The 72,089-nt window shown below is 45.7% G+C and overlaps 1 protein-coding gene across 1 annotated transcript; it reads left to right on the top strand.

The window, feature by feature from the left end:
• The first annotated feature begins 25,180 nt into the window (after positions 1 to 25,180).
• Positions 25,181 to 47,798, top strand: KCNQ3 (potassium voltage-gated channel subfamily Q member 3). Its single transcript, XM_061171734.1, has 8 exons — positions 25,181 to 25,246; positions 26,874 to 27,000; positions 30,942 to 31,114; positions 35,940 to 36,095; positions 37,171 to 37,281; positions 39,006 to 39,101; positions 40,021 to 40,115; positions 47,765 to 47,798. The coding sequence occupies exons 2-8, from the start codon at positions 26,994 to 26,996 to the stop codon at positions 47,796 to 47,798; spliced, it is 672 nt and encodes a 223-aa protein (XP_061027717.1). The 5' UTR covers positions 25,181 to 25,246; positions 26,874 to 26,993.
• Positions 47,799 to 72,089: the final 24,291 nt, after the last annotated feature.

The raw sequence follows: 72,089 nt of genomic DNA, 5'->3' as shown, positions 1-72,089 counted from the left end.
TCCAACCCTGGCAGGGATTGGTTAAGGAGGGTCAGCAAGTCCCACTCCCATTCATTCAGTAACTATTTCCAGAGCACCTGCTATGCCCCAGGTACTGTCCCCAGGTGTCTGGGCTACAGCGATGACCAAGAATGACACGTTCCACCTCTCATGCATCTAAGCCCAGTCTCCTCTCCTGTAGCATCGGGTAAATCACCCAGCCTGGCAGATTTGTAGAGAAGAGCGATGAGGTAACGACAGGAAAGTGCTTTGTTAGCCCTCATGTGGCTGAGTCATTTTTGCTTTCCCAGGTAGAGCATTCATCAAAACAAGGACTCTTTTAAATAGGGGGATAGTTTAATTCAGTGCCCCACAAATGGTACCAATTGCATGTGTGCACGGAGAGGGAGGGAAGTGAGGGGAGGGGAGGGGAGGGGAGGGGGTGTTGCCAAGGGTGGACAAACATCCCTCCCCATAAAGCCACTATCACTTTTGCAGTTATATTTATTTGACTTCTGCATAAGATTTTTTTTACCTAAGTATAGTTGATTTATAATATTGTGTTAGTTTCAGTTGTACAGCAAAATGATTCTGTTTTATATATATATTTTTTTTCAGATTCTTTTCCATTATAGGTTATTACAAGATATTGAATATAGTTCCCTGTGCTATACAGTGAATCCTTGTTGTTTATCTATTTTATATATAGTAGTGTGTATCTGTTAATCCCAAATTCCAAATTTATCCCTCCTCTCTTTTCCCCTTTGGTAACCGTAAGCTTATTTTCTATGTCTGTGAGTCTATTTCTGTTTGTCAGTAAATTCATTTGTATTATTTTCTAGATTCCACATATAAGTGATATCATACAATATTTTTCTTCCTCTATCTGACTTACTTCACATAGTATGATAGTCTTTAGGTCCATCCATGTTGCTGCAAATGGCATTATTTCATTCTTTTTTATGGCTGAGTAGTATTCCATTGTATATAAACCATATCTTCTTTATCCATCATATATTGATGGACACTTAGGTTGCTTCCATGTCTTGACTGTTGTAAATAGTGCTGCTGTGAACATTGGGCTGCATATATCTTTTTGAATTGCAGTTTTCGTCTTTTCTGGATATATGCCCAGGAGTGGGATTGCTGGATCATATGGTAGCTCTGTTTAGTTTTTTGAGGAACTTCCATACTGTTCTCCATAGTGGCTGTACCAGTTTACATTCCCACCAACAGTGTAGGAGGGTTCCCTTTTCTCCACACCCTCCCCAGCATTTATTATTTGTAGACTTTTGGGTGATGGCCATTCTGACCGGTGTGAGAATGGCCGGTAGTTTTAAAGACTTGTTTAGTTTTAAAGACTTGTTTTTGAAGAAAGAACTCCACTCCTAAGTAAAGAAGAGGAAGAAAGAGAGAGGGAGGGAGTGAAGGAGGGAAGAGAAAAAGAGAAGGAGATATTGGCCTGGTTTATTTAAAGTCTACTTCAGTTGGGAGCACAAAAGTCTGCCCATATATTTTCAGGAGCACGTCTATTGCTTAAATGATGGTCTGTTTCTTAGTATTAGAATGGGAAATGATCTGCAGAAATTATCTAGTTACTAGAGGACATTGTCGCTCAGACAGGCAATGTGACTCACTCCCAGTCACCTGGGTGGTTGGGGGCAGATCCAGGACCAGAACCCAGGCCCTTGACTCCAGTCCTGGGTCTTTTCACCACCCCTTCCCTCCACGCCTTGCTTTATCTTTAAAGTGAGGACAGTTCCACATACTTACAATGCACTAGTTAGGTACCTTGGTTCTGAGTCATTCTGCATAGTTTTCCTTCTCTCTTTGTGTTTTTTTCTTGTCCTCATTTCAAGGAGGAAGCTTGGTGTTCTCATCTCTAAAGAGAGAGAGAGAAAAAAATCCCATTTGAAATGCCACGCTCATGACACATTTCCCATGCAGCCCCATAGCTCGGCGTCAAGGAGCATTGATTACTCAGTCCCCATTAGAGCCCCGTGAGCGCACAGGGACCTTGATAAATGGATCTGGGGTCTTCGTTACTGCGTCTAGGATGGTTTGCAAACCAGAGCTTGCAGTAGCCTACCAAGGCGGTGGCTGGCCTTCAGATCGGCCCACGAAGGATGCTCTCTCTCTCCACATCCTCTGGGTCTGTGGCCTGTGAGTAAGAGAGGGACACACCAAGGACAAGCTTTGTCAGCATCTCAGGGTTGGAGGGGATGATGTATGCCTGGCAGGAGCTGGGTATACCTGGTGTTGATTTGGGTCTTTGAGCCCTTGATGCTGGCATGTTATCAGCAGCTACTCTCAGATATGGAAAGATGAAAAAGCCAAACCAGCAAGCTCTCTCCAGGAGATGGGCTCCGGGGGACAGAGAGGAGTGAGAACCCTAAGCCAGAATCCCTGATCCCCCTGGGAGGGGGAAGTCATGGGAAGCTGTGGAAGGAGAGTGGCCCCTCCATCAATGAAGTCCGTGTGCCACTGGAAGGACTGTCAGACATTCAGATGGCAAAGCTGCAAAGGACAGTTAATGCTCCAGCAGCAGAACTCGCTGTCCAAGATGATCGTGGCAGCTGGAGATACGGGCTGGGTCTCAGCAGATGAAATGGAACAAAGATAAATGTAAGGGCCTGTACTTAGGTCCAAGAAGACGTCGATTACACAAGCACTGATCAACGATCTATGATTTTATAATAAATGTAGGGAAAAAAATCTGTGTTTCAGTTTTCCGTAAGTTCACTTTGAAAAGTCGACAGTGTCCTGTGCGTGCCCCAAACTCCGATGACTTCAGAGGCTGTCTGAGTCGGCGGTGGTGTGACCTGGAGGAGTCTGCCTTCTCTATCCGCAGCTGCAGGCTGCCTGCAGGGCTCTGTGTGGAGAAGAGCATCCCAGGGGTCCTCAGGCCTGGTGGGAGTTACCCCAAGTAGTTAATGCCTATGTAGGGAAGAGCCAACGTCATAGCCCTGGGGGATGGATGGTGACGTCAGTGGAGACAGAGCAGAGAGAGGAGACGAGGACTTGTCAGCAGGAGGAGCACAGGGTCTGCAGCCTGAGGACTGAAGCCTGACAAGGTACCCAAGGTGAGTCTTCACCTAAGAAGAGTCTTCTTCCAAAAGGGGCCATGCCTGGACATCCAGAAGGGGGCCTTGCACTTTACATGGTCAGACCAGCCTTGTGTGTAGATCTAAGGACCACTTACTGAGGGTTCATGGAGAGTGGAACGTGTCCAAAAGAGAATGATCAAGATGGCAAAGACACTCAAAAGTCTGTCATCAGAGGCCAGGTTTAAAGAGCATGATTCCAAACCAGAGAAGGGTTGGGGGGTGGGCGTGGAGAGCCGGCCTCCAGTACTCGAAGAGCCATTTGTGAATGAAAGGGAGTGCTGTGTATGTTTCCATAGTAGAGAAGCAAGACAACCGGGTAGAATTTACGGGGAGACAGGTGTCAACTCCTTTTGGGGAAGGACTTGGGAGGCTCTTGGGACCAAGGCCACTGGTGGGGCTTCTTAAGGGAATTTTGCAGGACCTGCAGGAGTCAGACGGACTAGGGGAGATAGGAAAGTGAGTGTGGGAGGCTGTGCTCTGTATGTGATGAATAGAAGGAGGTCAAGGTCAGCCGACCAGAGGGGCAAACAAGGCATCAGTGGGCACCCACCCTGCGTGTGGCACTGTAGTATACAGTCAAGAATGTGAGTTTTGATGCCAGATGAACATCAATGCTAGTTCTACCACTTAGAAGCCATGTGGCCTGGGAAATTTATGTAACCTTTGTTAAAAGATAATTTTTTTAAAAAAGTAAACTCATGACTCCTATACATACATAAAATGAATATATGTTAAAGATTTTCTTTAATTCATCAATTAATGAAGGAACCAGGCAAATGTTACAAAAGACTCAAAAGGGAGAAAACAAACACATTCATAGATCAGGAATATTGAAATAAATGGACAACTGACAACACTGGTGTTTTTCACAAGAGGAAAAAGGGGAAAGAAATCAACTGAACCTATACTAGACAGGACAGAATTTGAATGTTTAGAGACAAGAATTAGTTGGCTTTGCCATCTCTTATTTACAATTTACAGTTATAAAGTAGCTCAAAGACAATGAAAGACTAAAGCCCCTAAGGACAATGAAAAACTTAAGATAACCTGGAAGGGTATGATCTAAACAATGCAGAGTTTTCTTATACCTTTTAGAGTCTCTGTTTGCCCATCTTGAAAATGGCAGAGATTGTATATCAGTAGTTAGCTCTGAGGACTAAAGAAAATGATGCATGCCTAGGGCTTCCCTGATGGTGCAGTGGTTAAGAATCTGCCTGCCAATGCAGGGGACACACGTTCAAACTCTGGCCTGGGAAGATCCCACATGCCGTGGAGCAACTAAGCCCGTGCACCACAACTACTGAGCCTGCGCTCTAGAGTCCGTGAGCCACAACTACTGAGCCCACGTGCCACAGCTGCTGAAGCCTGCACGCCTAGAGCCCGTGCTCCCCAACAAGAGAAGCCACCATGATGAGAACCCCGTGCACCACAACGAAGAATAGCCCCCACTAGCTGCAACTAGAGAAAGCCCGTGCACAGCAATGAAGACCCAACGCAGCCAAAAAGAAAAAAGAAAATGATGCATGCCTTGCATTTTTTTTTTTTTTTAAACATCTTTACTGAAGTATAATTGCTTTACAATGGTGTGTTAGCTTCTGCTTTATAACAAAGTGAATCAGTTATACATATACATATGTTCCCATATCTCATCCCTCTTGCATCTCCCTCCCTCCCACCCTCCCTATCCCACCCCTCTAGGTGGTCACAAAGCACCGAGCTGATCTCCCTGTGCTATGCGGCTGCTTCCCACTAGCTATCTATTTCACATTTGGTAGTGTATATATGTCCATGACACTCTCTCACCCTGTCACATCTCACCCCTCCCCCTCCCCATATCCTCAAGTCCATTCTCTAGTAGGTCTGTGTCTTTATTCCCATCTTGCCACTAGGTTCTTCATGACCTTTTTTTTTAATTTTTTTTTTCCTTAGATTCCATATATATGTGTTAGCATACTGTATTTCTTTTTCTCTTTCTGACTTACTTCACTCTGTATGACAGACTCTAACTCCATCCACCTCATTACAAATACCTCCATTTCATTTCTTTTTATGGCTGAGTAATATTCCATTGTATATATGTGCCACATCTTCTTTATCCATTCATCCGATGATGGACACCTAGGTTGCTTCCATGTCCTGGCTATTGTAAACAGAGCTGCAATGAATATTTTGGTACATGACTCTTTTTGAATTATGGTTTTCTCAGGGTATATGCCCAGTAGTGGGATTGCTGGGTCGTATGGTAGTTCTATTTTTAGTTTTTTAAGGAACCTCCATACTGTTCTCCATAGTGGCTGTATCAATTTACATTCCCACCAACAGTGCAAGAGGGTTCCCTTTTCTCCACACCCTCTCCAGCATTTATTGTTTCTAGATTTTTTGATGATGCATGCCTTGCATTTTGACCAATGGCTGGCACATGACAAGATTTTAATGAGGTACCCGGCAGGCATGGTGGTTGGATAGAAGACACACTGTAATAGGAGCCATAAGGCAGGTCTGTGCAGAGTGCTGTGGGCCCAGAGGAAGGCACCGTGATCTCTGATGGGGAAGCCGTGCAGCAGTGGCTTCTGTGCAGGCTGTTGATGAAAATTAACACTGAGCGTTTATGTGCCATCTTAGTGGATTGTCTTATTTAATTTTCACAACTACCCATAAGGTAAATATAATTTCCCCATTTTACAGATGATAATAGTGGAATAGTGTGGTGCACAGACTTTAAGGTGGACCTCGCCATCCCCTCTACTGATATACATAATAACATAAAAGCTTAGCACCGTCTTGCTAGAGTCCCCCCTGCAACCTTATTCTCTCCCTCCCTTTCTCCCTCCCTCCCTCCTCTCTCCATTTCTGGCTTTAAAAAAGCAAGTTGCCATGAATCCCTTTGGCCACAGAGGGAGCTTGGACACAGGTTCATCCCCACTCGAGCCTCTGATGAGAACCCAACCCTGGCTGACATTTTTTACAGCCTTAAGCAGAAAACCTAGATAAGCTGTACCCTGACTTTTGTTTTTTGGTTTTTTTTGGCTGCATTGGGTCTTCTTTGCTGCTCGCAGGCTTTCTCTAGTTGCCTTGAGCTGGGGCTATTCTTTGTTGCGGTGCATGGGTTTCTCATTGCAGTGGCTTCTCTTGTTACAGAGCACGGGCTCTAGGCACGCGGGCTTCAGTAGTTGCAGTGCGTAAGCTCAGTAGTTGAGGCTTGTGGACTCCAGAGCACAGGCTCAGTAGTTGTGGCACACGGGCTTAGTTGCTCCGCAGCATGTGGGATCTTCCCAGGCCAGGGCTCGAACCCGTGTCCCCTGCATTGGCAGATGGATTCTTAACCACTGTGCCACCATGTATGCTGACTTTTGACCCACAGACACTGTGAGATGATAACTGTGTGTTGTTTTAAGCTGCTAAACTTGTGACAGTGTGTTACATGGCGCAGAAAACTCATTCATATAAGGAGATTATAGATATCAAGTAACTTGCCCAGTGTATCTCACTAAAAAGTGTTAGAGCCATGATTCAGACACCATTCTTTCTGATTGCACAGACATAGCCCTGACCAAGGCAGGCACCCACCGCAAGCTTATGTGCTTCTTTGACTACTGACCAGCCAGAGACAGGATTCAAATCCATACAGTTCTACTCCAGAGCCCACAGTGTTAAGTGGTGGCGTATTCCTTCCAGAGGGTGGCTTTCAACCCCGACTTCACATTATTATCATGTGGGGGAAGTTTAAAAACTAGATCAGCATTGGCCCACCCAGAGCAATTAAACTAGGAGATTCCTGGGTTGGGGGTAGCCCATGGTATTTTGTTTTTTAAGATCCACAGTGATTTTAATTCACAGCTAGCTTTATAAACCACTGTTCCAGGGCATAGGGGATGCCCAGGAAATCATATCATCATTACATCTGGGGAGAAGCCCTTTGCTAAAAGATAATTTAGGAAAAGGTGAGGTCATGACTGGCATCATAATTTTTCCATTGAAACACAAACATTGTTTTCAATACCCAGCTCTTCTTGCCTAAGAAGGGGAAAGCCTCATTCAGCTTGTACTTGGCCGGCACCAAATATCTTCCCCAAGTGCTCTGACAAATGCTGCTAGACAGGAAGAAGAAAAGACAGAGAGGGGTGATACAAAGTCAGAGAATGAGGAGGACACCTCCTGGAGAGGTCAGAGAGTTGTGACAAATGAGACAGACAAGGGCTAATGAACGTGAAACCCCATTGCCGATTATCTTCAATGAATATGGAGTGTGTCTAGAAGTCAAAGCACCCACAAGTGGCCCATCTCTCTTTCCACACAGGTAAATGGTTCCCATAGTTCCTGAGAAAGGGTCTGTCTGCTTCCTGCTCATCACCATTCCCCTGCAACTGAACCGCGAGGGCCTGTTCTAAGCCACACTCTGCCTCGTCTGCCTCCTCTCCAGTGGCCTGAAGCCCAGGACATTCCCTGTTGCACCTCCTGATACAAATAAGGATCACAAATCTGTTCTAGATCCAGAAGGTGTCTTAGGAGGATGAAACGTGGAATGAACATGAGCTGAAGGCCTGCAATGTGCCAGAACTGTGCGTACATGTTCTCACTGATTCTCCCAACCCACCTCTTACAATCGCTCTGAGAGGTCAGTTGGTTAGACCCATTTTGCAGATGAGGAAATTGAGGCTCAGAGTCAACTTGCCCAAGATGGCCCAGGTAGTTGGTGGCAAAGTCTTAAAATGAGATTTCCTATCCTAGTATTCCTTTTCCTCCCCATACCTCTTTTCCTACATGTCCAAATACATGCAACTTTTGCTCCACTTTCTCAGCCTTCTCCTCAGATAAATATTGTGACTCAATTTACAAAGTTTGATGCTGGTCCTAGGAATTGGGAACTGTAGAGCCAGTGAACCCAAGCTTGAGGTAACTCCCAACACCCATGGCTAGTGAATGGTCTTGCATTTTTCCCTCCAGTGACTGACCTTAGAAATGCGAGGAAGGGGGTCTCAAAGCTCCAAGATACTGTTGGGTTTTGAAATTGTAGCTAATAGCTGGTAACACCTGAGAACTTATTAGGGTGCTCTTGACTGCCCTCTGTCCCCACACAGTGGCACGTGCTATGTCCACTTTAATGTCCACTGGAATAATTGGTTTCCTGATGATGCTGTAAGTATCTCAAAGGCAGACCTGATTCTTGGATCACCTCTGTACCTTGACACGGGGCTCAGTACAGAGTAATTGCTCAGTAAACGTGTATTGAATGAAGGACTGAGTGAGCGAATATAAAATCCAGGAGCATTTAAAGATGAACAGGGTACCCAGGGAAGGGAGGAAATTGCTCAAACAATCAGCCATGATAGCTGTTGTTTCTACAAGTGCAGCTGGGCAAACAGATGTGTCTCCGTCATGCTAACGCCAGCATGGGACACACTTTTTTTTAAATCTCTCTCATTTTGGAAACTTGAAGCCACTAAATGTTTCCATTCTAATGAGATTTTCAAAAGCAGAGAAAAAAAAAATCTAGAATAATCAGGGCTTGTGTCATGCTGGGGGGAAAACAGCAGGGGGCCCAGATCTTACTTTGTGTCCCTGTGTTTAGCTCTCAAAAGAAACACTAGAGCCATTTGTAGGAAGGTGCTAATGGAATAAGAAAATATAAGATGTTTACACCTTTTGATTTGGGTTTGAGAGGACCAATTTTTATCTCTGAATGAGAAAAGTCTCCAGGGCATGGTAAGAAAAGTAATATGCCAATTACACATTGGCATTTTTCCCACTGTCTTCAGCCTGAAGGCAGTTGAAAGGCTGGCTTGGCCACTATGTAGGTGGGAAGGTGAATGCCTACTTGGGACAATTTCAGAACTGTTGAGAAGACTTGCTCCCTTTTCTCCTAAAACCTCTGTTGTTCAGCTGGAGGTCCCACAAGAAGTAACTTAATCCTTGGGCGCAAGGCTTTATTCCCTTTTAAAATGCAAATCCTAGGTGCCATTTTATACCTATTAAACTAGCAAGTCAATTAGCAAACTGTATTAAATAGTCAATGCTGGTGAAATTGGGTGACAGTGGGTGCTCCTGTGTTCCTGGGGACAGTGTAAAGTGTGTGACCCTTCAGAAAAGTATCAAGAATCCATTCAGAATATCTGAATGTATCAAGAATCCATTCAGATATTCAAAGCCCAGATATTGTAGAGATTTTATTATGAGGAATTGGTTCTGAAGAAGGAAAAACTTCATGCACAAAAATATTTACCATCGTGTTACTTATAACAATACAGAACTGGTAGCAACCTAAATCTGAATATCCAGCAATAAGAGAATGGTTACATATATTTCAGTGCACTGATATCGTAGAATGCAGCTCTTCCATTAAACATGATTGTTTTGAATATTTTATAGCTAAGTGGAAGAATATTTATGCTTTAATAAGATAAAAATGTGGACTATGCTGCTGAGACAAAGCAAATATTAAAAATTGTGTATGCCTGTGTCCTTGGGCTGCAAAGGGGAAGGAGAAAATGAAAATAGCTGATTTATTAGGCTTAGAATTAAATATGGGGATTCTTTTATTTTGGTTTCCATTGTTTGCTTTAGAATGTCTTCTGTGAATTGAGTCTTTTAAACCAAGAAGACTGGAGATGCACAGATGAAGGTATCTGATGGTAGGCATGCACAGTGACCAAGAACCAGTGAGGAGATGGGATGCTTTCGACCTGCAGTGAGAAATGCAGAAGAAAAGGCTATTGGGGCAGCAGTAGAGTAGGAAGACGACGGGAACAGAGGTGACTTGGAGGGGAAGGAAAGGGATGCCCTCGAAGCACATGCTTAGACTCTAGGCTCTGGATTTCAAGCCCCAGCCAATTCCCTGCAAAAGATCCTTATGCCTAGATGGAAGAGACATGAGGTGGGACTGGAGAGAAAATGCTAGCCTCTACTGTGAACCTTTTGAGACATGCCCCTCTCCTTCTGGAAAGTGGGAGGGGTGAAGGGGAACCATGCAGCCTGTTTGCCATTCCTCCCATCACCTTGTCACCTTCAACCCTCATGGATCCAATCTGGATCTCTTCCAGCCTGGCCCTTTTGGGTGTTTATGGAGGCTTCACTACATAGACGTAATTGATTGAATCATTGGCCACTGGCGATGGAACTCAAGCTCTAGCCCCTCTGCCCTCCCCAGAGGTCTGGGAATTGGGACTGGAGGTTCCAACCCTCTAATCACTTGGTTACCTCTCCTGGTAATAGCCCCCATCCTGAGGTGCTTCCCAAAAGTCACCTCACTAACATAACGAAAGACACCTTGATTGGGCTCCTCACTAAGGAAATTCCAAAGGTTTTATGAACTCAGTACCAGAAACTGGGACAAGGCCACATATATATTTCTCATTATAAATCCCAGTCTCACAGCATAGTAGGTGCTCTGCAACCGACTGTTAAATCAAACATCCCCTTAGCGTTCAGCATCATTCCAGTGGCAGAGTGGGTGTCTATGGAAGGATGGATTGAGACCTCAAAAGTACTACCTGGAGTCTGAAACAAAGAATATTTTGTTCACAAAGCTGACTGGACTTTTAGTTGAGGCTTATGAATTTTTAATTACGCCTTTGTTTTTTCATGCCCACTCCTGCAACAAAGCCAAGGGAGCACCTACTGTTTCTCTTCTGATTTTTCAAGGTTCACTTTCTTGATTTCTTGATGGCAAGCACCACCCAACCCCATCCAGCTCTCCAATACAGTGCATCCTATGACAAGGTCTTGAAGAAATTATGAAAAATTCCATAAAAATGGTCCTGGTGAGAGTGGGCCATGTGGGAATGTAGCTTTGTATTTTACCCAACCTTCCAGGATCAGCTGTCCTACATGGGCATGAAAGAATACTGTAACTTTTTTTCTGGGGGTGTATGTGCACATGGGAAGTTCTGTACGATGATACACTGGTATCAACATGGTTGAAAGTTGACAAAGGATGAAATAACGCCATTGGCAGCAACATGGATGGACCTAGAGATTATCATACTAAGTGAAGTAAGCCAGACAGAGAAAAACAAATATCATATAGTTTATAAGTAGAATCTTGAAAAATGGTACAAATGAACTTATTTATAAAATAGAAATGGACCCACAGACATAGAAAGCAAACTTATGGCGACCGAAAGGGAAGGAGGGGGAGAGATAAATTAAGAGTTTGGGATTAACAGATACACACTACTATATATAAAAAAGATAAACAACAAGGACCTACTGTATAGCATAGGAAACTATACTCAATATTTTGTAAAAACCTATAAGGGAAAAGAATCTGAAAAAGAATATATATATAGATAGATAGATAGATAGAGATAGATATATAATGAATCACTGTGCTGTACACCTGAAACTAACACAACATTGTAAATCAACTATACTTCAACTGAAAAAAAAAGAAAGAAAGAAAGAAATTTGACAAAGGAAATGGATGGGAGTCTGTGCTCCGGACACTGGGAATGGCTTGAAGGGGGTTGAAAGTTACCAACTTTCACTGCTGCCTACCCTCCATCTGCACTGGAATAGCAGCCTCTGTCCCATGTTTACACTGGTGTTTTATTAGCCTCATTTTAGAAATAAGGAGACTGAGGTTTCCAGAGGCAAGGCAACGAGACCAAGTGCACATGGCTAGAAACGTGATCCAGAAATCGAAACCAGATTCTACCTTCCCTCTAAGACCTTTCTTTTTCTGATAAGCCAAGTTGTCCAAACGATGCTGGGCTCTGTGTGTGTGGAGGTGGGGAGAGGTAGTGGGTTAGGAGGAACAGGGTGAGAGGAGATGGGGGCAAAACGGAAGACTTTCTGTAGAATTGAAATGAGGAGTTGGGAAGACAGGGAGGGTGGGGAGTGATGGAAATGAGGCTGGGGGAAGATTGCTCTGGACTTTCCAGGATGGATTGGAGGCACAGGAGTGGAGGGCTGTAGGAGCCAGGTCAGGAGACCACTGGAGTGATCCAAGAGAAAACTGAGATAGCCTTTCTAAGGCATCAGTCCTAGAGATGGAGAGAAGTCGACCAGATGTCTGATATTATTTCAGAGGAAGAATGGGCATAATTTGCTGAAGGATTAGTATTCCTGTAGGGGTGGGGCACAGTTGCAGCATAGGAGTAGGGGGGCTCCCTGCATCCTGGTGGGGGAGCCAGGGTGGGCACCTGGCAAACCTTATCTCACTGAGTACTCATCACAACTCTGTGAGCAGCCCTTTGTGCCTTCCTTTCCAAATCTTCCAATAAATGAGCTGAGGCTCGGAAAGATGGGGTATCTTGCCAGAAGTCATACAGCTCACAAGACGGAGGATCCAGATTCAAACCTGGGTGCCCGTTATGGTCATATCCTGGAAGGAAGGGCGTAAAGCCTGTGGCACTTGGGAACACATAGGATTCCTGATGCTCACCACTCTGCTAGCTTAGGTGAGCCCCAGGAAGCTTCACTGCATGAAAATGTGGGAGCTTTAGTTCCTGTGAAATAAAAGATGTGAAATGTTAGGAGATGCAAACAAACTCGGACTATAACAGGTCCAATGAAAACAGAAGGTCTTAGGCCAAATAAACCCTGGACCCACACTAATGCCTGTGCCCTGCTGGTGCTGGGGACACGGGATCTACTTCCAGCCCCTCAGACATCCCCGGAGTCCTATCATGACCCTTGTCCTGTCCAAGCGTTTGTCCTAAAGGACTTGGCTGTAAGGCAGCTTTACCTACCTCTGCTTTGTCAATTCTAAATGCATGTTTTTCCCATTTTAACATCTCTAAAATGAGGATGTGGAATACAATCAATGGCTGTCATAATTTAACTGGCAGTTTCCCTTTCTTAGTAGTTTATACAATTATAATGGGTCTTACAATTAATTGTGTCTGAGAGATAATGAAACATAGTGTTTCTTGGTAGAGTTACCCAAAGATGATATATGTGTGATGAATTCCAAATGTCTTATAATAATAACAGTTGCTTCCAGTTATTGAGAAATTACAAATTTCCCAGGCACTGTATTTTATGGAATATTAAAAATAACAGTCATAATAGTAATAATAATAATTGCCAACATTTATCAAGCACTAGCCTAAGCACTTTATTATCCCCATTTTACAGATGGAGAAACTGAGGCACATTTAGTCCTCACAACAACTCTGTGAGGTGTAATACAGGCATACCTCGTTTTACTGTGCTTCAATTTATTACACTTCACAGATGCTACTGTTTTTACAAATTGAAGGTTTGTGGCAATCTTGCTTTGAACAAGTCTATGAGTGCCATTTTTTTCAACAGCATTTTCTCACTTCCTGTCTCTGTGTCACATTTTGGTAATTCTGGCAATATTTCAAACTTTTTCATTATTATATTTGTTATAGTATCTGTGATCCTTGACCTTTGATGTTACTACTGTGACTCACAGAAGACTCAAATGATTGTTAGAATTTTTCAGCAATAAAGTACTTTTGAATTAAGGTACGTACATTGGTTTTTAGACATAATGCTATTGCACACTTAATAGTCTACAGTACAGTGTAAACATAACTTTCATGTGCTGTGGCAAACCAAAAAATTCACGTGACCTGCTTTATTGTGGTGGTCTGGAACCAAACCTGCAATATCTCCAAGGTATTGCTACATCTGCAGTTATCCCCAAAATGAATGAGAGGCATTGAAGGATCAGAGGGGTTGAGTTACTTGCCCAAAGTCACACAGCAGGAAATAGTGTAGTCAAAATTCAAATTCATTCCATGTCTGATTCCCAAATTTAGGCTCCCAATTATAAATATTTTGTAAATGGGCATGTACGTTGGCAAATTGGGAGGAAAGTACCAATTACTGAGTGCTGAGTACTACCAGCCTGTAAGCATCTTATATCTGTTATCCCACTGAATCCTGTTGGCAGGTAGGCACTCCATCCCACTCTATAGATCAGGAACCAGAAGCCCAGTGGTGAGGCTGGCCTTGAAACCCTGTTGTGTTTGGCTATAGGGCCCAGGCTGTTCCCTGACAAGAGGTGCCCATGACACTTGGTCAGGTCGTGGAGAAGTTTCCTCGCAGCCTAAAGTAACACAGTCCGTGCCATCCACAAATATGCTCTTGGGGCAGCGACAGTGCCTTCAGACAGAGCTGCTGATTTGTTTAAAAACCATTAGTGAGCAGACAGGACGCTCAAGAAGAAATGCATGGTAACATACCATGAAACTCAAATAGATGTTTCCAGAGACAGATTCACCATGAAACTAATGAAGCTTAAGCTGCAAGCCCGGTACTATTTTTTATCATAACTTGTATTCTTTTCCCTAAATTTGTATTTCTTTTCTTCCACAAACCTGGATGTGACCCTATTTTATTCCTCTAATCTTGTTAAATATTCTGTCATCTATCTCAACCACGGTGAGATTAAATCCTTTACTTTCAAGTTTTAAATATTTTTTTCTGCACTGAAATTAGACATATCAGACATCTTGAGGTGGTACCGATTGAATTCAGTTGCCCTGGACTCTTAGTTTAAATCAGAAGTTGGGAAACTTTTTCTTAAAAAGCCGAATAGCAAATATTTTAGGCTTGTGGGCCAGATGGTCTCTGCTGCAACTACTCAGCTCTGCTGTTGCATCACAGAAGCAGCCACAGACAATATATAAACAAAGGAGAGTGGCTGTGGTGTAAGAAAATTTATTTACAAAAGTACCAGCTGGCTGGATTTGACCCCAGGGCCGCAGTTTGCTAACCCCTGGTTTAGATGGTCAAAACCTGCATCTGCGTTACACATCTGTAAATCTATAGATGGATATGGACAGGATATAGATAGATCAAGATATAGATACAGATTTGTCTGTGGTTCTTTGTGAATATGATTTTCTTGCCTCATTTCAAGAACAGGGAAGTTTTTTTAGGACAAAATGATTTTTTCTATATCCCATTAAAGTCATCTTTTTACTCTCCTCTGTGAGCGTAAGATGAGAAGAAAGGAGATAAGAAACTGGCATCTGATGAATGCCTGGTAATTACCAGAATTCTAGGCAGTTTACATATCTGGTTCTCTTTTCATCCACATGACCATGCCATGAGGTAGGTTTAGAGGGTCCCTAATTCCACAGTTAATAGGAATCAGTGAATATCTACTTAAAGGGAATCTGCTGAAAATGGGGACCAAACTTCATACTAAACAGTGAAGGAAATTTCTCATTAGTACATAATCACAAAAATATAATTAAAATACAAAAATATGTTTATTGTATCTCATAGTTCACAAAATTGGGGTTATAATTGCAACTATGCTTTAATTTTTAACAATGAACAAAGACTCAATTGAGTGTTAATTTGAGGTTATATTTTCTTTGCCAAAACTAGATGACAATACAATATAACTTCACATTTTATTTTCTCAACATTCTGGGGGAAGGATTGTACGGTATTTTCCCCACTTTGAAGTATCAATTGACTTGTCTTTCGTTGTTCCAGTAAGACTGTCACTTGTTAATGGCTTTGGTGTATTTAGAACAGCTCTCCAGCATCATATCCATCAACTTCATGAAATCCTGCATCCTTTGTAAGCTTTGCCTTTTCACTTTGCAGATGGTTCACATTGTACTATTGGATGCTGTACCTGATAGGGAGGCAGAGACTGAAGTTCAAGGCCGTGATGCCCAGGGTATAGGCTGCTGTTAAATCATCAAGGATGTTTGCATGGAGACCTCATTAGAGAAGTGGTTTTTAGTTATGAGGATTTTTGCTGCCCTGTGCAATCTCTGAGCTACGAAGACTGGCATAAAGAAGAAGATAAGGAAGATCCCTTGATTTGTCACTCCTATATTGTAGATGAGAGGTTCTACAATACAGGTTAGAAGGTTCAGAAAAATAAACCTGCCCCAGGTCATCTGGTTTCTAGGTGGTGAGCCGAGATTCAGATCCTGGTTAACTAGTACTGGTTATCTATTACTGCATAACAAGCTACCACAAAACTTAGCAGCTTAACATAACACACGTTTATCATCTCAGTTGCTGTGGGTCAGGAATCCAGGCACGGCTTACCTGGGTCTCCTGCTCAGGGTTTCTCACAAAGCCTGTGATTAAGGTGTCAGCCAGGGCTGGGGTCTTATCTGAAGGCTTCACTGGGGAAGGACTCTCTTTCAGGCTCCCTTTTGTAGTTATTGGAAGAATTTTGTTCCTTGAAGGCTCTTGGACTGAGGGTCTTGGTACCTTGCTAGCCATTGGCTGAAGGTCACATTGAGCTCCATCCCACGTGGGCCTCTCCAAGATGGAGGTATGAACAACTTGCTTCATCAAAGCCAGCAAAAGAGGGCGTTTCTGGTGGTCTAGTGGTTAGGATTCAGCACTTTCACTGCTGTGGCCTGAGAACAGAGATCCCGCAAGCTTCACAGTGCACCCTGCCCCCCCACAAAAAAAAGCCAGCAAGAGAGAGTCTACTAGCAAGGTGGCAGTCACAGTCTTTTATAACCTAACTCCAGAAGTGACATGCCACCTTTACTGTATTCTGTTGGTTAGAAACTAGCCATAGGTCCCAGCCAACTTTCCACAGAGGGAATTAACCACGTGTGAATAGCAGGAGGCAAGATTCACTGGGGTCATCTTAAGATCTGACTGTTACACTAGATTCCAAAATCTTTACTCTTCTCCTTTTTGGTACTGGTTACCAGGGGAACATGGTGGATGCTTGCACCATGAAGAAGAAGCTTAAAATATAACCTCACATCACTTTGTAGCACCACTACCTTGGAATGCTTTTGGATGTTGACTAAAAATGCTTTGTCAATAACAAGGCTTTGCAGATACGCCAGACCCTAACACAGTGCCTGACACGCGGGAAGCACACTGCAGATGATGAAATGAATGCCGTTGAATGGGGAGAGGGGATTGGGGGCCGGATTGACTTTAACATCTCAGGATGTATCAGAGATATGGCTTGTTCTGGAGAGGAAGAAAGGAAACATCCAGAGGTGGACTGTTTCTCTCCACGGGCTTGGTTCAGATTCCCACTATGTCTGCCACTCAGCGTGGCCCAGGAGTCCTGCTGGAGCCGGAAGTACAGAGCTCAGGACTCCTGTCTCTAGCCTATAGGGGGAAAAGAATGTGACCTGCCAGCCCTAGGATAGCATCACCTTTATCAGGAAGTGTAAAATGAAAACCAGGGTACTGGAGAGGGCATGTTGGTGGCACTGTTAATGGGACTGTTGTATATTTCAGCTGATGATGTTATGAGTGTGGAGGGGGTCAGAGGCATGGAACAGAACCGCTTGGTCTGGGGAAGGCTGATAACCCTGTCCCCAGGCAGAAGACTCCAACCCTCCCACCTCCCAGAAATAAATGTGGCCTCCTTTAGGAGGGCTGGATGGATCTGAGAATACTGACAACCAGGATCCCTGCAGAAATAGACAAGTGATGACTCAGACTTGGTATAGACGGTGCAGTGCATGGTGGCACTCAGACATCTTCTTGCCAGGGCTTCTTCCAAGTTCTAGTTGATTTCCCTATTCTAAAGAACAATCTCAGGTCTGAAGAGATGGCAAAAAGTTCCATTAGCCACATGGCACTCAGCCATAGGCCCGACCCATCCAAGCTCAAATTCACTCCTGCAGTAGCTAACACGAATTGGCCTCTGTGCTGTGCCAGGCACGGTGTCACATAGCCTACGAGCATGGCCTTGTGTGCTTCTCATGCACAACAGCCCTGAATTAGGAACTGTGGTCATTCCCACTTACAGATGAGGAAACAGTCTCCTAGGTGGTAAGTGACAGAGTTGAGATCTGAACTCCTAAACTCAAGTCTGTGCTTCTCTGAAAGCTCCTCCAGGCCCTCCTGCCAGGGTTGTGGGCTGGAGGCCTGAACCCACAACAACTTCCCTTACAGGCCTTTTGGATCTTGTAACCCACTCGTTTCACAGATGTATACACTGAGGCCTGGGAAGAGGAAAAAGCTTCTCCAAGTGCCTACAGTGAGTACACAGCAGAGCTAGAAGTAGAACTCAGGTGTGTGTAGCTACTTCAGAATCGCTTGGGCTGGGCACTGAGATTCTAAGAGGCCTTGGGGCTGACTCAGAGGGAATAAGAAAGCCCCTGACACACAGTGAGTGCTTTACCTCTGGGGCATTTCCGTGGGGGATCGGTAGGATCCTGATGTGGTCTGAAGGCTTGTAGCTTCTGCTGGAGAGCAAGGATCAGGGTGGTAGCTGAAGATCAGGACATGTGGGCTAGCTGTGACCTCAGCACACCTGCCCTGTTAGGGGGGTCAGTTCTGCTGCGCCTGGCTAGGGAGCGTGATTCTACACATGCCCGTTTAATGGCACACGGATGGAGATTGTAAGGAGGAGAGTCCAGTGGTCAGCCGCCACCTTCCTCCCTCGGTCTAGGACCTTTGGTGAGCTGCAGGTACTCGAAAGATGCCTACCAGGACCCAGGAACCAGCCGGGGTCTCAGGGAACTACCTGGAAATGGAACTGAGCTTTTCTCCCCCAAACTGGAGTCCAGAGGAGAGGGGAAGCTGAACTGTGAACCTCAGCCCTCCCACTCTCTGGCTGGCTCTAACCTGGCCCCGTTCCCTGCAGAGTCTCACCCAAGTCCCTGCGACTGCTCTCAGCACAGGGTCCGGTCCCAGCAGCGCTGCCCCCTTCCTTCCTTTGGTGACCCCGCTGCCTGAGCCTGGAAGCTGTGTTCCTCATCTGTAAAATGGGGGCACAGATATAACGGTGACAATGCCCCTGGCTGGCATTGCTGCTGTCTGGGGTAAAAGAGAAAATGATGTGCTAAGAAAACAACCAAGTAAATGCTGGAGTTTTCACCCTATTGGGCTTACTTTGAATGAAGTACTCAGGTATCTAAGATGGAGTCTTATCTAAAGAGGATACTTGGCTGTGAAGCCTTGTCCTGATTTCCAGCAGGTCCGGCTTTGTTCCTGTCAGGGGACGCCCAGCTCGGGTGAGAAGAGGCGGGTAGGAGATGGTGTCTGGCTTAAGGGTATGTCAAGACCCTTGCCCTTAACTGGCCTCACTGGCAAAGACAGCCAGGACCCTGCAGACAGAAGGACAGCTGTTGACTCTCTCCAAGACTTCAGAAGTCCCAGGAGGGGGGTCGGGGGGAGAAGTGCTAGGTGAGGAGCAGAGGGGAGAGGAGAAGAAATCAGGGAAGGGAGGGCAGTGAGAGAAGAGTGCGGTGAAGGAAACAGTCAGGGCTACAGAGAAGGAAACCACAGTGACAGAGGAAGTAAAAGAATAATTGGTGAGGCATGGGGAGAGAGAGAGACAAAACAAGATGAGAAGGGAAGACCCTGGCTAGCCACACCTATCTGGCTTCCATCTGTGAGACTGATAATCTGGTCCTCCTGTCTGAAATCAAGTTCATATGTTAAGAATAAACTGAACTATGCAAGAGACCATAGGGTGTTTCCCCTTCTCAAGTGAAAGAGGGCTTCCCTGATGCTTTTCGCTTTATAAATTAATAATTGTTTTCAAATCCCAGCAAGTAAATTCCCCAGGTTGCCAGTGCTGTTAATTCCTGGAGATGCCAGGAAGTGCCACGTTCCGCCAGGTGTTTGCTGCCCTCTCCTGGCTAAAGCCCGGTTCTGCATGCCCCCTGCAGATGGGAACCACATTGAAACTGAGTTTTGGTGACAGGTTAAGGATGAGTTATCCCCTCACCTGGCTCTAAAATCACAATTGGAGCTGAAAGGGACTTAGGTCTCTAGCCCCAGCCTCTCCCCTAAGCTTTAGACTTGAATTTCGACCAGCCTGCTGAATATTTCCACTTGGACCTCAAACAGCAGGTGCGCAGCGTAGCTTATCTTTGCTGTCGTCCTGGCCCCAGGGCACATACTCTTGAAGTCTGTGAACACCACATGGTCCACCCTGTCACCCACCAACCCCCACGACCCTCCAGATGCTCCTCCTGCTCTGCCTCCACATCCCAGCAGTCACAAGTCCCGCTGAAACTTCGGAAGGATTCTGTCTCATGGAACCCCTGTCATCTCTGCAGGTCAGTCCATGACAACAGCTTCCTGACTGCTGTTCTGTCAGAGAGCAGTCTTTCTAGACATAGGTGATACGGGTGTGGATATTGATGATGATATAGATATAGGTAGAGATGACATGGATGTGGATATCGATGATATAGATACAGATACAGATGACATGGATGTGAATCGTGATGATATAGATACAGATAAAGATGATATGGATGTGGATATCGATGATATAGATACAGATACAGATGACATGGATGTGGATCTTGATGATGATATAGGTACAGATAAAGATGATATGGATGTGGATATCAATGATATAGATACAGATATAGATGACATGGATGTGGATCTTGATGATGATATGGATACAGATAAAGATGATATGGATGTGGATATCGATGATATAGATACAGATATAGATGACATGGATGTGGATCTTGATGATGATATAGGTACAGATAAAGATGATATGGATGTGGATATCGATGATATAGATACAGATATAGATGACATGGATGTGGATCTTGATGATGATATAGATACAGATAAAGATGACATGGATGTGGATATCGATGATATAGATACAGATATAGATGACATGGATGTGGATCTTGATGGTGATGTAGATACAGATAAAGATGATATGGATGTGGATATAGAAATAGATAAAGACGATACAGATATGGATTTGGCTATACCTACAGATGTAGTAGATATAGATCTTCTGCAGAATAAAGTCCAAACTCTCACTTGGCCAACAAAACTGTTCATACCCTACTCTGGCTTGTCCCTCCAGGCCCATCCTATATCCCTTGCCTTCTATTCCAACCACAGGGCAACTGCTCATCTCTGAAATTGTTTTTATCCATTCTCTAAACACATATGGGTTCTTCTTATGTGCCAGGCTTTGGCATAGTCACTGGGATACAGAGAGGAACAAGATAGTCCACCCTCAAGGAGTGGAGCCTCATAGACCAAACACACAAGTGCAGCCCAGACATCATCTGAAGAATGGGGGGGTGAGGTGGGGCTCTATAAAAACTGGATGCACTTGGTACAGATTCCCATCCACACTCTTAGCTTTCTGTTGCTGCGTAACAAATTGCCACTAACTTAGTGGCTTATAGCAACACATGTGAATCGTCTCACAGTTTCCATGGGTTAGGAGCCTGGGCCTGTCTTAACTGGGCCCTCCTCTTGGGGTCTCACAAAGCAGCAGTCAAGGGGTGGGCTGGGCTGTACTCCTTTCTAGAGCTTGGGAGTCCTCCAAACTCACCTGACTGTTGGTCCTTGTGGTTGTAGGACTGAAGTCCCACTTTCATGCTGGTTGTCAGGTTTCATGCAGGGCTGCTTTCAGGTCCTAGAAGCCACCACAGTTTCTGACCTTGTGACCCCCACAGACCCTTCCCAACATGGCAGCTCACTTCAAGGCCAGCAGGAGATTCTTGCTCCATTCAGCTAAGATGGAGTCTTATCTAAAGTAACATAATCACAGACGAATCTATCCCATTGCCTTTGCCACATAATGAAACCTAATCAAGGGAATGACATCCCATCACCTCCGCCATAATCTCTTGTTAGAACCAAGTCGAAGGTTCAGCCTGCACTCAAGTATGAGGATTATACAAGGGCATGGCTCGTTTGGGGTCACTTTATGGCATGGTCACCATGCACACACCTCGTAGACTCTTCCCAAGATTCACATACATTTCAAGTACAGGAGTGTGGGTCGAGTCCCAGAATCTGGCTAAGGACTCTTGTTCCTCCTGAATTAGTTTAGCTGTGGGACATCAAGCTTTCCCTTGTCCCCACACATATCCCTACCCAGGCCACAGGCTCTAGCTCCATGTTCAATGCCCGGTAAAGACAAAACCACTCCATAAGGCCATGGTTGATGATTGGCTTTGCAGGACCACGAACTTGTAATTTTAGCCAGTCTTGTTCCTAACATCCCTTCAGCATGTGGCCATATCCTCTCCTCTTTGTCATTCCCGGCCCTCAAGACCAACCCCCATCTCCAATTTCTGGCTACTTTTTCTTACTGAGAGGTTTAGCAGTCTTGTGCCTTTAGGGTTGCAACTTCCACCTCAACTGGATCAGTAAAATGTTTCACTAGGCAAAGGCAGTTCCTGCCCTAGGATGAATTCTCAAGTTGGGTGTTAAGATAGTGTGCTTTATTTATGACACGATGCACGCAAACGATTACAAAATGATAATGGGTTAGGATCAGAACTGGAATAGAAATGCCTTGGGGTGCTCTGTGATCCTAAGGGAGGGGTCACATGAGGAAACCTACAGGCAGCAGCTGGGAGGCTCTAGAGGCAAAGCCATGACCGGCACTGTCAAGGTGTCAGCAGGAAGACGAAGGGGCTTGTGTGGGGAGTGGGCAGGGAAGAGGAGCATCGAGACAGACACCAATAGGATAAGAGAATCTGAGGAAATGCTGTGATTCAGTATGGCCGGCCTGGGAGTGGGAGAGCAAGAAGAGATGAGGCTGTGAGGAGGGCAAAGCCAGATCATAAAAGGCTCACACCCCTTGCTAAAGGAGAAGATTGAATGGGGTTTTGTGTCCATGAACTTCTGAACTCTCTGCACATGCACGTGTTGTTCACAACGCCTAAGGGTCCATACTCCAGGTCAGCACATAAAATGGGCAATGTCCTGGATAAACTAACATATGGTCAACCCTAGCTAAGCCTCAGATATCTTTCCAACCCTTTGGCCACAGCCTCTGGGATGCTTCCAGTGTTGTGCTCCCAAAGCATGTGGTGGACACTCAGATCATAACCTCAACCACACTCTCGTGTGATTATTTGTCCTCTGTTTCCCCCACTGGACTAGGAGGTCCTTGAAAATGACAGCTAGGTTTTATTCATGTTTGTACCCTTAAAGTCATCTCTCTGCCTAGGACAGAAGAGGCATTGATATTAAATCACAATAAAATAATAGCTAACATTTAATGAAGGCTAAGTATCTGTCAGGCATTCTTCTAAGCCCATGACATGGATTATATCATTGAAAAATTGAGAACACTAGCACTTTTATTGGATTCATTTTACATATGAGAAAATCAGGATGCAGAGAGGTTGTGTAGCTTGCCTAAGATGACACAGCATGAGAGGAGGAAGAGGATTCTAATCTAGATCTTATCTCCAGAGGCTTTGAATGAATAAAGTCAAGTCTTGAGAGAACAAGAGTATGGATTTGTAGAATCGTCTAAGAGCACGTTTCCCAGAGCCTGTCCAGCCAGTGATGCGTGTGTGTCTGGGCGAGCACCAGGCATCATTTGCTTGATCTTAAACAGTGGACCGAATGACTCTCCATCCATTATCTCCTGTGGTCCTCACAATAGCTGTGATCTCTAGGCAGGTTCGTTATCCTCGTTCTATGGATGTGATCATTGGGGTTCCCAGGATCAGTGAGCTTCTCAAGATCACATACCGGAACCTCTTTCTAGCCCATATCTTTGGACTCCAAACTGTATGGTCTTTTTACCGACAACACAGTTATCCTGATGGTAATGATTCCTTCTGATGAATTTCTTCATCGCTAAAATGGGAATGATCATATCTACCTTGGGAGGCGGTTGTGAGGATAAATGAGCTGATAGATGTAGTAACTGCTCACTAAAGAGTGGTGGTTGGGTGTTGACGTTGTTACAGTTGTCACGGTCATCGTCATCATCGTCATCACCACCTGAGAAAATTGGGATGAAGAGTAGGCAGATTCCAGCTATGGATCAGGAGTCATGAATTTAAAGTAAAATGGCCAAACACAGGAGGGAGTTGAAAACCTTGTTTGGGTTCATAGGCAGGGTTGGAAACATGGATTCAGGTCTGCAGATCAGCAGCGCTGTTGATCAGAAAATGTGATCAGGAAGGATCACCAAGGGCCGGAGGAGCCAGGACTCTGGTCCAATCCAGGGCCAGGAGCAGACATTTCCTAACCTCCTTACATCATGGTCCTTACCATCACACCATGAGATCGCTTCCTGTTTGTCTGAACTCTGAGCTCAGGAGGACGGATCCAGCTTATTCATCATTGAATTTCAGCTCTGTGTCCCCCAGTGCCTGCCATATAAATATTGGATGGATGAATGGATGAATGAATGAATGAATGAATGTACAAGTGGGTACCCACTTACACAAACCAAAAAAGCATGGATTGGAACCTAGCAGGGCACAGAGCCAGATTACATAGAGCAGGAGAGCTTGGAGTATGTGAGCAAGCCTCCTGCATGGACCCTCTCTTATAATTTCCCTCTTAGACACCCAGGGAACCTGGTGCTGACCATTGAACCAAAGACTCTCCACCAAGAGCGAGGGAGAACCCTTTTTCTTTGCTGAAACAGTGAAGCGTGCACACACACACACTGTCCCTCCACCACCACCATCACCCCCTTCACACACACGGAGTTTATAAATATAATAATCTCAAAGGATTGTTTGCAGTTAGCTTCTGCCTGAGGCAGGGGCATGAACCAGATGAGCTCTCAGTGACCTTTCAATGAGCAGCATTGTTGCTCACGGTGGCTTCTATTCTTTCTAGCATGAAGCCCACTTGGTAATTTCAAAAACGATTCTGAAGGCCCCCAATTGAAAGAGGTTGTTTCCTTTAGTAACTATTGACTGTAAAAAAAAAAAATAATATGAAGATATGGTGACAGACGCCATCACCAAATTTATCAATCGTTGGATGAATTTGTCTTTATTCTAAGAATGTTTTCATATATTTGAAAAACATAGACCTATATGTGCAGGACACATTATTAACATATTCATATTCCCGTTGATTTACCAAAGCTTGCAGTAACTTTGGTTTTTCAAGGCATCTGCAGCCCTCCAGGGCTGGGACCCGATGATCTAATTCAAATTCTCACTGTTTCCACTAACTAGCTGGTAAAGTAAAAGTTATGCACATTGCTTCACCTCTCTCAGCCCTGTTTTCTTTAACTGGAGCAATAATTCCTACCTGCCTTTCAGGTGTGTTATGAGGTTACATGGGATAACGGAGAAAACACACACCTATGTCTAACGGATGCTGTAGCTTCATCCCGTCTGACACCTTCCCAGTCTTGCCTCGGCGCAATCCAAGACTAGACGCTTCCTTAGTTTCCTTCTTCCTTCCCCTCTAGGTTCCTGATTGTCCTTGGGTGCTTGATTCTGGCCATCCTGACCACCTTCAGGGAGTACGAGACTGTTTCGGGAGACTGGCTTCTGCTGCTGGTGAGATGGCGCGTGCACCGTGGTGCTGCGCAGCGGGGGTAGATGCTCTGGTGGGACCGCCAACGATGAAGACAGGGAGGCCCTTGGGTGCCATTCTGCGCAGCTGGTTTTGGTTTCCTGGAGTCTCTGGCCAAGTCCAGGCCCAGGAGAAAGCATTGGTGGATCGGTTATGAGGTCTGCTGGGGGCACAGTTGGAGCAGGGAATGGCTGGCATGTGTTATTCCAGATTAGAGATAAGGGGACATAAACAAGGTCAAAGCAAACACCAATACCCACTGGTTAAATGATCAAATACAGCTTCCCAACTCTCTGACAGTAACACAAAGGCATGTTTCGTCCCAACCCTTCCTCTGCTTTTCCTCCCTAAACCCTGAGGATCTCTTCCTTCAAGGCCAAGCAACAAATCCCATTTCTGCATGAGCACTCCAGGTCCTCCCTTCTGGGCCTCTGCCTGTTTTTACTCTCCAGTCTGTATCCCACGGTGCGGCAGAGAGAGCGTGCAGTTAGAATTCTCGGGCAAGTTACCTAACACCCCGACTCAGTCTCCTCCCATCCTCACCTAAAATATGTAGCAATGTACGGTGAGGAGCACACGCTGATAGGCTGGGTGCAGCCTCCACACCCGGCCAGGAGGAGGCTCCCAGGAAGGGCTGGATCCTTCTGCAGCCCCGGACAGCACAGGCCAGCTGGCCCTTTGAATGACCACGCCTTCCTGGATTAGGATCAGCCCACCTCTCTAGGGTGAGGCCCCACCCTCTGCACAGGGAAGGGATGCCGGCCCCCAATCAGGGTTTACGAAATAGCAGAACCTTTGCCTCCCACTGAGCTAACCACGTGTCCGTGGTGCCGGAATCAGCAGGTTCCTTCCAAGGGCAGGTGTTGACGGTCTACAGGGCAGGTCTGAAGCTAAGACCTGAGCAGATGACTCCTGGGAAGACATCCAGTTCCAGGAGCTAAGTTTCGAGGATCGCTGCAACTCCCCAAGGGCCCCAGGGAGGTCAGTGGGGCAAAGGTGTCTCCATCTGACCCACAAAGGAGGCTCAGGAGGGAAGATGCACACCCGCTGTCCTGGAGATGCCATAGCATGATCCTGATGGGCGCGGGCTCAGTGCCTGATCACCTGCCTGGGATGCCTTCTTTGCCACTTTTGGCCTTGAGACATTTGTTCAGCCACTCCTTGCCTGGCCTCGGTTTTTCAAAATACAAGAGGAGGGTCATATTATAAGATACTTCCAGTGGTGCCTGGCCCAGGAGCTGTGCTCAGTGACCATTGGCCACGATTAGCAATACCAGGGACCAGACACCGGCTGGGCAATATCACTGATTCCTCTCCTTTCAACCCAACTGAACTTCTTGGGGGCTTTTCAGTACATTAAAGGGATTTTTTTTAATGATCCATTAGAACAAAAACATAGAAAAAAAGGCTTCATGTTAGAGACAGTTAGCACATCAGAGTGAAGACAGGAACTGCCCCAAACTGAGTGGAGGTGATCAGCCTGTCCTACCCCCTCTACCACCAAACCAGCAACAACAGGAATCCAGCTCTTCAGAACTTCCGGACAGAAATCGCTAGTTTTGGACAGCTGGGTCCCGGTTAATGTGTCTCTCCACATGTTCTTCAACGCAGGAAACATTTGCTATTTTCATCTTCGGAGCCGAGTTTGCTTTGAGGATCTGGGCTGCTGGGTGTTGCTGCAGATACAAAGGCTGGCGGGGACGACTGAAGTTTGCCAGGAAGCCCTTGTGCATGTTGGGTAAGCCCTGACCCCGAGCCCGGGGTGCCTCATCCCCTTCTTTTGGTGCATTATTTCTCTGAGGCAATTTTAAGCAGACGCTGTTCTTCTGGGAGACCATGCAGCGCCTTGGGGGCCCGTCCCCTCCTCCGACCCTCCCTTCAATCCTCCAGCAGGTGGAATTCCTCCCCCCGTGGCTTCTCTTTATAATGAGTCCACAGGGCAGGAATTCTTAAGGCGGGTGGGGGACACTCTTGGCATTTGGGTCGTGAAGGAGCCAGCTCATGGCAGGATGTGGAGCAGCCCCAGTCCCTGGGCCAAAATTGCCCGTGCAGTTCCAGACTGGCCACGGTGGGGATGGGAGGCGGGACACCATTGCTGGTTGAGAATGACCTCTGTAGGACCGCAGAGGTAATTCTTCCATCCTAACACCCAGTCTGGAAGAATCTAGCACCTGTGACCCCCCTCGCCACCATAATGCTGTGTCCTGACCCACCTTGCTTTGGGGAGGTGTCATGGAGACCCCTCCATCCAGGTGTAGGCATTTTGATAGCAAAGAAGGTGGAAGCTCTCACACACACCTATTGGTGCACCCCACCATGTTCCCATCTGAAGATCCTACTAAAATCATACAGTGACAGGACGAAAGCTACCTGCAGTGATGGTTAGGAGTCTTGGAGCTTCGACTTCCTAGGGATGGTTAAAGTCAGAGGATCATAGAATGTCAGGGCTGGAAGGGACCTTCAAAAGCGTTTGGTTGAAGATGCCCTCCTGTCTGTTGCTCCAGCCCCCTTTGCAGCAGTCTTTAAGTGGTCCCCCAGACTCTACTTGCATACCTCCAGTCACGGGGCGCTCACCACCTCTCGAGGGTATTCATTCCATCTTAACTCCTCTGACTCTCTTCAGATATTCGAGTTCAGCCATCCTATTCCTCCTCTCCACTCCAGCAGTCTCCTTTCATCGGGAGGAATGTGCTTAGCGGCTTCAACTCCATCTTATAACCCATCTTCTTAGCATCATAGACCCTCTCCTCTGAGCTGCTGCTTATTCCTCACTCCCCTTTTAAACAGTGACCCGCTGGGACTGGACACAGCCCTGTGGGTACGAATGACCCAGCCAGGGAGGAAGAGCTGGACCCCTCCTCTGTCCTAGGTGCCAAGTTCTCTCCGTGCCTCCTGGGGCTGTGTTGCCACGTTTGCAGGTTGCCTCACACAAAGGACAGGTACCACCCTCACTGTCGGCTGAAGCCTCTCTTCCTTCTTCCCATTTGCTACTGAGATTGGAAATCTGAGGGTTTTGTTTATTGCTCAGAATTTTGAATGCAAGTTGGATGGGTGTGTGTACGCACGCGTGCACACGTGCAATTTTGGAGGACTTTGTAGTTACTGATTTTTTTTCACATTTTTTTTCTCTCTTCCTTTGTCCTCTTTCCATGTCTATCTACCCGTGTCTTAGTCCTTTCCAGCTGCTATAACAGTGTACCACAGACACGGTAGCTTATAAACAACAGAAATTTATCTCTCACAGTTCGGGAGGCCGGACCTCTGAGATTGGGGTGCCAGCATGGCTGGGTTCTGGTGAGGGTCCACTTCCTAGTTCCTAGACAGCTGTCTCCTTGCTGTGTCCTCACGTGATGGAAGGGGCGAGGGAGCACGCTGGGGTCTCTTTCATAAGGGCACTAATGCCATGCATGGGGGATCCACCCTCATGACCTAATCACCTCCCAAAGACCCCACCTCCCAATGGCATTACACGGGGGGTTAGGACTCAACATATGAATTTGAAAGGACCCAAACATTCAGTCCATGGCAACCCCCAACTTTCCTTCCCTTTCCTCTTTCCTGTCTTTCTTTCAAGTCTTAAGCTGACTTCTTTTTGGGGTGACCTATCCAGTGTGTGTGTGTGTGTGTGTGTTTTGGCAGGGGGTGGGGGAGATGACTTTGTGATCAACGGTGCCCAAATTCAGAGGTTCCTGCCAAGTTAGAGGATGTCGTAGCATATGGAGCCCGGGCCCCTCCAGAACAGGGGCGTTCCCAATGGAACTGTCTCCGCCATTCCAGGATTGTACTGGAGCTCCAGATCACGTTCCCCTGCTGGCCTTCCTGGAGAGACAAGGCTGGGCCTCAGCATCCACCATCCTTGCTGGCTTCTTTCCTGATGTTGCTGCATTTTATGTTCTACTCCTCTCAACTTCTCCTGTAATGTGGCCCTTGTGGGAAATGTTGCTTTTCTCTGTGTGTCTGACAAGAGGCTGGTTATCACGTCCACACATATCATGGCCTCCTTACTCGAAGCAGCCTCAGACCCTGCCATTTTGGGTGTGGATGGGTCCCTCTGGGCCAGAATTTGCTGTCCTGTCAGAGTGTCATTGACTTAAGTCACATTTACCCTGCACCTAGGTTTTATTTTCTCTTTTACAAATGTGATAAATGGGTATCTTTGCACAGACAGACTGAGAAGCCTGGCCAAGGATATAGACATATTGGTATCCAGGTGTCTGAGCCCTACTTTTTCCCAAAGGGTAGGCACACCTGGGAGATAGTTTGACATGGTGGAAAGGGTGCCAGCTTTTTTGGCAGACGTACCTAGTGTAGATCAAGGAACCTAATCCAAGCTGGGTGGCAGCACAAACAAAGGTGTAGAGGTGTGAGAGAACACTGTGGGCTCAGCAAACCACACATGCTTCTAGAAGGTTCCCAAGGGCTGGATCACAGAGGATTTTCAGAAGTTTGGACTTTGCCCAGTGGATAAACATTCCTACAATGTGTTCCTTGGAATCCTGATGCTCTTGCAAAAAAAACAAAAAAAACAAAACAAACAAGCAAAAACAGTTCAGACAGGTCAAAATCTTTTGAGAAAGGCTGGACTTCATTGGTAAAATTGAGAGCCACAGGGCATATTAGCATATTAAAGGCTCTGAGAAGTCCTGCAGTAGCAAAACCTGTTTAATTGAATTTTTTTCAGATTTACTTGATCATGGGATCCTTTTTACTTGCTTAGCCCCCTGCAGTACAGTGGGGAGATAACAGATCCGGGAGCTGAGGGGAGGGCATTGAAGGGAATAAGAAAGAGACCAGGGCCCTCTTTCTTCCGTCCTCAGCCATTTAACTTCAGGAGCCAGCTTGGCCCTTTCAGAAGCGCCTCATCCCCTCGGCCTCTGCTGCCAGTCACAGCTCTGGTAGACGTTTCTAGGTCACCTCCTGACAGCAGCATCCCACTGCTGGGGTGGGCCCCACGTTTTCCCACAGTCTACCCCAGGGCCTTCTCTGAAGCTGAGGGAGGTCAAAGGCAGTGCAGCTCGCGAGTGTGGGGACGTTACGACCCCCTCGGCCAGCAGGGAACAGGATCTGGTGGACAGATGGCCCAGCTCCCATCTTTCAGAGGGACAATGGTGGGAGGTGTTCTGCCTGCAGCTCAGAGGCTCCAGCAACGGCCTTGACATCACCCCTTGCACTGGCCTTTTCCCCGCTCCCCTCTCCCCTCACTTCTGCTTCCTGAGATCATTTCTCATTAAATCACCCACAGCCACGTCCCTGTCTCAGGGGCTGTTTGCAGGGGAGACCCACAGTAAAGCAGCATCTGAGCTTCAGGCTTCACCTCCACCACCTGGGCAACCCAGATCCCTTCTCGGCCAGAGAGGGACCCCCGAGTGCCACCCCTGGAGGGCCTTGGAGCATCACTTCCCTGGGATTTAGAGTGAGCGTTGGAGTCCAGCAGGCCTCCTGCATCCAATCCCCAGTCGGCCACATCCGGCCGCGTGGCCCTAGGAGGGCATTCACACTCAGAGCTCCTGTTTCCTTACCTGTCACAGGAGAACGCGAGTCCTGCGCGGTCCATGTCACGGTTTAACACAGCAGCGTTTAGCGGATGTTTGTCTGCCGCCGACACTGCCTGTGATGGCTCCCGTGCCTTGGCCTAACCTCCTTTCCCCTCCCCTCTGCCACCCTCTGTCCTCTCTCCAGACATCTTCGTGCTGATTGCTTCTGTGCCGGTGGTTGCCGTGGGAAACCAGGGCAACGTCCTGGCCACGTCCCTGCGGAGCCTGCGCTTCCTGCAGATACTGCGGATGCTTCGCATGGATCGGAGGGGCGGCACCTGGAAGCTCCTGGGCTCGGCCATCTGCGCCCACAGCAAAGTAAGCGTCGCTGCGAAGGGGCCAGACCGCGCTGGCTTCCTGCCCACCCAGGCCCATCCGTGGCATCTCCTCCCTGACAGCATCCCCAGAGGGTGGTTGTCCTGCCACCACTGATGATGATGATGATGATGATGGGGAGGAGGACGAGGAGCAGGAAGGGGAAGCACACACAGGTGCGCTGCAGCCAGCAGACGCAGGTAGACCTGGGCTCAGGCCTCAGCCCCACCAAATGCAAGCAACTCTGGCCAAGTCACTCAACCCTCTTTGACCTCAGTTTTTCCTCATTCCTAAAGCAGGGATGATAATGCCTGTACCTCTGGATTGTTGAGAGGATGAAATGAGCTAATGCAAACCAGCATGGGATGGGAGGGAAGGGTTCTGGAGTCAGGCAGACTGGTTTGAATCCAGACTCTATTGATGTGACTTTGGAGATTTCCTGTAACCCCTCTGGGTCTTCTCTCCTGCCATTTATAAAATGGAAATGATAATGCGTTCACCTCAGGGTGAAAAGCACTTAGAATACACCCAGTTCATTGATGTGGTTCAGTGGCTATTGTTATTATGTAGCCAGAAGCGCAGCGCCTAGAACTTAGTGTTTGATACGGATGAGCTCGCCCCAGGGGTCAGGCACTGTTCTTACCCCATTTCAGTGCTAAAGAAGCAGATCTGGAAAGAGGAAGTGAGCTGCCCACCATCACAGACCCAGGCCGTCTGGCTTCAGAGCCTGTGTTCAGTGATTTGCTGCTGGTCGTGGTGGCTCTTGCCTCTCCAAGGGAGATGAGAAGCTAGGATGAGTGGGACTTGGCCTGATCTCTCCCAGAGTCCCACGTGCTGAAGCAGGTGTGGAAACCCAGGCAGGCAGAGTCCAGCGTGTCTGGCGCTGTCTCTGTCATGCTCCCTGTGTTTCTTTCCTATTGTTAGCCCAGACCTTCGGTAGCACTTTGTGTTAATATCCCTGCCTCAGCTGGACCCTGGAGAAATGAAGGAAAAACCTCTGAGTGGCAGGAAAAACCACTCCGAGGCCAGTTCAGGAGAAATCGGAGTGAAGGACCCCTGGGATGGGTGTTCTTCAGGGGATAAAGCCAAAGCTACCTTTGTCACTACAAGAGCATCTTCTTGTGCCAGGCTTGGTGGGTACGATGGACGCGGTTGGTGCCCTGGCCAGGCTACCTTTACCGGGGGGATGTGCTTAGCCCTCAGCTGCTATGAGAGTTAGCCGCTAATATTCCCAGCTGTCCCCTTCTCTGGAGACATACAGGAGCGCTGCCCTGCCCAGGAGCTTATATTGTTCTCATCTTTCTTCCCCCACATCAGGGAAGCACACAGCCAGTGACTAGCGGACACAAGTACCTTTCTTGCGTTGGGACCCGCCCTGTGGTGCAGTTCACACTCCAGAGCTCCCCATGGGATCAGGCTGAAGGAGGCTCCAGCAGAGACCACCTCCTTGCTGAGCTCTTTCTCCTGCCCTGTCTGGTTTCCTTCACTCCCTCTCTCCCGAGACCCTCCCTCAATCATCACATGCACCTAAGCCTCTGTCTCAGGCTCTGCTTCTGGGGAACTGCACCCAAGGCAGTGATCCTGGGGCAAGTTGCCATTGGGGAGCTCAGAGTTTTCCTTATATGTGTTAACAGCAGCATGCCATCCCCACTTGGGCAACCCCAGAATGCCTCCACACAGCTAACTCCTGGGTTCTTCCAGCTCAGGGACACACCCAGATGGGCCGGCATGTCATCGTAGAATGAACAGGAGCTTAGGAGTCAGACAGCAGCTCAGTGCACATTTCAGCTCTGCCGCCTTCCAGCCGTAAGACTTTAAGAACATTGCTCTGTTTGTATACGAGCTTCCCCAGTGGTTAAAATGTGAATCCTTCCAGCGGCTCACATAAGAAAAGGTACATGTGAGTGCCTGGTGAATAAATTTCAAACATGCTCTTCTTCACAAACGTACAAGTAAATATATAAAGAAAATGAAATACAAATTTAAAACACCCGGAGTCTCTCACTGGAGGATGCAGTTTCTTGCCATACATGTTTTATTCCCCATCTGTGCCACTTCTGGCCACAGGCTCGGGGAGGTCAGGGCTTTCTTTTCAGAGTTCTTTCTTCAGCCTACCTTCTATTTTATCTTTTATCAGAGGACTTGTCTCCATGGAGCTGAGCTGATTCACAGCTCCAGTGGAAATCAGGGCTAAAAATGTCTGGTTACGGTCTTTGTCCTGTGTTCCCTCAGATTAGAATAGATGACAGTTGGATGTTTGCTATGTCATTCCTGGGAAAAGATGGTCCACGCCACCGCCAGAGCCCACAACTGATGCCAGGCGGGCAGAACTTCAAGACGAAATCATGTATGTGGTAGGAGACCGAAGGCAGACAAAACAACTGCTTGGCAAGCTCTGTATCCCATCCTTCCCCACAACAATCCCACTAGATGAGCCTTTAGCCTTTCACTGTGCCGAAGCTGCAGCGCGGTTATAGGGCTGGCCTTCAGTTCCGGGGCAGGCAATGTGTTCAGGAGATAAGCACGTACCTGGATTTGAGTCCAGCATTTACTAACTGCAAGAGCTTAGACCAGTTCCTTCTCTAAGCCTGGTGAACAGGCACTTACCAATTCATTTCTTCATTCATTCATTCAGAAAACGTGTTCTCTGGGCCAAGTTCCATGCTTGACTCCCCCTGGAAACTCAGAGATGAAGAGTGACGGGCCCATACAGGGTTACACAGGGTTAGACTTTAAAGTTAACGCTCTTACTAAAGTTAGGATTGGCCGGGCTCTGCTTCCAGAACAAATAAGCCCTGGAGTCTCTGTGACTTAGCACAAAAGTTGTGGGTGTCTTCTCACTCACACAGTGTCTGATGTGGGCTGGGTGGTCCTCATCTGTCTTGGAAATGAGCCTTGAGTCACGAAGGCAAGGGAAGGGGAGCCCAGAGCATCCTCTAGAATGGATTTAAGGCAGGAAGTAGCTCCCATCACCCCCCCACGTTGGCTGGACCCCAGGCCCTCAGCCCGCACCTGACTGCAGGGGGGCTCAGGCGTGTGCAGGAGCCCGTGGATGTCGGGGAGCAGCCACAGGTTCTGCCACAGAACTGCTGGCGAAGATTGCCTCCAGTCAGAATTACCTTGAATAGCCTTTGAGATGACTGCAAGGCACAGAGTGGGGACACATTGCACTCCTCAGTGACGACCTTTATACCAGCTCTTAATCCCACACAGCCAGTGCTTCTGTGTGCACATGGACAGCTGTTTCTCTGCTTAAGCACCAGGGGAAACTTCTGACTTGCACTTGGGGGCCAGAGGGTATGAAAAGCTTAGGCACGCTAGAATCACACTTAACAGAGCAGGAGGGTCATGCTCATACAGCCACTGGGGAAGGACGATCAATTCATCTTTTCCTTCTCGAACCCCCGGCGGGGCAGACACTCATGGAGGGGAAGGGCCGGCTGCATTGCCTGCAGCATCTCAGCTAACCTCTCTCTGCTGTAAACTCGCACGAGTGCACTGTGCACGTGACGCTGTGGGGAAGGTCAGACCTCTAAGCAAATGAGCATAAGAGAGTGTTAGAGATTTAAAGTTTGTTTAGAAAATAGGGAAGGCATTGAAAGAAAGCTAGAAATGAACCCTAGCTCTAGTTGGGGGGAGCAAACATCCGGAAAGCTCTCATAATGGAGGTGACGTGAGTCTGAAGATGACTCAGTGCTCTCTGGTTGGTCCCCTGGGGAGGGACAGGGAGGACAGAGGACCAAGGTGAACAAAGGCACAGAAGCGGGCAGAAAGCAGCCCTGTCAGCGAGATGCGATTCACCCAGAAAGCCAGCTGACTGGCCTCAGATGGTCAAATAGATGAACTCTATCGATACGAACAGCTTCATTCTCTGTGATGACTCAGCAGGAATGACGGGCCTAATCTCCAGACTGTGTTCGCCCATGACTTTGACTTTCTTCTGCCCAACCTACCACAGTAACCACAGTAACCCTTGGAACTGGAATAGAATGAAAGACATAGAAAGCACCTCAGGGATTGTCATGGTCAGGATGTTTGAAACCTCAATGCTTTGCCCATCTTTGCCATATCTCTGCACCATCCTTACTATTCCTCAACGTTTTCCTTTAAATCAGCTTTCTCCTGTTTACGTATATGTCCTAGTCTATCATGCAGTAATATCCATGAAATAATAGGTTTTAGTGTAATCTGTGCTAATGTGTAATATGGTTTAAATCAGCAGGTGACCACTTCACATAAAAAAAACACCTATCTGCATTTGAAGTATCTGTGGCACTTTTTGGAACTCTCTGGTCCAGTCCCTTCATTTTAAAAATGAAGAAACTGAGGCTGGGGAGGGGGGGTCATTTGCCCAGAGTCACACAGTCAATTAGTGGCAGGGCTGGGGCCCTGTCCACAGCTCCGTCCGCTCTGCCAGGATAGCTCCCCCTTGCTGTCCGTCACTGTCCCAGCAGAACTGAGCTTTGTCCTTGCTCTGCCCAGTCCTGCTATAGGATGGGGTCTCCTGAGTCCCGAGCCTTGTCTCACAGGCAGTGGCCAGTCCCTCCTGCCTTCTTGCCTCCAGGGGAAGGCCCTTGAGCTGTGATGTAGAGATCACAGAAATCTTCCTCTCCTCCTAGAGCTGTACGCTTGTTCTGTTAATGATGAAAATAATGACCATATTACTGATCCTGTTTTACAGTGATGGGAGATGAGGACCAGAGAAAGTAAGTAACTTGCCCGTGTCACAGAGCTGGTACACCTGGACTCCAGCTCCAGTGTGTCTGCTTCCAACCTCCACCCAGCCTCCACTCAGTGACCCCTTCCCTGTCTCTGCTTGCTCTCCCAGGAACTCATCACCGCCTGGTACATCGGGTTCCTGACGCTCATCCTTTCTTCATTTCTCGTCTACCTGGTTGAGAAAGATGTGCCGGAGGTGGATGCCCAAGGACAAGAGATGAAAGAGGAGTTTGAGACCTACGCGGATGCCCTTTGGTGGGGTCTGGTGAGTCCCCACCTTGAAGGCTGCCCAGTGGGGATTGGCTGTTAGGGACAGAGAGAGATGGAGGGCGTGGCAGGGATGCGCTCGGTCGCGCAACTGCATTCTGCAGCCACAGGGGAGAGGAGGCCTCCTCCATTTCTGAACCTGCCCCTGGGAGACGCCCCCTGCAGGGTAGGCCCTTGGAAGGGGCTCTTCCTTAGTGTTTATAAGAAGTCAGAGCTCTAAACAGTCTGGCCCTACGGTCACTCAGGGACCTCACCTCATTCGTCGGAGGCTGTCATCAGCCAGGCCATGCTGTGCAAACAGACACAGTGGCAGATGTAGATGTGTGTACCCAGACCCTCAAACACACCTAGAGACACACAGCCCCACGCCCACAGGACATGTGGTACTAAAGCATTGCTGTAAGCACTTTACATTTATAAATCTATTTTAAGCTGAAATAACTCTTATTATTAGCCCGCTTTTAAAAATGGGGAAACTGAGGCATGAAGTTGAGTAACTAATTCCAGTACAATCTCTGAGCCAGTTAGTGGTTGACTTGGGATTTGAACTCAGGCATTTGGGTTCTAGAAGCCACGCTCTTAACTGCTCCGAAAGCCTGCCTTCCATGTTCATAAAGTACATGTGCGCTGATAACCTACACATGTAAACGCACACAGGAATATTCAACTCATACCAGGACAGACACGGGCACAGACCTTAGCCATGCACACATATACACACAATACATATGAATACACCCACAAGAGCACATATATTTAGAATCATGGCTATACACAAAATCACACATAGGCAAATATACACATGAATGTATGTCACATACACATGTTTGCAATTATTGAAATATTTGTTGACTGATTGACTATAGGGAGGAAATCCTTAACTTAGAAACAGGTGCGGTCTCAAGGCTCCCATATAAATTCGCTGGTACTTAGTACCTTCTCTCCCGTGGGAATCTTATTCTAAACGGGAACAGCACCCCGGTCAGTACAAAGGCTTATAGGTGAAGCTCAGCTGATACATCATTAATTTCCTCTCCCTGGGAAGCCGCATGTCTGAACTCTTCTCTCTTCAGATCACACTGGCCACCATTGGCTACGGAGACAAGACGCCCAAAACGTGGGAGGGCCGTCTGATTGCAGCCACCTTTTCCTTAATTGGCGTCTCCTTTTTTGCCCTTCCAGCGGTGAGTATCTCTGGTGTTCTCCCTAGTGTGGTGGGCATGATCCCTCACCGCGTGGCCCCAGCTCAGCTTTCCAGCCTCATCTTCCATCGTCTCGTATCTGAATTCCAGCTCTATCAACTCAGTAACCATCCCCGTAGCATGGTTTCCCGTCTCTCTGCCATAGGCTGTGCTGATCCCTTCGCCAGGAGTGATCCCCCCAAACACCTACTCCTCTTTCAAGACCCAGTTTCTTTTTTTTTTTAATTTTTTTTAATTGAAGTATAGTTGATTTGCAATGCTGTGCCCATCTCTGCTGTACAGCAAAGTGACTCATAATTATATACATAGAGACATTCTTTGTTTTAATATTCTTTTCCCTTATGGTTTGTCACAGGATATTGACTATAGTTCCCCGTGCTGTACAGTAGGACCTTGTTATTTATCCTCAAGACCCAGTTTCAATGCTGCCTTCTTTAGGCTGAGTTAGTCCTTCCCTCCTCTGGGCATAGCTCTGTAAAGGCATTTCAGACCCCGTGCTGGGATTGCACATTTCCAAATCTGCCTGCCCAGAAGACTGTGAGCTCCTGGGGAGCTGAGATTATGTCTTTCACCCACGTATTCCTTGCACATAGCAGGTCCTTTGTATATGTGAGTTCCCTTCCCTTGCCCTGTCATCTACTGGTTTATATAAAAAATGCATTTCCCTCAAGAATAAGTTTTGACCCCTGATAGAGTAACTTCCCCAAAGCCCAGTGCCCATCAGTGTAATAACAGCAATAATAATAGATAGCACTCGTTGAGCATACTGTGTACTAGATTCATGCCAAATGCTTTACCTACACCGTCTCACTTAATCTTTGTGACAACATTAGGAGTTTGGTGCTACATTTATCTCCATTTTCCAGATGAGAAGACCGAGGCTTAATTGGGTTAGTGAAGTTTCCACAGTCACAGGGCTTTTGGGTTGTGGAGCCAGGGACCCAGGTCTGCTCATTCCAAGCCTGGCTCTTAATCACAAAGCTTAAAGAGAACCTTCTTGTGTAACAAACCCTCTTCCCTGCCCTTCACCTCCCATCCTTTGGTCACTCATGTTCTTTGTCCACTGCAGCCCTACCTGGTCTATTTTTTTTCTAAGCTGTTTGACCTTGGGCATATGGCCTTTCTGATTCTCAGTTTCCTTATCTATAACAGGTGAGGGGCAGTGAGGGTGCGACTTGGTCTCTGAATTCTCTCTTGACTTGAAAAGGGTGTGTTCCTACCTGTGTAATTCACATGAGAGTCCGACCTGGGTATCAAAACAGATCACAATTCAGAGAGATTCCAGCCAGAGTAAAAGCCTCAAGTGACAATTCAAGCAACTAAAATATTTTTTAAATTCCCTTCATAGTAACTGGGAATCTATTCTGCATCCTACTCCTTACTAGGCAGTTCCTATTACATTATCTCACTTTTTTTCCTAACAGAATTATGAGGTAGGTACCTTTCTCCTACTTCCGCTTGGAAGAAAGTGAGATGCAGCAGAGAGGAGGCTGGCCCAGGGTCTCACCGCTGGGAAGTGGCAGAGTCAGGAAGCCCTGGCCTCAAGGCTCCACTTAACCCAGCTCCTACTCCCTGGAAGGGAAAGAAGGGATCTTTCCTCCTCCCCTTGGCTCAGTGTCGTCCTGCTCCTGGGAGTCGGGGGGGGGGGGGGGCGCTCCGGGAGAGTCTGGGTGGGGCTGACTTCAGGGCCTGACCTCTCCCTTCAGGGCATCCTGGGGTCCGGGCTGGCGCTCAAGGTGCAGGAACAGCACCGTCAGAAGCACTTTGAGAAAAGGAGGAAGCCCGCTGCTGAGCTCATCCAGGTCTGTGTGCCTGGGGATGAACTGGAATGGGACTCAGATCCCGTGTAGCTGCCTCTGCTTGTGTGTCTGTGTGTGTGTCTGTCTCTGTGTGTGTGTCTGTAGGCAGCCAGGCAGCAGTGGGTGTTGGTCTCCTGCCAGCTCTCCATCCTTATCTCTCCCCCAACCGTGGGCTGGGGGTTGGGGACCAGAGTGAGCGATGGTGGGAGAGGCAGAGGGTTCCCTCTTTCACTTCAGAGAAAGTTCCTGCTTTGTGGTTTTATGGGCCACTGGGAGCGCAGAGAATAGGAAAAGAGAGCGTTCTGGCTGTAGCTGCCTGGGACTGAATGTCTGCGTGACCACCCACTCGTGAACTTGTGTCCAGTTGTAGTGAGTGTCTCTGTGGGTCAGATACAGGATGGTACATGATGTTATCCTCCATATTGTAGTTTCTAGGCCAGTGCTGATCTCTAAGAACCTGCTCTATCTTCGCAAACCCCAAACCATCATGGTATACAGAAGATCTAGTATATTAGAATCAAAAACTTGTCTCCCGGGCTGTCTCTTGTACCGGGAAATGCACAGAAGTGGCACAGAAGACTGTTTTGTCTTCCTACCTGTTTGAGAAATCTCAAGGAATCTTGCAACGAGAGTAATCCCTGCTCCTTTCAGGGATCTTCTACCCAGCACCTGCGTCCCCCGTCCACTGTAGTTCACCTCTTCACACCCCACACCATCAATTATAGCTCCAAGATGATGGGGTCAAGGAAGGTTTTCTTCCCATAGGAGCTACAGAAAGCCAAGAATCCGGCTTCTCTAGATATGACCTCACTGCACGTTTTACTCTTAGGTGTCAAGGGCTTTCTGTTTTAATGTTGTGGGATTCCATGTGAAAGTTTCGGGTGACACCAGGTCATTCCTGCCCCTCTTTTCTCCTCCGCAGGCTGCCTGGAGGTACTATGCTACCAACCCCAACAGGATTGATCTTGTGGCGACATGGAGGTTCTATGAATCAGTCGTCTCTTTTCCGTTCTTCAGGCAAGTGGCCACTCATCTGAATGCTCAGCGCGTGACTGACCATCCCTCCCATGGGTCTGTATTTGTGCCTGTGGCCTTCACGGTTTCCCGGAGGACGTCCTTCAGGGCAGTGGTTCCCAATCTGGGCTGCATGTTAGAATCATTAGAGCTTAAAATATCCCAATGCCCAGACCATACCCGGGCTGATTCAATCAGAATCCCCAGGGTTGCAGGCCAGGCATCAGTATTTTTTAAAGCTCCCCAGATGACCCCAGGGTGTCACCCAGCGTTTCCAGCTAGACAGTGTGGAGTGGCTGAAAGGGGAGGTCGGGCCAATGTTGGAGCAGGATTAGTGGCTGAGGAAGTGAGCAGCCAGTGCAGTGGGCCACCCTGGCAGTCCTGGAGGCCCCAGCACCTGCGCATGGCCTGCACCCCGAGACCACTCTGGACAGGGGGAAAGGGCACGGAGAAGAAGCAGCTGGGGGCCCAGAGATGTTGTTTTGTGTTCTCAGGGTGGGAGATTAAACAAAAGCCTTCAGGAAAATAAAATTAAAACCTCTTCCTATGGCCAGCACCTAAGTTATTTTTTTTATTATTTTTTTTAAATTTTCTTTTGGCCACGACACACAGCTTGTGGGGTCTTAGTTCCCCGACCAGGGCTCAAACCCGTGGCCCCTGCAGTGGAAGCGCAGAGTCCTAACCACTGGACCGCCAGGGAAGTCCCTGGCCAGCGCCTATGAAAAGGGAGAGGGAAATGAATACTTATTGGATGTCCAATATGTTCCTGGAATCCAAGTTCACATTTCATTTAATTCTCACAGGCATCCTATGAAATAAGTCAGAGGTTCTCAAATGTTAAGGTGCATTAAAATCAGTGGGGGACTGTAAACACCAGATCCTGCATCCACCTTTAGCAATTTCAATGGCGTTAGAGTAGCTAAAGCACCTCACACAGGCACCCCTGTTGATTCTAACACAGTGGCCCATGGTGCATCCGTGGAGACAGGCTAGGTGGTCGGTATCACCAGGCTTCTCTCACGGATGAGCCAACTGGGGCTCAGGAACTATGGTCATTTTGGCCAGTGTCAGCCACATCTAGAGGCCTCCAAAGCCCATGTTCTTTTCACTACTTGGGCTTCTGAAATAGACCGCACCTTGCCAGATTTTTTTTTTTTTTTTGAATTTTTGAATTTTATTTTATTTTTTTTTTTATACAGTAGGTTCTTATTAGTCATCAATTTTATACACATCAGTGTATACGTGTCAATCCCAATCGCCCAATTCATCACACCACCACCGCCCCGCCTCTTTCCCCCCTTGGTGTCCATAGGTTTGTTCTCTGCATCTGTGTCTCAATTTTTGCCCTGCAAACTGGTTCATCTGTACCATTTTCTAGGTTCCACATATATGCATTAATATACGATATTTGTTTTTCTCTTTCTGACTTACTTCACTCTATATGACAGTCTCTAGATCCATCCACGTCCCTACAAATGACCCAATTTCATTCCTTTTAATGGCTGAGCAATATTCCATTGTATATACGTACCACATCTTCTTTATCCATTCGTCTGTCGATGGGCATTTAGGTTGCTTCCATGACCTAGCTATTGTAAATAGTGCTGCAATGAACGTTGGGGTGCATGTGTCTTTTTGAATTGTGGTTTTCTCTGGGTATGCACCCAGTAGTGGGATTGCGGGATCATATGGTAATTCTATTTTTAGTTTTTTAAGGAACCTCCATACTGTTCTCCATAGTGGCTGTATCAATTTACATTCCCACCAACAGTGCAAGAGGGTTCCCTTTTCTCCACACCCTCTCCAGCATTTGTTGTTTGTAGATTTTCTGATGATGCCCATTCTAACTGGTGTGAGGTGATACCTCATTGTAGTTTTGATTTGCATTTCTCTAATAATTAGTGATGTTGAGCAGCTTTTCATCTGCTTCTTGGCCATCTATATGTCTTCCTTGGAGAAATGTCTATTTAGGTCTTCTGCCCATTTTTGGATTAGGTTGTTTGTTTCTTTGATATTGAGCTGCATGAGCTGTTTATATATTTTGGAGATTAATCCTTTGTCCGTTGATTCGTTTGCAAATATTTTCTCCCATTGTGAGGGTTGTCTTTTGGTCTTGTTTATGGTTTCCTTTGCTGTGCAAAAGCTTTTAAGTTTCATTAGGTCCCATTTGTTTATTTTTGTTTTTATTTCCATTACTCTAGGAGGTGGATCAAAAAAGATCTTGCTGTGATTTATGTCTAAGAGTGTTCTTCCTATGTTTTCCTCTAATAAGAGTTTTACAGTGTCCGGTCTTACATTTAGGTCTCAAATCCATTTTGAGTTTATTTTTGTGTATGGTGTTAGGGAGTGTTCTAATTTCATTCTTTTACATGTAGCTGTCCAGTTTTCCCAGCACCACTTATTGAAGAGACTGTCTTCTCTCCATTGTATATCCTTGCCTCCTTTGTCATAGATTAGTTGACCACAGGTGTGTAGCTTTATCTCTGGGCTTTCTATCTTGTTCCATTGATCTTTGTTTCTGGTTTTGTGCCAGTACCATATTGTCTTGATTACTGTAGCTTTGTGGTATAGTCTGAAATCAGGGAGTCTGATTCCTCCAGCTCCATTTTTTTCCCTCAAGACTGCTTTGGCTATTCAGGGTCTTTTGTGTCTCCATATAAATTTTAAGATTTTTTGTTCTAGTTCCGTAAAAAATGCTGTTGTTAATTTGATAGGGATTACATTGAATCTGTAGATTGCTTTGGGTAGTATAGTCATTTTCACAATATTGATTCTTCCAATCCAAGAACATGGTATATCTCTCCATCTGTTGGTATCCTCTTTAATTTCTTTCATCAGTGTCTTATAGTTTTCTGCATACAGGTCTTTTGTCTCCCTAGGTAGGTTTATTCCTAGGTATTTTATTCTTTTTGTTGCAGTGGTAAATGGGAGCGTTTCCTTAATTTCTCTTTCAGATTTTTCATCATTAGTGTATAGGAATGCAGGAGATTTCTGTGCATTAATTTTGTATCCTACAACTTTACCAGATTCCTTGATTAGCTCTAGTAGTTTTCTGGTGGCATCTTTAGGATTCTCTATGTATAGTATCATGTCATCTGCAAACAGTGACAGTTTTACTTCTTCTTTTCCTATTTGTATTCCTTTTATTTCTTTTTCTTCTCTGATTGCCGTGGATAGGACTTCCAAAACTATGTGTAATCATAGTGGTGAGAGTGGATATCCTTGTCTTGTTCCTGATATTATAGGAAATGCTTTCAGTTTTTCACCATTGAGAATGATGTTTGCTGTGGGTTTGTCATATATGGACTTTATTATGTTGAGGTAGGTTCCCTCTATGCCCACTTTCTGGAGAGTTTTTATCATAAATGGGTGTTGAATTTTGTCAAAAGCTTTTTCTGCATCTATTGAGATGATCATATGGTTTTTATTCTTCAATTTGTTAATCTGGTTTATCACATTGATTGATTTACATATATTGAAGAATCCTTGCATCCCTCGGATAAATGCCACTTGATCATGGTGTATGATCCTTTTAATGTGTTGTTGAATTCTGTTTGCTAGTATTTTGTTGAGGATTTTTGCATCTATATTCATCAGTGATATTGGCCTGTAATTTTCTTTTTTTGTAGTATCTTTGTGTGGTTTTGGTATCAGAGTGATGGTGGCCTCATAGAATGAGTTTGGGAGTGTTCCTTCCTCTGCAATTTTTTGGAAGAGTTTGAGAAGGATAGGTGTTAGCTCTTCTCTAAATGTTTGATAGAATTCACCTATGAGGCCATCTGGTCCTGGACTTTTGTTTGTTGGAAGATTTTTAATCAGTTTAATGAAACAGTTTCAATTTCATTACTTTGTGATTGGTCTGTTCATATTTTCTATTTCTTCCTGGTTCAGTCTTGGAAGGTTATACCTTTCTAAGAATTTGTCCATTTCTTCCAGGTTGTCCATTTTATTGGCATAGAGTTGCTTGTAGTAGTCTCTTAGGATGCTTTGTATTTCTGTGGTGTCTGTTGTAACTTCTCCTTTTTCATTTCTAATTTTATTGATTTGAGTCCTCTCCCTCTTTTTCTTGATGAGTCTAGCTAATGGTTTATCAATTTTGTTTATCTTCTCAAAGAACCAGCTTTTAGTTTTATTGATCTTTGCTATTGTTTTCTTTGTTTCTATTTCATTTATTTCTGCTCTGATCTTTATGATTTCTTTCCTTCTGCTAACTTTGGGTTTTGGTTGTTCTTCTTTCTTTAGTTCCTTTAGGTGTAAGGTTAGATTGTTTGAGATTTTTCTTGTTTCTTGAGGTAGGCTTGTATAGCTATAAACTTCCCTCTTAGAACAGCTTTTGCTGCATCCCGTAGGTTTTGGATCGTCGTGTTTTCATTGTCATTTGTCTCTAGGTATTTTTTGATTTCCTCTTTTATTTCTTCAGTGATCTCTTGGTTATTTAGTAACGTATTGTTTAGCCTCCATGTGTTTGTGTTTTTTACGTTTTTTTCCTGTAATTCATTTCTAATCTCATAGCGTTGTGGTCAGAAAAGATGCTTGATATGATTTAAGTTTTCTTAAATTTACTGTGACTTGATTTGTGGCCCAAGATGTGATCTATCCTGGAGAATGTTCCGTGCGCTCTTGAGAAGAACGTGTAATCTGCTGTTTTTGGATGGAATGTCCTATAAATATCAATTAAATCTATCTGGTCTGTTGTGTCATTTAAAGCTTCTGTTTCCTCATTTATTTTCATTTTGGATGATCTGTCCATTGGTGTAAGTGAGGTGTTAAAGTCCCCCACTATTATTGTGTTACTGTCGATTTCCTCTTTTATAGTTGTTAGCAGTTGCCTTATGTACTGAGGTGCTCCTATGTTGGGTACATATATATTTATAATTGTTATATCTTCTTCTTGGATTGATCCCTTGATCATTATGTAGTGTCCTTCCTTGTCTCTTGTAACATTCTTTATTTTAAAGTCTATTTTATCTGATATGAGTATTGCTACTCCAGCTTTCTTTTGATTTCCATTTGCATGGAGTATCTTTTTCCATCCCCTCACTTTCAGTCTGTATGTGTCCCTAGGTCTGAAGTGGGTCTCTTGTAGACAGCATATAGATGGGTCTTGTTTTTGTATCCATTCAGCAAGCCTGTGTCTTTTGGTTGGAGCATTTAATCCATTCACGTTTAAGGTAATTATCAATATGTATGTTCCTATGACCATTTTCTTAATTGTTTTGGGTTTGTTTTTGTAGGTCCTTCTCTTCTCTTGTGTTTCCCACTTAGAGAAGTTCCTTTAGCATTTGTTGAAGAGCTGGTTTGGTGGTGCTGAATTCTCTTAGCTTTTGCTTGTCTGTAAAGCTTTTGATTTCTCCATCGAATCTGAATGAGATCCTTGCTGGGTAGAGTAATCTTGGTTGTAGGTTCTTCCCTTTCTTCACTTTAAGTATATCATGCCACTCCCTTCTGGTTTGTAGAGTTTCTGCTGACAAATCAGCTGTTAACGTTATGGGAGTTCCCTTGTATGTTATTTGTCATTTTTCCCTTGCTGCTTTCAATAATTTTTCTTTGTCTTTAATTTTTGCCAGTTCGATTACTATGTGTCTCAGCGTGTTTCTCCTTGGGTTTATCCTGTATGGGACTCTCTGCGCTTCCTGGACTTGGGTGGCTATTTCCTTTCCCATGTTAGGGAAGTTTTCGACTATAATCTCTTCAGATATTTTCTCGGGTCCTTTCTCTCTCTCTTCTCCTTCTGGGACCCCTATAATGCGAATGCTATTGCGTTTAATGTTGTCCCAGAGGTCTCTTAGGCTGTCTTCATTTCTTTTCATTCTTTTTTCTTTATTCTGTTCCGCAGCAGTGAATTCCACCATTCTGTCTTCCAGGTCACTTATCCGTTCTTCTGCCTCAGTTATTCTGCTATTGATTCCTTCTAGTGTAGTTTTCATTTCAGTTATTGTATTGTTCGTCTCTGTTTGTTTGTTCTTTAATTCTTCTAGGTCTTTGTTAAACATGTCTTGCATCTTCTCGATCTTTGCCTCCATTCTTTTTCCGAGGCCCTGGATCATCTTCACTATCATTATTCTGAATTCTTTTTCTGGAAGGTTACCTATCTCCACTTCATTTCGTTGTTTTTCTGGGGTTTTATCTTGTTCCTTCATCTGGTACATAGCCCTCTGCCTTTTCATCTTGTCTATCTTTCTGTGAATGTGGTTTTTGTTCCACAGGCTGCAGGATTGTAGTTCTTCTTGCTTCTGCTGTCTGCTCTATGGTGGATGAGGCTATCTAAGAGGCTTGTGCAAGTTTCCTGATGGGAGGGACTGGAGGTGGGTAGAGCTGGCTGTTGCTCTCTGTGGGCAGAGCTCAGTAAAACTTTCATCTGCTTGTCTGCTGATGGGTGGGGCTGGGTTCCCTCCCTGTTGGTTGTTTGGCCTGAGGCAACCCAACAGTGGAGCCTACCTGGGCTCTTTGGTGGGGCTAATGGCGGACTCTGGGAGGGCTCACGCCAAGGAGTACTTCCCAGAACTTCTGCTGCCAGTGTCCTTGTCCCCACGGTGAGCCACAGCCACTGCCCGCCTCTGCAGGAGACCCTCCAACACTAGCAGGTAGGTCTGGTTCAGTCTCCCCTGGGGTCACTGCTCCTTCCCCTGGGTCCCGATGCGCACACTACTTTGTGTGTGCCCTCCAAGAGTGGAGTCTCTGTTTCCCCCAGTCCTGTCAAAGTCCTGCAATCAAATCCCGCTAGCCTTCAAAGTCTGATTCTCTAGGAATTCCTCCTCCCGTTGCTGGAACCCCAGGTTGGGAACCTGACGTGGGGCTCAGAACCTTCACTCCAGTGGGTGGACTTCTGTGGTATAAGTGTTCTCCAGTCTGTGAGTCACCCACCCAGCAGTTATGTGATTTGATTTTACTGGGATTGCGGCCCTCCTACCGTCTCATTGTGGCTTCTCCTTTGTCTTTGGATGTGGGGTATCTTTTTTGGTGAGTTCCAGTGTCTTCTTGTCGATGATTGTCCAGCAACCAGTTGTGATTCTGGTGTTCTCGCTAGAGGGAGTAAGAGCACGTCCTTCTACTCCGCCATCTTGGTTCCTAATCTCAATAATCTAAGCTTTCGCCTTAGGAAACTGGAGGTGCCCGCGACTCGCCGCTAGTTGCACTCAGGCAGGAAACGTGCTCACCGACACCATCAGCGAAGCGCCCAAAATCCTTGCCAGATTTTAGACACTGTGGTCCGGAGCTTAGATTTTTAAGTGTGTGGCTAGAAGGCTGGGTGGATAGGACCCTTGAGTTGGAAGAAGAAGTTGAGGGACACTCAGAACTCGTACCTGGAGTTGGGGACCCTGCTCTGAAGTGTGTTTCTGCCACGTGTCTGGGTTCATGAACCATAGCATGACCCAGTGCTGGACGGGTGGCTCCCCCCAACCCCATCCCACCTTCCCACACTCTCATTGTGGAACCTGCGACCTGGCTCTGAACTCGGCCTCAATTTTCCCTCCACTTCTATCGCCAGACTGTGGTAAAGATTTAAGAAAATTCATGACATCATGACTGACTCATTTCCCTGCATAAAACCTTCCACTGGATAACCATGATGAAGAGAACAAGATCCAAAACCTGACCACGACCCGCAGGGCCCCAGAACCTCAGGGCCCTGCTTACCTCTCCCATCTCAGCATCTATGGTGCTGTTACTCCCAAGAGGGTCTAGTGGCACGTGGCACTTTCTAGTCCGGGCATTCGGTCCACCAATATTTTTGAGCCCCTTGTATATGCTAAGGATTGGACCAGACCATGCAGGTCACAAGTGACTTGTGAAGGACTCTGACCTTGACCCTGAAAGCAAAGAGAAGCTATTGGCGACAGAGAATGACATGATCAGATGTGTGTTTCAGGAAAGTGACAGGAGGGAGGATGGATTGGACAGGCTCAGGATTCTACACAAGGAGATCAGCTAACAAAGGAATGCAGGATTCAGGGGAAGAGGAAATGAGAGCTTAAACCAAGGTAACAGCAGTAGGAAGGGAGGATAGAGGGAGGACCTGAAAGGGAATAAGCAAAGGGAAAGAAACTCGGGGAGTGATGACTTGTGGGAGAGTTAACGAGATGAGAAGAAGCAAGGCTTCCATAATGGAATGATAAATTTTGGTTTACTAACTTTGTCTTCTTACTTGTAAGTAGATTTACTCAGAAGATGATCTCTGTGATTCCTTTTGATTCTAGCATTCGATTGTTGCTCTAATCATTTTGGGTTTGGGGTAGTATCAGCCTTCCTTGGGATAACAAGGGTCTTAGAATGGGCAGGTGGCTTCTCCTGAAGAGAACAGAGTGACCTTGAACTCAAAAACAAGAACTTGTGCAACCACATTGAATTCTGAATCAAGAAGATTTCTGTTTGCTTTGCATCCCAAGGTCTTGGCAAGAGGACCATTCTTTTGGGTTGATTTATTATAAATAAGACATTGTCCTAGCTGTCGGAGACTCCAAGGAATACATTGTGCTGCAGACAGCAGCCGTGATATGGGAATGGCTTTTACACTAAGAGAGAACATTTCTTTCTTTTTTTCAAGGACAAAAGTATAAAGCCACTAGAGAATTCACTTGGCAACCATTCTGAAACAAGGCCATCCCTTGGGAAAGAATGTCGCCCCCATATTCCAACCCACTCCATATGTTTAATGGCAAAAAAAAAAAAAAAAAGTAGCTGATAATTCACCAGTGTGTCCTCACCTGCTTCCTAAAGGTTTTTTAATTTGATTTACTTTTTTGAAAAAACACTTTATTGAGATATATTTCATATACTACAAAAGGATTTCACATACCATAAAAGGTACCCTTTTAAAGTAACAATTTGGTAGGTTTTTAGTATATTCACAAAGTTGGGCATTGATCGCCACTATCTAATTCCAGAATATTTTCATTACCCCAAAAAGAAACCCTGTGCCCTTTAGCAGTTATTCTTGGTTCCCTCTTTTCCCCCAGCCCTTGCAACCACTAATATTTTCTCTCTCTATTCTGCCTATTCTGGACATTTCATATAAAAATAAAATCTTATAATATGATTTCTTTCACCTGTCATAATATTTTCAAGTTGCATCTATGTTGTCTTGTGTATCAGAACTTTATTCCTTTTATGGCTGAATAATATTCCATCATATATACCCCATTGTATTTATCCATTCATCAGTTGATGCATATTTGTGTTATTTCCACTTTTTGGCCCATGAACATTTAGGTACATGTTGTGTGGATATGTGTTTTCAGTGCTCTTGGGTATATACCTGGGAGTGGAATAGGTAACTCTATGTTTAACTTTTTGAGGAACTGCCAGACTGTTTTCCATGGTGGCTGCACCATTTTATAGTCCTCCAAAAGATTTTGAAGGATGAAGTTGTGTAACCCATTTCTAAGAGTGGTGTCATATCAGTTTCCAGCAAGTGTAGTTCTTTGTTAATTTGCAAGTATATGTGTGTATGTATACACACATGTGTACATATGTGTATGTATATACATGTATATTTTGGGCTAGCAGTGATGAGTGATGGTATTGCCTTTTTTGTTTTTCTTTTATGATTACTTAAAATTATAAAATCATTACTTTTGAATTGCAAAGAACCTCGGAGAGTTTCAAGTCCCACCCCAATTTTATATGAGAAGAAACTGAGGCCCCCAGCAGCTCAGGAACTTGCTCAAGGCCACACATCATGTTGGGCATAGCTGGGATCAAACCCAGGTCTTCTGATTTGCTGGCCAATGGAAACGGTGTAGACCTGGTGGAAGTAGGTGGTAGGAGGCTGAGAAGGTACAGGAAGATGCTGGGGGGATGGTAGATTGTACATCCTCATGCACAAGCAGAGAAGAGGGCAGATATTAAAAACCAGATGTTACCACCAACAAAAAAACATGCACACAGATTTGTTCCCTAAAAGTGATAGTAGAATTGTCTATAGCTGCACTGCCCTATATGGTAACCACTAGTTACGTGTGGCTGTTGAGCATCTATTACTAGTGCAACTGAGGAATTGAATTGTTAATTTTCTTTAATTTTAATTTAAATAGCCATATGTGATTGATTAGTGGCTACCATTGGACAGTGCAGCTTTGGAATCATTAGATATTAGAACTAAAATGGAGCTGAGACTTAGGCCCAAGAAACAGAAGTTACTGGACCAAGAAGACCCAGTTAATTTATTGTAGAACCAGAACTTGTTCTTTTTATGACCAGAGTCAAGGTTATTGGAGTGCTTAGAAATGGAGAAGGGGAACTATATGCAGTAACCCTTTGCTACGGCCAAATAACATTGGATCTGTTTTCATACAGGCTATCTCATTTAATCTTTAGAATGTCCTGGGAGATCAGTAGAATGGGTAACTCCATTTTTCATAACCCCAAGCTTATAGGTGAAGAATCAGAGCATCAGTGAAATTAATCAGCTTGTCTAATGTCACCCAGCTAGTAAGCAATGGAGCAAAGATTGGAACCCAGGTCTTAGGCCAAAGCCCATTATATCTCTGAAAAGAAAGAGTTTTTTGGGAGAAAATTGGATAAAAGTAAGATGAGACAAGTTTTGTTGAGATAATAATAGCCTTTTCTGAAGATTGTTGTTGTGAAGGTCAAACTGAATAAAATGTGTGAAAGTACCTGGCCCATCCTAGGTGTTTAGTCTCTGCCGGTTGAATCTGTGCTGGAAGGAAGTAGTGGGTTTATGGCACAGAGGAGAGAAGAGGGCAAGGAAGACACTAAACTCCCAAAGCACAGTCCTGGGAAGCCACTGTTAGTGACAGCAGGGCTAGAACATCCCCTCTGGAATGTGGTTACAAATCCTTTCTTCATTTATCCATACATTCGGCAAGTATTTAACTGAGCAACTCTTACGCGCTAGACACTGGGTGTGGCATTGGGGATAGAACAGTGAACAGGAGAGGGTCAACCGTGCTAGCCCTATCACATGGTTGATGGAGACAGGGACAGAGAATTGCCCACTGGGTGTTATCTCTTGGAGTGTGTTGGGGCTTTGACTAGAGCAATTGCAGTGGAGCAGTGGGCAGAAAGCAAGCTTACACAGGCTAAAGGGTGACAAGGAAATGAGCACGTGGGGACAGTGAGTGCAGATGACACAGCTGCAAGGGATGTAAGGCTCAGGTTTTATCCTTGATGGGAATGGTATAATGGTATAATGGTAGAGAGGAGTATAGGCGGATGCAGTGGTGGTGGAGGGGAGGGCTAGAGGAGAGAGCAGGATTGGAGGGCATGGGCTTCAAGGCACAAGGGAAGCCGTCAGCAGGAGCATGGACCCTTCATCCATCAACACTGAAGGGAAGCCAGTGGGCGAGACCAGGTATAAGATTGTCAATATGGTGGTAGGACCATGAGGCAGATCTCTGTTGAGGTCAAGGTCACTGGCTGGGGGGGGAAGTGGGGAGGTGGGGGAGTTCTGATGATGGAGGGGGAGGCATGGAATCATTGTCCTGTAGCATGAGAAAGGAATGGAAATGGTGCCTCTAATTCTTTTTTTGAATTGAAATATAGCTGATTTACAATATTGTGTTAGTTTCAGGTGTACAGCATAGTGACTCAGTTATATATTTTTTCAGATGATTTTCCGTTATAGGTTACTACAAGATCCTCCCTGTGCTATACAATAAATCCTTGTTGCTTATCTATTTTATGTATAGTAGGGTGTATCTGATAGTCCCATGCTCCTAATTTATCCCTCCCTTTAGCACTGCCCCCCAAAGTGCCCCCTGCTCCCATCCTGCCCTCGGCCCACTCCCTCACCTTTTCCTTCTCCTCTTACTGCCGTCCCTACTTTTCCTGGAGCCAGAGACCCAGAGGATTCTAAAAAGTCAGAGCTTCTTCTGTCCACATGCTTCAGGAGGGGAAATAGGCCCAGAGGATGTGTCCAGCTCAAAGCCACACTAGACCCACAGGCTGAGCTGCCGCATGAACTAGAAATCCTTAACTCTCCAGCTGGTTCTTTTGCTCTTCTACCAAGACACCTCATGTTCTGTCCGCATTTCTCCCACCCCTGGATCCCAACGATAGTCCAGGTATTCATTCAGTATTTCCTGTGCACTTACGAAGTGCCAGGGTATGGGGTGCTCAGGTTTTAGAGCTGAGAAAAGCAGAGGCTCTGCCCCTGCACGACCACGTAATTCTAAGACAATGTGATCCAGTCCAATTCCACATAAGAAGATATTAGCTCAGCCTCAACCCTGGGAATTTAGATAGAAACACCAGGAGGAGCCCCTCCAGCTGGAACTTAAAGGAAGAGTAAGACCGTTCTAGGCAGAGCCTGAGCGAAGTCTCGGTTATGAATGTGTGTAGACTGCATGTGGCCTCATGGTTAGAAGTGTGGGCTCCGGAGCCAGATCACCTAGGTTTGAATCCTGACTCGGCTGCTTCCTGGCTATGAGACCTTGAGCAACTGACTGAATCTCTCTGTGTCTCAGTCTTCTCATCAGGAAAATGGGGGTGATAATAATACTTACCTCATAGGGTTGCTAGTGATGATTAAATAAGTGAATCCATAAAAAGCACTTAAAAGAGTATCTGCCTACTAATTACCGCACAATAAATATTAGTGATGATGATGTCAACTGTAATGATGATGGTGGTGACAGAGTGATGGGGTGTGTGGCTGCTAAGTTATGAAATTCCTGGTTTCCTGATCTGTCCCCACCGCTGAACAGATCACCTGAACCCAGCACAAGGTGTGGGGCAGAGTAGGTGCTCAGCAACCATTTTGGGGATGAATAAATGAATGAATGGCTGAGAAGAACCTTGGAGTTCAGAGCCAGACCTCTTAGATCACAGGAGGGGTCTGGGGTCTGGCTGGGGAAACCCATGTCATTCACTGGCTCTCCTCCACTTGCACCATCTTGTCCCAGAGCTCCACCCTGCTCCTTCATCTTCATCAAAGGGAAGCTTGGGGACAGATTTTGGGGAGAGGGGCAGCTGTTGCCTGTAATTTATGCTGTGTTTATTTTTTTCTCCCCCGTCTCCTCACAGGAAAGAACAGCTGGATGCAGCAGCCAGGTATGTTTGTGATTATGAAGCCTCTTCTTCCCACCACTGTGTCGGGACAGAGGGTCCAGTTGTGTACACTGTAGGGCCCCTGGACAGTCCTGCTGGTCGTGAGATAGAGTTTTGGGGTTCACTGCTGTTGCTGGTCGCCATTTTCCTCTGCCAATTTCATGTTAATTTACTCAAGAACAACTTAATTGTGATCATAGCAGCAGCCACACTTTGAGTGTTTCTCCTCTGGGCCTGGAGTCCTGCATGTGTTATCTCATGTGGTCCTCACATCCACAGTGAAAGATCGACTCTCGTGTCTTCATTTATGGATTGAGGAGACTGGGGCTCAGAGACGTTGAGTTACTCCACCTGGGTCACACAGCTACTGAGGAGCAAGACCAAAATTCAAACTCAGGTCTGAATATTAAGACCATGTTATTTCCATTATATCTTGCTTCGTTCGCTTCTTGGGCTCACAGATGGTTCTTTGAAAAGTGAATCAAGACTATAATTCATGATCCCCAGTAAACCATGCTCACTACAGGCTGCTGTGGAAGCAGGCTGAGCTTCTGCATAAGTCCTCTCTCTTCCTTTTGGTTCCCTCTCGAGAAGATGTCACAGTGTCAGGGAAACTATGGACCCTGCTCGAGATTGTAAAGGAAGACCATCTCTTGCAAACAGTTTAACTGTTTGTATACAAGTCACCCCTCTATATCCACAGGGGATTGTTTCCAGGACCCTCAAGGATACCAAAATCCGCAGATGCTCAAGTCCCTTATATAAAATGCCAGAGTATTTGCATATAACCTATGCACATCCTTCTGTGTACTTTCTAGATTAGTTATAATACCTAATACAATGCAAGTGCTATATCAGTAGTTGTAAACACAACATAAATGCTCTGTAAATAGTTGCCCGTATGTGGCAAATTCAACTTTTGTGTTTTGAAACTTTCTGAAAAATTTTTTTCGAATATTTTTGATCCTCACTTGGCTGAACCTGTGAATGCGGAACCTGCAGATATGGAAAGCCACCTGTATTTATAAATAGAAATAATTATAAATGTAAATATACGTTATGTATATAATATAGATTTAAAGTATTACTGTTGACAAGCTACCTGTAAAGCCTCTCAGTCAATCTCCTGGACACCAGCTCAGCTGTTGTCCTTCTAGAGCTGACACATTGGGCAGAGGAGGTGGTGGGACCCTGGACCATGTGTATGGGAACCACTTAATCCTGCCTGGAAGGAACAGACAGCACCAGTTAACTCACAGACAAAGACACAGTTTGGACTTTCTCCCTCCTTTATGCGGACTTTCAAATGGAAGGAGCATTTCTTGCTTGGAACCAGTCCGGACTCTAGGGGGCATTTGGGGAGATTGCAAAGGAGGGCTGACCACTGACGATGACAGTGTCAGGAGACATTTGCTAGAAGACCTGCAACAGCTCATGTCTCACAGAGGCAGAGCGGGAAGATGCCTCAGAGATCCTCCTCTGGATGCTTTTACAGAAATGAGTCCCCCCAAGAGGGCAGGCTCACCCCAAGTTACAGAAATCATGAGCTCGAGGGGTTACATGATCTCAGGACTCCCCGTGGAGTTCTCTTTCCCCCTCATCTCATGACCAATGGGGTTTTAAATCATGCAGGTGTTGACACTGCAAGTGAATTACTGCATTGACCTTTATATCCTTTTCTGTGGAGACACGAACAGAATTTAGCCAAGTTGGAATGTATGTGCAAAATACCGCTGTGCACTGGACTAGGCACTTTGGTTTCATTTGGGCTTAGATGCATTTTGCAGCTTTGCTGGCCATGCTTCTCCAGTTATTGAAAATGGGCTCTCTGAAATCTGCTCATCAACTTACTCGTGCCTCTGTCAAGAACTCTCCACTCTGCCAGGGGTACACACAGAGGGAACGTACATTCCATGATTTCTTGGGCTTAGAGTTGCTGGGTGTTTTCTGGCTCATCCTCTTCAGGAAGAGCTAGGTCAGTTACATAAGCCACTCAGCCTCCCTCATCCAGGCTCAGGGTGCAGCACTTCTGATTTGAACAACAAATAGGTTTGGCTGATGGATTGGCAGGTGAGATGGCAGGTGTGATTGTGGCCGTGAAGCTTGGAGGTGGTGCTGGAGATCTGGAGGAAGGATGGGTGAATTGTCGACAGAGGAATCAATTCTTTTACCGAAGAAGGCAGGGAGCAAGGAGACCAGAGAATGGTCAGCCATGTACGTGTGCATTAGATGAATACTTACTGGTATACCATTAGCTTCTTCAACAGGCTGCCAGCTAACTGGTGTTTCCATCTTACTTTATTGTTATTTCTAAATAGCCAGAATCAGATTTGGAGTTCATCTTTTTGAAACCTTCTAACACAGGTGGCCCACACATCTGTTTGTCAGCCCAAGGAAAGAGTTATATTCTCTTTAACTTAACAGCTCCTGGTTCTCTGTTGGGATAAGAAAGGGAACATTTTAGTCAGCTTGTTGGAAAGAGCTTATACCTGTAGTTGCTTATAAAGCTAGTGCGTGTTCCCACCCCCTCCCCCCACAAAGGGTCAAGAGAGCTGAGCTTCTTTGGTCCCAAGGATGGGACTGTCTTGACTGATTTGCTTTTATGCAAGCTTGTTTGAGGAACAGAAGCCCCCTGACTTCCTACAATGGCTGGGAGGTTGGCTTTGATCACTGTATGCTTCCTTCTCGGGATCTATAACTCTGAGAAGGAAGAGAGGCAACTTCCATTGTGGGCTTGGTAGGGGCTGAGCACTTTCCATAGATCGTCTTAATTAATTCTTGTAAAGATGGAGACAGTTGACAACCCACCGCCTCACCCCTTCTCACCTAGTTTAGATGCCCCACTCGTGGTGCCCTTAAGTAGGACTCAGCACTTCCCCTAAGGAAGCGTTTACTTTATTTTTTTTTCTTTTTTAAAATTTATTTATTTATTTATTTTTGGCTGCATTGGGTCTTCGTTGCTACATGCGGGCTTTTCTCTAGTTGTGGTGTGCGGGGGCTACTCTTCGTTGTGGTGCGTGGGCTTCTCATTGCAGTGGCTTCTCTTGTTGCGGAGCACGGGCTCTAGGCGCGCGGGCTTCGGTAGTTGTGGCGTGCGGGCTTCAGTGGTTGTGGCTCGCGGGCTCTAGAGTGCAGGCCCAGTAGTTGTGGCGCACGGGCTTAGTTGCTCCGTGGTATGTGGGATCTTCCCGGACCAGGGCTCGAACCCGTGTACCCTGCATTGGCAGGTGGGTTCTTAACCACTGCACCACCAGGGACGTCCCGCATTTACTTTATATACAGTCAAAACTTTTAAAATTCCCTCTTCCTCTCTACCCCATGAGTTTGATAGGGCTAACACTGTGCCTGAAATGTAGGATGTACTCCGTAAATTTGCTGAATGTATAAATGATTTAATGAAAGAGAGATTGTACAATCATTTTCCTTAGGAGGAAATTGAGCTCAAGCGTTTATGTAACTTACACCTAAGCTAAGGACAGAAATAGCCAAGATGAAGATTTCAGATATAGGTCTGTCCGACTGTATCAGACTATGGAGGCTGAGTCCCACCACAGCACAGGTGGTCATCATGCCCTCTTTGTCCTCCAGGAGAAAAGAGTGAGGTCAGTTAATCTAGCAGACTCTTGATCCTGGCGCTTGTTCTCTCTCGGCCAGGAACTCTTATCTCTTCGTTCCGCTTGCTCCTTCACTTCATTTGAGACTCTGCCAAATGTCACCTCCTGAGATAGACCCTCCTTGCCTCTCCACCACACCCCAGTCTCTACCCCTTGACCCTGCTTCAGTTTCCTTGTTAGCACTGATGGTTACCTAATCGATGATGCATTTGTTTCTTGTCTGCCTTCTCCACTAGATCAAATGCCTCCAAGGGGCTAGACTCTGTCTGTTTTGCTCACTGCTTTTCTCCAGCACCTGAAACAGTGCCTAGAACAGAACCTGGCATGTGGTTGGCTTTAAGTAGATATTAATTTACTGAAAAAGTGGGTGGATGGATAAATGGATGGATGGACGGATGGATGGATGGATGGATGGACAAAACCTTTATTCCCCAAGTGTCAGAAACCCAACTTAAAGTACCTTGGACTCAGAAGGAAATACAATGGCTTTCATAGTCACCCATCAGTGAGGATGGGAACCCCTGGGTGGGAAACAAGGAACAGGACCCTTCCAGAATCTCTCTCTTCAACTCTTGTCTGTGCTTCTCTTTTTGGTTCCACTATCTCAGCTGACTTTCTCCATACTGATAAGACTGTGGATGTGAGCAGTCCCAGAATCACATATTTTTTCCTCTTTCTTCTGTCCACCTGTTCTTCACCCAAGTCTAGTTTGAAAGATCCCAGGGAAGCATTTAGATTGGCCCAATTTGGGTCACATGGTCACACCTTGGTCTCTGTGGCTCAGAGAGTAAGAGGTTAGTAACAGTGACCAAACTCTAGGTCACGTTTCCACCAGTTAGGGTGGGTGGGTGTAGGTTCAAGATACTGTGTTTGGCAGCCCCCATTAGAGTCACTTGGTTGAAGTTGGGAGATCTGTTCTCCAATAGGATAGGGTTCTTTTTCCCAAAGAATAGGGGGTGACACATAGAGCAGACAAACATGATAGATGCCCATGACAGGCATAAATTCTACTCATAACTTTTCAAATTCCTAAAAATAATATTGCATTAAAGAACATCAACACTAAAACATACTGAGCCTCGTTTATTTTATAGAATATACCAGAGAAGACTTCGGTATTTTGTGTTAGGGATGTCATTTTGAATATCAATTATAACTATTCAGTAGACGTGCTATTATTAGCAGTGCTAATAATTAGGTTTTTGATAGAAACCAGCATTATTTTTTTTAACGTCTTTATTGGAGTATAATTGCTTTTCAATGGTGTGTTAGTTTCTGCTTTATAACACAGTGAATCAGCTATACATACAAGCAGCTTATGCAGCTCAATATCAAAAAAACAACCCAATCCAAAACTGGGCAGAAGACCTAAATAGACATTTCTCCAAAGAAGACATACAGATGGCCAACAAACACATGAAAGGATGTTCAACATCGCTAATCATTAGAGAAATGCAAATCAAAACTACAATGAGGTATCACCTCACACCAGTCAGAATGGCCATCATCAAAAAATCTACAAACAATAAATGCTGGAGAGGGTGTGGAGAAAAGGGAACCCTCTTGCACTACTGGTGGGAATGTAAATTGATACAGCCACTATGGAGAACAGTATGGAGGTTCCTTAAAAAACTAAAAATAAGAAACCAGCATTTTTTGAATTTGCAGAACAGGTAACTGTGTTGACGATAACTGCTTGCCTGGGCCCAATTGCTCACTTTGTGTTTTCAAACGATTCAATATGAACAGCAGCCTTCAGGTTTCTTCTCCTCTGTATCAGTCTTTGGAGAGGGAAGAGATTTATCCCATGCATCTTTATCTCCTATCTCATTATTATGTCCTTCCCATTGCAAACCTGTCAACCTTAGTAAAGGATCATTCTTTGGATCAAAGAATTCAAGTTATGATAACCTTTATTTATAAAGAATGCCTACTGTTTGCCAGCTACAGTTCTAAGCACATCTAGCCCCTCCTAGCCACCCCAGAAGGTAGGTAGTATTTTTAATCCCCATTTTACAGATGAGAAAACTGAGGTTCAAAGAGGTAAGTGACTTGCACAAGGTCATACAGCTAATAAAGTAGCAAGAGCAGGACTTGGATCCAGCTGGTCTGGCTCCATAGTTTGTGGTCCCAACCACTCTGCTGGTCCTCACAGTTGTTGGGAACAGTCACATAATCAGTCACTGCAGGTGTCCGCTTTTGTGTGTTGTTTTCTTCTACGCTTTCTTGGCTCACGTAGCTGGAGTCCCAGCCATGCGAGGGGGCTGTGCAGGCAGGAAAAGGCACAGACCCAGAGTCTTCTACGGCATCAAGGAGTGTTTAGTCAGACCTTGTAATTCACATTTTTCCTTCTCCCTGTGACGTCAGCCACATGAATTTCCTCTCACAGTGTGATGGATGATGTTGGCAATAAATCTTCCATGCCCTAGAATCAATGACTATTAAAGGTGTACAAGAATTTAGAGATCAGTTAATCTAATCCCCCAATTTTACTGATGAGAAAATTATTACCCAGAGCAAAGTAAGAGCCTTGGACACAATCCCATAGCTATATGTATTTTCTCCTGCCATCCAGACCCTGCAGCACTGCTCCCAGGCTACAGAATAACTGAGATTTGGACCAGTTTTAATCTCAGAGTGATCCCTGGCATGTCCTACGGACTTAGTCTCAATTTTTTTTTTAATATTGGGGGTTGCCTATTTATAACACCCCTTTCTCTCTGAATTATGAACTAGTTGAGACATAGAGGAGACAGGGAAGGATCGAAATATAGGCTACATTTGCTGGGTGAAGCAGGATTGGCTCTGGGGCGGCAGTGAGCTTTGTAACACTTCACGGTAAGCCTGGCCTTGGGACCAGCACAGGCACAGAGCAGAGACTCTCCCAGCCAGCCACCTGGGGCCATGGCCTATCTGACCCTGTGGGTCACTGAGAGCAGGAGAGAGAGACCGTTCGTGACCTTGAATACAGTGCTGACCTTTAGTATGGAAGCCTACCCAATCAAGAAAATGGGCCCAGTGGCGATTACACACTCAGCATAACCCAATCAGATAACTCACCTCCTGCCATGGGGAAAAGCCAGTAGAAGGCTAGAGGTTCATTAGTTCTTCTAAGAGTGTGGAAATTCCATTTTTATGATGTTGCCAAAATACAGGAAAGGGTGGTTCCCCCTACCCTTCATGTAGCCTCCTCACTACCAATGAGCACATCATTCCTTAGCACACGAGGATGTGTCACGGGCTCTGACTTGGCTCCGTCCGTCTGAAAACAGTGCACGTGTATCTACTAAGCCCTCATTGTCTGCTGTGTTAGTTTCCTGCGGCCGCCACAGCAAATTATCACAAGCTGGGTGACTGAAATCAACAGAAATGTATTCTCTCACTGTTCTGGAGGCTGGACGTCCAAACTTAAAGTGTCATCAGGCCCTGCTCCTCGGAAGGCTCTGGGGAGAATCCTTCCTTGCTTCTTCCTCGCATGTGGTGGTTGCTGGTACTTCTTGGCATCCCTTGACCTTGTAACCCATCACCTCCATTCTCTGCCTCCATCTACACATAGGCTTCTTCCTTCTGGGTATGTTCATGTCTCTGTATCCAAACTTCCCTCTCCTTTCACTTACAAAGACATTACTCATTGAATTAAGTGCCCACCCTACTCCAGTAGGAGTTTATCTTAACTTGAGTACATTGGCCAAGACTCTATTTCCAAGTAAGGTCACAATCACAGGTATCAGATGAGGGCTTGAACATAGCTTTTGCAGGGGGACATTCAACTCTCTACATTTGCAAAAGGTAAATGTGATGGATCTGCATGTGGTGGGAAGCTGTCTGAGCAGACCTAGAATATGTGATTTTGAGATGGACGTTTATGAGAGCTAGATTTCAGTGTCCCCCATGCAGATGAAGGTGCCGGGGCTCAGCAAGGGGAAACAACGTGCACAGGGGCTGAGATCTGATCCTCTGTGTGCCCGGCTCCCTCCAGACCTGTGGTCCTCTCTCCTCTTGAACAAGGGACCAAAAATAACCAGGTGGTAGAATTAGGAGATAGTCATAGCAATAGGGGCTGAGACAGACTCCAGAGTTAGACTATCAGACTTCAAAAACTGGCTGCTCTGCTTATTAGCTGTGTGATCTTGAGCAACTTATGCAACCTCTCTGTGTCCTCATGTCCTTATATGTGGAAGGGGATAATAATAGTACTAACCTCATAGGCTGCTTGGAATGACGCCTGTGGTCCAGCAGAAGTAAATGCTCACTAGGGATTAGTTCTGCTCATTTGGTATATTATTCATCCACGAGATTTGGAAACATGCGAAAAATAATTCTTTTAGGAAACCAACACAGAAAAATATATAGTTTCTCACTCTTGCATCAGTGTGTGAGTCTGCGTGTCCTCGGAGCACCAGCTGCAAATGTTCTGGAATCGTGCTCATAGATCTCCAGACATACTGGATCAGAGAAAAACAATAGATCCTTGAGCTCAGCAGAGCTAACTTTGCAAACCTGTCCAGATGAGAGTGAACCAGATCAATATATCAGGGTTATTTTAAAATCACAATGTTCTTCCTACAGCCCAGGAGTCAGTCCTATCATGACCCTACCTCCTGGTCCCTGCTTTATCCACCGTTTTCCTTCCTCAGCCCAGACAGTCCGTTAGGAACCAGCAGCCCCCTGGCCCTCGGCTGCCTCATCACTAGAAGGCAGAAGTCGGACCAAGTGATTCCTATGCCACTTCCTGTGTGTTGTGAGTTTGTGGCCACAGTAGCAGAATTGGTCCCACATTGTTTTGCCACATTAGACAATGTGAGTTACAGGCCACTTGGAAGATTTTTTGACTGTATGATTTGGGCACATTGCCAAACCTTTGTGCCTCAGTTTTCTCATCTATATAATGGTTATAGTAAGAATACCTACCTCCTAGGGCTATTGTAAGGATTAGGTGTGAATAGAGCCTTGACCTGGCAAATACTACGTAAGGTTTTTTTTTATTATTATTACTGTCATTATCCTGATTGACACCCACATTTCTGGGTTTTGTGTGCCGAGGATCTTTTCCACATGCTGTAAGGCCAGCTTAGGAGTCAGATCAGCATAGGTTTGAATCTTAGCTTGGCAATGGTTTTCCCCTCCCTTCCTTCCTTCCTTCCTTCCTTCCTTCCTTCTGTCCTTCCTTCCTTCCATAACTCAAGCATTAAGGGCCCTGCTTTGCCTCAGGCCCTAGAGATTCCCAGGGAATTGGGACTCACAGTGAAATGGGGAAGGCACTCACAGTCTGAGGGGGGAGGCGGATATGTCAACCAGAAAAGAACAATGTAGTGTGGAGAATGCTGGTATGGGGCTATTACAGACACAGGAGTACAGAGAAGGAGAGCAGAGGAAGGGAAATCTAAGTTCTACCTGGAACAACACATCAGGAGAGGATCCCTGAGGTGCTTTCCTTTGACTTGACCGTTAAGGGCTGAGTGGCTTTACACGGGGCTGAGGGAGGGATTAGGGTTCTAATTTTGTTCCTTCCCTCCTTCATTCTTTCATCCTTCAGACTAACAAGCATTGAGTCCCTAGGCCTGTCATCTTTCCGTGGGCCATCTATTTCTGTATGAGAAATCCCTAGAAACACCAACTCATTAGGTCAGTAAACAACAGCATGCAGATGCCCCGAGAAAAATGTGCAAAATACCTAAATAAATGAGTCTTCATTTCTCTATAGAGGAATTTATATCGTAGCTAGAAACAAAGGATTTGAGTTCTCCTAGCTCTACCGTGAAGTACCAGGATGCTGACGACCACTCCATTTTCATTGTCATCTAATTCCCAATTAAGATTTCTCATTTTAATGAAAAAGAAACATAGGCGAGATAGCAACTTTCATTCATAGTTTTTTTCTCAGAGAGAAAAACAGGGCACCAAAGCCTCAAAGGTTTGGCATGTGGATGGTGACAGATTTTTATTCTCTCTATGCTTTCTCTGCCTTTTTCAGGGTAGACCATGGTGCTAAAGGAGCCTTCTAAAAGGGGGCTGCTGATCTTGTGTAGGGCTCTACCTTTCCCATGTGTAAAGACGGAAGGAAGAAAGAATGAAAAAGAGAAGGGACAAAATTAGGGCTTTAACTCCCGTAGGTGGGATTGGCTGCTCTGTGCGGGTTACCAGTTTGTGCTCATTGAGCTGAACAAACAGAACAAGACAGATTGACCATTTCTTCAAAAGACTGTTCTCTTGGCTGCAGCGACACTGTACTCTTGGTTTATCCATCATCCATCTATCCATCATCCATCATCCATCCATCATCCATCCATCTGTCCATCCACCCATCCATCATTCATAATACATCATCCATCATCCATCCATCCGTCATCTATCATCCATCAACCATCCATCCATCATCCATCATCCATCCATCATCATCCATCTGTTCATCCATCCATCCACCTATTCAATGAATATTTATTAAGACCCTCCTGTGTACCAGAAGCCCTTTTAGGGAATATGGCTATGAATAAGAAAGATAAGGTCCCCAACTATTTATTTGACAGGATGCCTCTCAGTCTTCCTAAAAGTAACTTGTCCCAAGCTCAAATTTAAAAAAAAAACAAAAAAAACATATTTTTAGCTTCTCCAGGACACACGTGTCCAACAAAGATGGCATAAGGAGGCAGAGAATATAGTCAAGTTGGTCCCAAACAAAGTTGTCCACTAAGCACTATTTGCCTCTGATATATTTTAACCTTACCTATTAGGTTGTCTCCCTTCCAACTTCTCTCTGATATCACAGCTTCACTGACACCTCCTTCCCACGATCTCATCTTATTCTGTATCCTGGATGGGAAGGGCAAGAATTGTATTTAAAAGTACCACTCCGAGGGTTCTCTTTGTATTTTGTTCATATGAACACTTTTATGAGTTTTTAATGTGCAAAAGTGGGCCCAAGAGCTGAGTGTGAGAGTAGAGACAAAAGAGAGTTTAATTGAATTGGAAGTGAGAAGAATCTAGATTGGAACAGAGGAGGACTCAACCCTGGAGGGAGTATATAAGGAGGAGAAATGGGAGGGGAGAGGGGGATTCAGAATCCCGCAGGAAGGTATAACCACTGAGAAATTTTCCCAATGGAGAGAGTCTAAATGATTTTTTAATTTTAATTTTTTTAATTTTAAGTTTCTTAAAAAAATTTACATGGTTCATTAGTCAAAATAATGTAGAGGCAAACAGTGAAACATCTTAGTACAACTTCCATCCCTGTCTACCCCATTCCACCCTCCCACCCCCCAATAAATAATCTTTTTCGGTTTTTAGGTATCTTTCCAGTGTTTCTTTAGCACATACACACCAAAATTTATTTATATTTTTATATTCCGAATTCCAAAAGTATTTTAAGAGTGATGTCTAATATTCCACTTAAGCTGTTTGAGTTGTGAGGTAAATCCTCACCATTTACTAAAATCCGCTTCACACCACAGTCTTGTATCAAGTGTGTATGTGTGTGGTTGTATGTGTGTGAAGACAAGGGACTGCCAAACTCAACTTCTGATTTCCTCTCCAAACCTGTTTTGCTCCTTTTGCTGAACTGAAAAAAAATAGCATCACTGTAAAAAAAAAAAATGGTGTCCCCACCCACCCACTTGTGTAGCCAGAAACCCAGGAGTGGTGCCTTACCTGTCTCTTTCCCTCATGGCCACATAGAATCCATCAAGGAAGACTGTTGGGGTTCTTCTCCAAAATAAATGTCCAAGTGCTGGTCTCCTTCTTCTTCTCACTGCAGTCACCCAAGTCCAAGGCACCAGCTTAGAAAACTTCAGTGGCATCTTCTTTGGTCTTTCCTTTTTTCCTTGCTTTCCTCCAATCCATTCTCCATGGAGCAGCCACTGTGTTCCCTTTTTTAAAAAAAATGTTTTATTATGGTAATATACACATAAAATTTACTGTCTTAACCATTTTTAAATGTATATTTCAGTACTGTTAAATATATTCATATTGTTGTGCAACCAATCTTCTGAACTTCTTTGTCTTATAAAACTGAAACTCTGTACCCATTAAACACCAGCTCGTTTCCTCCTCCCTCCAGCCCCTGATAACCACCATTCAACTTTCTGTTTCTGCAGGTTTGACTACTTTAGACACCTCATATGAGTGTAATCATACAGCATTTGTCTTTTTGTGACTGGCTTATTTCACTGAGCATAATATCCTCAAGGTTCATCCATGTTGTAGCACGTGTCAGAATTTCCTTCCTTTTTAGGGCTCCATCGTATGTTTATACTGCGTTTTGTTTATTCATTCATTCTTCCATCCACGGACGTTTGGGTGGTTTCCGCCTCTTGGCTATTGTGAACAGCGCTGCTATGAACATGTGAATTCTTTTTAAAAGCAAAGTTGATATCCTCTTTCCTTCTTAAAACTCTTTGGGTGTCTCCAGGTAGACCTAGGATAAAATAGAAATTCCTATTTTCCTCTTCCTATTTTCGAATTCTATTTCTAAAAATCCCTGACCGATCTGGCCTCTGATCCCATCTTGCCCTTTGTCCCCCATTCACGTATTTTCGGTCACGTGCGCTCCCTTCAGTGGCACAAACCAGTCCTCACACCCTTTGCACCCACGTGCAAGCCTTCTGCCTGGAGAGCTCTCACGCCTTTTCTTTGAAGTCTTGCTTCTTCTTACTCTTCCAGGCTCAGCTTCCATGTCTGGGGCACCATCACTTTGAACCTGAACCACTGAAACTGGTTCTCTAATTCTTCTTCCCATCCACCCCAGAGGCCTTCCCTGACCACCCTACCTAAGGTGACCGCCTGATATTCTGTGTTACTGCGCTCTCTTTGTTTCCTGGTGTTGACTGAAAAAAATGCACAAGCTAAAAGTTGAGAATTACTTTTTATTCGGCAGACTTTCTGAGGACTTAAACCCTGGATGCAGCCTCTCAGATCGCTCTGAGGGACCGTTCCAAAGAGCATCCAGGATATATAGGAGTTTCTGCCACAAAGACCAGGTGGTCAGAACATCGAAAGATGTTCATTAAAGAAAACCAGATATCTCAGGTTAAGGAATTTAGCACTTTTCTATGTATGGGAAGATACAAAAGTCTGGACTCGTTGAAATCATTCCATTGATAGGCACCTCAGCTCTGTAGGGCCAGTATCTGGTGCTTTCTCACCCTGAATCCCCTCAGAGTGCACCTTGGGGGGCATCGTGTTTCTATCCTGAGTTCCCTCAGTGTTCACCTTTGGGGCAGCTGTAATGTGATGGCTTGATGGCTGCAACATCCTTTGTTTACTGATCTGACAGGCAACATTTTCTTCATTGACACTGGTCAGATTTTCAACAATATATATATCTGTTTGCCTATCGTGTGATTTCTTGACCTTATTGTAAGCTCACTGGAAGCTGAAAACCATGTCTGTTTTAGTCACAACTATTACCTTAGCAAGTTACCAAGAGCCTAGCATTTTCAAGGTGTAGAACACATTTTTGTGGAATAAATACATAACATTAGCTCTATTTTACAGGTGAAAAAAAAAACGGAATCAGAAAGAGTTAACGCCTTACCCAAGTTAAAAATTATTAACTGCAGGGCAGCGATTTGAACCCGGTTCTCTTCTCCCAAAGGCAACACTCTTTCCACTCTACAGCGCATCCTCCCTCAGCTGAAGTTGGGTTCATTTTCTTAATGAGAAGGTCAAATATTATTATTCCTTCCTTCTTTCACCCAACATCATAACAGTGTTTTCAGTGCTTACTATGTGCCAGGCACTGTGTTAGATGCTGGATCATTAGACAAAGTACAGTTTCTGAACAAATAGCTTACGCTTTTGGTTTCTTATGCTCAGCTCCGCTGACTTTTTGGGTGGGATAAGTTTTTGCTGTGGGGCTCCCCTGTGTGCATTGTAGGAAGTTTAGCAGTATCCCTGGCCTTGACCCACTAGAAGCCAGTAGCACTCTCCAAGTTATGTCAATCAAGTGCGATTCCAGACATTGCCAAATGTCCATTGGGGGCAAAATGAGAGAGAGAGAGAGTCCCTCGAAAGTCAGAGATTTCATTATGGTGGCCAAGTGCCATGGTTGAGAAAAGTCTCTAAGAAAGCACAGTGAATGGATATCTAATTGGACCAAGAGTGGAAGTGTGCCTTGGGACTGATGTTTGGACGAAGTTTCAGACAAAATGTCGGTCTTTTGGATAAAAGAAGGGATGAAGGTTTTCCTAGATACAGGTCGCCACTTGTGTCAAGGCTGGGAAGTGTGAAATCAGGGAACTGCATGGTGTTTAACACAACTTAGAGTTCCCTGGGGCAGGAGCCCAGGGCAGGGACTGAACAACTTTGCCAGGAAAGAACAGCCTTGATTTTACTTTTGCCATCCCTAGTCTCTATTTCCAGTTTTCCCAATTCGTGTTTGGAAATCATTTGTCTGCACTTAACAAATCAGGGACCCCGGCTTTCCAAGGGAATCTGATGTCAGCTTCAAGGAGAGCTTTTCTTGCGAGACCTGGCATAGCCTCCAAACACACGGCCTGAATCATGCACTAGAAATCCATACGGAGAAGGGCAGAGATGGGTTTTGAGTTTCAAGGATGAACTTTGCCTTGCACTTGATTATCCTTTGGGGTCTTGGATTTCAGGCAACACAATTAAGAAGTAAGCTGATCACTCACTTTGCTGGAGAAAGGATTCCGTAAGCCTCTTAGGCTCGATGGCCGTAATTCAGAGCCGAGATTTCTGACTTGTGCCCGATGCATCTGGATTCCTAACGCTGTCAGAATCCATCTCTCATAAAACGATCTCTGTGACCAATGGGGTATTAAGCGAACATAGCCAAAGCAATTCAGACTGTTAGAAGTTGCAGTGAAACATTTAAATGCCAAACAAGCGAATCCTAAATCCCAACAGAGATAGAACCAAGAGAGTTCTTTCATTATCTGATAGTCAGCAGTTATCCTGAGATTTCAAATCAGGACAAAGTGGCTGCCATTACTTTTTTGACTTTTGTCTTGCTTAGTTTAGAGTTAAGCTTCTCATACACTTATCTCCTGCCGAGGTCAAGTTCTGTGACAATGGTGAGTGTTTGAGACTAGCATTAAGAAGAAGTACTGTAAAATAATACATAAATCCTGAGAACTCATCTCAGTTCATTAAAAAAAAAACCAAAACACTTTTTTGTGGCTCAGGAAATTTTATCCATCCTTTTCACACATCATTAGCTTTCTCCTGCTTCTGTAGGAAGAGGATTATTTACCGAGATAATGGTGACAGCCAGCATTTATTGAAAGCTTCTCACATCCGCATCCCAGACAGTCGGCTAAGCACTTTACACGTATTCCCTCACTTAACCCTTCCACAACCACATGTAACATGGGCTGGTCCTCATCATTGTGCCCGTGAAGAAGCTGAGGGCCAGACGGCATGAGTTCTGTGTCCTAGGTTACATGTTTTCTAGGATGTTTCCCCTCAGGCCAGTTTTGCCCCAAAGTCCTGACCATCAGGCTGTGCTGAGCAGGGATGTGGGGTGGCTTCAGAGATGACCAGGCAGAGTCCTTTCTTTGCCAGGACTACACAGTCGAGTGGGGCGGGCGGGTGTGGGAACGTACAGCCTCTACCCTATGTACTAAACACGGAGACGGAGAAAAACACAGCCTGTCTTTGGAGCAGATGGGGAGAACTTAGTTTCCAAGAGGGGACCCTTGGGCAGTTTTAAAGGGCAGATGGGAATGAGGTCAACTGAGAAGGCAAGAAAGGGTATGGCTGAGTGCACCAAGGCATGCAGGAGGGGACTTGGGGATGGGCAAGGGGCTTGGTACCGATGGAATGATGGATCTGCTTGGCGGTATAGCAAGGCAGGTAGGCAGGGGCCAGGAAGCAGAGGGCCTGAGAAGTGACAGACCTAAAGTCCCCTTTTTCCTTAGCTCATGGCTAGGAAAGCCTTCTCTGTGTGTTCAGTTGACTTCCTGCCTTGTTCAGTATTTTTGGCCCCTGGACCCTGATTTATTCTCATTAGTCATTTACCTAGTACTGGTCAGGAAACCACTCTGAAAACTTTGACCAGCTCAGGAAAGATGGAGTCATCTGAGTACTGGCATTTCTCTGAATTTACTCCGGGCATGTACATGTATTCATGTAACAATGCCGGGCGAGAGAGAACAGTCCAGAAGGAGTCAGGTGTAACAATTACTCATCCACTTGTTCGTTCATTCATTAATCAAATACTTCTTAGTGCCTTCTCTATGCCAGGCTGAAGACAAGAAGCATTGCAGACATTATCATATGTAATGCTCCCCAAATCTCTGCGAAGCAAAGTGTTGTCAGGCCCACGTAACCGATGAGGACCCGGTGCTCAGAGAGCGTAAGGCGCCTGCTCGGCACGAGGTGCTCCCACCTCTGCAGCTCCAACGCCAGGACCTCCTCACCAGCCCAAGCCACAAAGATGGCAGCAGCTTCTGGCACGAAGCACGTGGCTGTCATAACCAGACGCAGACTTTAGAAATACTCAGTTATCTCAGGCTGATGCAAAGCTGACTTGACCACCCATATTCATTTGTTCACTCATTTCTCCCACTAGTACATGCACACCTGCTGGGTACCAAGCCCCGTGTGGGTGATGGAGAGAACGCAGCTGAGCTGAGTGTATTGATGTGTGAAACAAGCACTATGGGTCTCTCTGGTCTGTACCACACAAAAGGACTTCCCTCCTGTGCCCACTCAGGTGAGGGGCAGAGGCTAAGAAACAGAGGGAGAAATTACTATTTATAGAGCACCTACTGTATCCCAGGCTCCACGCCAAATCCTTGACAGGCATCATCCCACTGCAACCAAGTGAAGTGGGACGTGCTTATCCCTATTTTAAAGATGAGGTGTAACTGAGTCTGGTTAAGGTCGCAGATTTGCCCGAGGACACCTAGATGGTTTCTGCACCAGGGCAACTTTCTGTTGGACTCATTAACTGTTTTTTGTGCCAGGAAGACTTCTGGCAGTACGATGAAGTCCAGGGACCCTTTCTCAGAATAACAACTTTGAATCCATAAATAAAAGGCAGACAGTTACAAAAGAAACTGATTATGTTGAAATGTAATTACCAAAATATTTAAACTTTTGAGATGCAGTCGTATACGTGCTTCTTTGTGATGAATCTAATGGCATGATGTAGTGGCAGGTTGAATACTACCATAATTTCAAAGCAGTGACGAGCATGGCAATACCTGGAGATAACAGGATATAAAATGACCTGTGATTTCTGTTGTGGAAAGTCACAGGATATGGCTGGGGCATTGAGGATATTACTGGGGTCTATTCATACATTCGTAATTGAAAGACATGCTAATTTTCAGTTTGAGATTAGTGAATTAAAATCTAATTAGTAAATTAAAACTGCAGTGTTTTTCCCATCCAAGCCCATGGACCTCCCCCAAAGTTCTGTCCATGGCAGGGTGTCTGTGGACACCAGGTTAGGGTACCTGCTTTGTGTCATTTATGTCATTCGGTTCTGTTCAAGGAACACTTGATCAAGCTTTGCCTCTGTGAGTCACTATCTGGGCACCACGGAGTGGTACAAGGGAAGTTATTGATGCAGAGGAGATGGGAGTGGAGGATGAAATGAAGCTTTGCTGCCTGCTACGACGGGCTGGCATTTTATATCCTGGATCTCGTTTAAGCTGCACTTAAGCATATGAGGAAACTGAAGTTCACAGAAACGCGCCTGAGGTGTAATAGCTAGTCAGTTGCCGAGCTAGGATCTGAACCAAGCCCTGTCCCATTGCAAGCCGCTCAATCAGATTGCGCCTTGGAGGCGCGAGTCCCACTCCGGCCCGCGTGGAGGAGGATGGGTGCGTCTTTATGGAGAGGGGCGGGAAATTACGAAAGCCTGCACTCAAGGAGGAAAATTGTTCACTTTTGCTTATTTTGTAGCCAAAAGCTGGGTCTCTTGGATCGGGTTCGCCTTTCTAATCCTCGTGGTAGCAATACTAAAGGAAAGCTATTTACCCCTCTGAATGTAGATGCCATAGAAGAAAGTCCTTCTAAAGAACCAAAGCCTGTTGGCTCAAACAATAAAGAGCGTTTCCGCACCGCCTTCCGCATGAAAGCCTACGCTTTCTGGCAGAGCTCTGAAGGTAACGCCCTTCCTCTTCCTCACCCTGTCTCCTCCATGTCACCTTCTCCCACCCTCTTCCTTCCTCTCCTCCCTCCTTCCCGCCCTCCCTCCCTCCTTCCCTCCCTCCCTTCCTCCTCTGCGGAAGAACCCTGCAGTCTACAAAGTAGCCCTTTCCTACTGCCCTGAATCAGCTTCTCACTTGTCTTATCCTCAGCCCCTGGGCTGTGATAGGTCCCTGCACTCACTCCAAGAGCAGAGGGCCCACGTTAGCTGTTCTCCTGGGCCAGGGTCACCACGTGTGTCTGCACAGCCCCTCCAGGGAGGCTTGGGACATACCGCCATGGATCCTAAGGGTGGCCCTGATGACTGCATTGCCATGGAGGTCACCTTGAAGGATGGAGAGGGGCCAGGTGCAGAGTGATCTGGACACCTGGGGAACTCAGCACCCCCAGGGGTGGGAAGAGGTGTTGGAAAAGTGCCCCATGGGGGCTGTAGGAGCAATACATCTGTGTACCCCTCTCACTTATGAAAAGGGAGGATGAGTAGGGCTCAGAAAGTGACCACTCCCCAAGTCAAGGTCACAAGGATAATGACTGACAGAACAAGAATCTAAACCCGGTCTGTCTGATAAACACCCACGTGTGTCCCTTTGCTCCCTCCAAAGGGCCACTCTGGAACCCTGGAATTCACATCACCTCCATCCTAGCCTTCTCCCCCAGCAACAGTCCTGACCTACAGGCACCTCTGACTCAGACTTCTGGATAACGGAAGGGAGATGAGGAGAAAGTCTGAATGACATCACAACTGGAGAACGCATCGGGGTTTCTGAAATGGGAATGGAGATTCAGGAGGTTGAGTTTGGATGGCTCTGACCGAACCAGGTCCCCGAGCCTTTCCGAGTACTGTGGCCTGCCGTTGATATGTGTGTCTCCTTCCCTCCCAGATGCCGGGACGGGCGACCCCATAGCGGAAGACAGGGGCTACGGGAATGACTTCCTCATCGAAGACATGATCCCCACCCTGAAGACCGCCATCCGAGCCGTCAGGTAACGCCCCCTCCTCCCTACCTGTGGGCCTCCCGAGGCCCCAGCTCAGCTCCCACAGGATGCGGTTTTGTAAAGTGCTCTTGGGCTTTGGGAAGGTGGGCAGAAGATCCCTCAAGTAACCCCTGAGTCAAGTCCAGAGACTATGTCAATTCTAAGGGAGAGGCTACGTTAGCAGGTCATCCTGGGAGACTCTTGCTCTCCGTTTTATAAAAATGCTTCCACAGGTCCCTTACAGTGTTTCCAACTG

Source organism: Eubalaena glacialis, chromosome 17 (genome assembly GCF_028564815.1).
Source record: "Eubalaena glacialis isolate mEubGla1 chromosome 17, mEubGla1.1.hap2.+ XY, whole genome shotgun sequence".
In the NCBI taxonomy this organism is placed as follows: Eukaryota; Metazoa; Chordata; class Mammalia; order Artiodactyla; family Balaenidae; genus Eubalaena; species Eubalaena glacialis.
This window is presented reverse-complemented; position numbering and strand designations above follow the sequence as displayed.

What these genes read in the sequence shown, in the direction of transcription:
- KCNQ3 (XM_061171734.1), top strand. An exon ending in CCATCTGCGCCCACAGCAAA is followed by an intron (nt 31,115 to 35,939) that starts GTAAGCGTCGCT and finishes TTGCTCTCCCAG; the next exon opens with GAACTCATCACCGCCTGGTA. An exon ending in CCGCTGCTGAGCTCATCCAG is followed by an intron (nt 39,102 to 40,020) that starts GTCTGTGTGCCT and finishes TCTCCTCCGCAG; the next exon opens with GCTGCCTGGAGGTACTATGC.